This window comes from Salmo trutta, chromosome 14 (assembly GCF_901001165.1).
Source record: "Salmo trutta chromosome 14, fSalTru1.1, whole genome shotgun sequence".
In the NCBI taxonomy this organism is placed as follows: domain Eukaryota; kingdom Metazoa; phylum Chordata; class Actinopteri; order Salmoniformes; family Salmonidae; genus Salmo; species Salmo trutta.
Window position 1 is genome coordinate 36,313,602 of NC_042970.1, and position 51,758 is coordinate 36,365,359.

General features: G+C 42.0%; 1 protein-coding gene across 41 annotated transcripts; it reads right to left on the reverse strand.

Annotated features, from left to right (window-relative positions):
* Positions 1-11,446: 11,446 nt before the first annotated feature.
* On the reverse strand, positions 11,447-44,522 carry LOC115207940 (gastrula zinc finger protein XlCGF57.1). Of its 41 annotated transcripts, none has more exons than XM_029775542.1 (24): positions 44,364-44,520; positions 42,600-42,768; positions 42,108-42,293; positions 41,462-41,608; positions 40,767-40,893; positions 40,431-40,514; positions 39,618-39,701; positions 35,123-35,206; positions 32,943-33,026; positions 32,519-32,602; positions 31,749-31,832; positions 30,185-30,268; positions 26,046-26,129; positions 25,048-25,131; positions 21,471-21,554; positions 20,729-20,812; positions 20,398-20,481; positions 19,484-19,567; positions 18,463-18,546; positions 17,457-17,540; positions 16,945-17,028; positions 15,883-15,966; positions 15,296-15,414; positions 11,447-14,868 (listed from the first exon to the last, which is right to left on the reverse strand). In XM_029775542.1, exons 2-24 carry the CDS (start codon positions 42,642-42,644, stop codon positions 14,695-14,697), a joined length of 2,226 nt encoding a protein of 741 aa, XP_029631402.1. In that variant the 5' UTR covers positions 42,645-42,768; positions 44,364-44,520; the 3' UTR covers positions 11,447-14,694. The 41 variants fall into 41 exon arrangements, with proteins under 41 accessions (XP_029631402.1, XP_029631403.1, XP_029631413.1 ...); XM_029775543.1 differs by lacking the exon at positions 44,364-44,520 and adding an exon at positions 43,993-44,203; XM_029775553.1 differs by lacking the exon at positions 40,431-40,514 and having other exon boundaries at positions 44,364-44,522.
* Positions 44,523-51,758: the final 7,236 nt, after the last annotated feature.

Below are 51,758 nucleotides of genomic sequence, written 5' to 3' on the forward strand. Positions count from 1 at the left end.
CCCTGCATCAAGTATGACTCTTGAGACATGAAACTAGAATATATGGGCCTCAAGAGTTAAAGACTGGAATTTATATTAATCATTATGGCATTGGTGTATAAAACTCAAGGCTACACTGCCATTATTCCATTGCATTTATACTGTTTTTATTGTATAGGGCATTATTTGATTTACTAACTCAATTGGGATTATGGTTGGTTGGAGTTTGTTATGTCTGTTCACTACTAAATGATCAAAAAACAGTAGTTATGTAACTGATTAGGAGATCGTGGCCAACTAATGTTGAACAGAAACTGTTCTTGTTATAGTCATGATCCAGTGAGCTGTATTACATTATCTTTGTGTGTGTGATCAAACAGAAAATAGTGCTAGGTTTATGGTCACATCTTGTATGATTGGGGATATGTTCTTGGATGTTATACAAAGTGAAGGCTGCCGCTCCGATGTGGCTGGTTTACTGGGTCTTCCTATTCGATGGTCACATGCTCAGGATTGTTTCTGTCATAAATGCCTCTCCTCTCTCTGGCTCCATGCCCAGAGATCTGTTTTCGTGGGACTCTAACACAGCCAAGGGAAGAAGAGGAAGACAACAAAAAAACTGCCGTTTTCCTATATGTTTCTCCTCTTAAAGCCACTCTCTTTTCTCCACCCCTCCACCCCCCTCATCCGTCTCCCTGTGGATTCCCCAGCAGCAATGCAGTACCCATTAACAGAGCCCACCCCCCACCTACTCAGACAGATTTACTGCCATTGCCACGCTATTGGCCGCCAAGCTGACAGAAGTGATTTAAAGCTTGCCCCTCATTGGTCCTCGCTTGACAGGCAAATTTATTGCTGCGCTACGATTCGCTGCCGCCCGCCTTTGATGTGAATTACGGCCTTGTCTGTGATAGGACACAGGAGCAGTGTCAAGTTACTGTCGTAAAACCTGCATCCCTGGGGTAGGGGAGCGGGGAGGGTGTCGTGTGGTATGCCTGAGTCAAGACTGAGGACGAGAGGAGAGAAAGAGATGGAGAGACAGAAAGACAGACAGCAAGAAAGAGAGAGAGAAGCAGCATGGGTTGCTGTATTTTCCAGTCAGTTATTATTTTCTTCTCCTGCGGACTTTGTTAAGTCACACCACTCAGAATCCCCTAGGACACGACTCAAACTCATTCCATGGAGAGGGCCAGTTCTGCGTGTTTTCGCTCCACCCTTGTACTTGATGGATGAATTAAGGTCACTAATTAGTAAGGAACTCCCCTCACATGGTTGTCTAGGTCTTAATTGAAAGGAAAAAACAAAAACCCGCAGACACTCGGCTCTCCGTGGAATGAGTTTGACACCCCTGCCCTAGGATGTGGTTTTCATACTACCTTTATACCTCTTCAAGAGTAGAGTTTTCAGTCTCATGTTATATTCTACAGTCAATCCTTGTGCGTTAACAGTTTCTGGCCTTTCCTAACAGGAGTTTCCCTTCTTGTTCCTATTTAAAAAATAATAAGCTAGAAATTCAAACGAGGGAGAAAAGAAGGCGTGAAACTGCACTGCGTGTTTTATAGAGGTAGAGATGTGCGCCAGGTTTTATGACTCGGGGGAGTGGAGGCGGTACAGTGTGTATTAAAGTGTAATCAAACGCATATCCTTTAGTGGGGTGCAGGGCTGAAAAAAGTCGGTATAAAAGAAATAGAGCCCGCACACTCATAAGCTCCTCCACGCACCTTTAACGTTTCGATCCTGCAAGGATCTTCTTCAGGTCATTGTGTATTACCCATGATGCACTCTGAGTTTGAATGCCTCTGTTCTTCTCCTCTCCTTCCCTCTGATTCCATTATCCAGTTATCCTCCCACTCCTTTCCTCCCTCCTGCTGCCTTCCAGCCAAGAGCCATCTTTCTGTGGGCAGCCAGGCAGTGTATGACAGATCATATGGATGTGGTGCGCTGTAAATGACCGTGTCGCATCGCTGATCAACAGGAAAAAACTGCCAAAGTCACTTTTACTCCCTTTCTATCTGTCTGTTGGTCAGATTATCTTTCTGTTGTGTCTCTAACTCTCTTCAGTTTAGCAACGATCCATTTGCCTGTCAGTGTGTATCTTTTCCTCCATTCCTCTGTTTCTGTGGACATTTCCCCCTCTCGCTCGCTCGCTCGCTCTCTCAATTTTTAAATTTCAATTTTAAGGAGCTTTATTGACATGGGAAACATATGTTTACATTGCCAAAGCAAGTGAAATAGATATTAAAGTTAACAGTAAACATTACACTCACAAAAGTTCCCAAAAAATAAAGACATAGATGTCATATTATGTATATATAGTGTTGTAATGATGTGCAAATAGTTAACGTACAAAATGGAAAATAAATAAACATAAATATAGGTTGCATTTACAATAGTGTTTGTTCTTCACTGTTTGCCCTGATGTGATTGCACACTGTGGTATTTCACCCAATAGATATGGGAGTTTATCAAAATTTGATTTGTTGTTTAATTCTTTGTGGGTCTGTGTAACCTGAGGGAAATATGTGTCTCTAATATGGTCCTACATTTGGCAGGAGGTTAGGAAGTGCAGCTCAGTTTCCACCTCATTTTGTGGGCAGTGTGCACATAGTCTGTCTCATGGGCCTTAGTCTATTCATACATTCTGACATGATGTCCAGTAGACAAACATTTAGTTCTGTGAATTGCCAATCTTGCTCGAAGGACAAAGTAGGACTTCAATTGGGAGACAATGGGGGCCCTCATTGACCAGGAGCCCTGACTGACGGTAGGACTGACAGAGGCCAAATCAGCTCCAGATTGATACCGGGGCCACAGTGGTAATGGACCTGTCCAAGCCTGAACCCATCATGTCTATCAGTTAAGTGATTTTTACACTGTACCTCCACTTGACATGTGCGTCAAGTATCTCCAACCTGTCAGCAGTGAGGAGGGAGGAAAGGTCCAATGTCCGTAGTTTACTTCTGTCCAACCTTTAGCAGAGAAGATCAAGGAACGTCACAGTAATCAATGCATGAAAATATACACCCACATATACCCACACATACTGTATGTTCATTGTAAGCTTCAAGTAAACATGGTTTAGGTATGCTAACATTGGATAGACAACTAAAATGGCCCAACATCAGCACCATTTTGTGCCTGACACAGCTGCTGAAATTGAGTGGTCCCACCCGAAATGGCTGTTGTTTTTCACCATCCTATGAGAAGGAAAAGTCTTAACAGAATCCTTGGGATGTCCCAACTCTGACATCACCCGTTTTACATTGGCATTTTAGTCCTTTAGCACAGTGTTTCTCAACCCTGGTTAAAGTAAGGGTTAAGGTTAGGGTAAGGGTAGGAGTTAATGTTAGGGTTCAGGGTCGTCCCAAGGATCCTGGATTGCGCTAACCATGAGAAGACAACCCTCATTCTCATTCAGAGATTCGCGCCGTTTACCATTGATTTATGGTTTAATAAATGATGATGCTGCATACTATTATTTTTTTTACAATATTCATTTTGATTTATAACTTTTTATTAGACTAATCTCAGCTGAAAGAATTGCTAAGAGGTCTATCAGTGAAAGTGCCTGCTCTCTTACGTTGTCCTAGTAAATGGCAAATATAACAACATGATGAACATGCATTGGCTATGATATCATGGTTTCAATACTGCAGGGAAGCAATCAGAAACCACAATACAATATGATATAATATATGCCATTTAGCAGACACCTTTATCCAAAGAGACTTAGAATCATGCTTGCATACATGTTGGTATGTGTGGGTCATTGAACAACATTTTGTTCCATCTCATGATTAGCCATTCATACAGCAACTAGCCTTAATCACAGACACAATGGGACTAGTAGTTGGGGTAGCAGACAGTATTAGAAGTAATAGCATTACTTCTCCAGTAAGTAGGTGGTGTTATGGCAGTCATTTGTCAAGCTCTACAACACATGGAAAAGCAGCAAGGGGTGTCATTTTTCCTTCAGTTAGGAATTTACAGCGCTTTTAAAAGCATGTGAAGTTACAGTTCTCAAGCTGACCTCTCTGCTCCCCCTCCATACACTAGTGTTGACCAATCTAAATCATGGTTGAAGTTGAAGCTAATGCACGCTCACTTTAAGATAACTCAGAGGGTTCTCTCACAATCCACTATGTCACTTCTGAGTAAACAAGCTGACACTCTTAAGTCTTTTCTAGATCAGGCACAGAGTGGTTGGTTGTTGATATACAGTGGGGTCTGAAATTATTGACACCTTTGATAAAGATGAGCAAAAATGACTGTATAAAATAAAGGATTCAAATACTGAGCTATATTGTATGCAAGAAAAAACAAAGGGGAAATTACATTATTTTACACTAATACAATTGATCAGAGAAAGAGATTTTGGTTATCAAGTAATACTTTTTCTCTCTAAAAAAGGTAGGGGTCAAAATTATTGACACGCCTATTTTCAATACCTTTCAACACCTCACCTTGCGAGGATAATGACACTGAGCTTTTTTCTAAACGGTTTTATGAGTTGGAGACCACATTGTGAGGGATCTTTTACCATTCCTCCAAACAGAATCCTTCCAGATTATTGATATCCTTTGTCTGTGCTTATTGACTGCCATCTTCAATTCAAACCACAGGTTTTCAATGTTTCAGTGACTGAGATGGCCATTGCAGAATGTTGATTTGGTGGTCAACACATTTTTTATTTGGGGATTTTGATGTGTGCTTGGGGTTATTGTCTTGATGAAAGATCTACTTGCGTCCAAGTTTCAGCCTTCTGGCAGAGGCAACCAGGTTTTTGGCAAAAATGTCCTGGTGCTGGGTAAAGGTCATGATGCCGTTGACCATAACAAGGGCCCCAGGACCAGTGGAAGCAAAATAGCCCCATAACATCAAAGTTCCACAACCATGCTCATGAATTCTCATTTTGACACCAAACCCACCACTGGTGTCGTTGGCCAAAGAACTCTATTTTCATGTCATCCAACAAATGTAAAAGCCTGTAGTTTGTTTAATGGCATTGGCACCTGGAATGGAAAAAGTGCTTTGGTCAGATGACATGAAAAGAGCTCCACCCACCAGTGGTGGGTTTGGCATCAGTTTGACGTCGAAATGAGAATGCATGAGCAGAAAAGAATCCAATACCTACTGTAAAATATGGTGGTGAAACCTGGCAGCAAGACAATAACCCCAAGCACACATCAAAATCCACAAAGAAATTGTTAATTGTCCACAGAATCAAAATGTAGCTGTGGCCATCTCAGTCTCCGGACTTGAAACCCATTGAAAACCTGCAGTTTGAATTGAAGAGAAGCAGTCCATAAGTGCAGACTTATGGTATTAAGGATATTAAGGTACGTTGACTGACATTCTCATTTAAAGCAACGACCTGGGGAATAGTTACAGAGGAGAGGAGGGGGTATGAATGAGCCAATTGGAAGCTGGGGCCGATTAGGTGGTCATGATGGTATGAGGGCCAGATTGGGAATTTAGTCAGGAGACCGGGGTTAATACCTCTACTGTTACGATAAGTGCCATGGGATCTTTACTGACCACAGAGAGTTAAGACACCCGTTTAACGTCCCAATCCGAAAGACTGCACCCTACACAGGGCAATGTCCCCAATCACTGCCCTGGGGCATTTTTTAGTCCAGAGGAAAGAGTGCTGGCCCTCCAACACCACTTCCATCAGCATCTGGTCTCCCATCCAGGGACCGACCAGGGCCAAACCTGCAGTGGGATGCAGGGTAGTATGCTGCTGGCCTAAGGTCCCTCCCAATGTGTTTTCCAACAACTAAAACATTTTAGAAAAAGGCTCAGTGCCATTATCCTCGCAAGGTAAGGTATTAAAATGTATTGAAAACAGGAGTGTCAATAATTTTGACCCCTACCTTGTTAAACTAATTCTCTTTTTCTAAGCAATTGTATTTATATAAAATAATCAAATGTCCCCTTTTTTTTTAGCAATACAGCTCAGTAATTGAATTATTTATTTTGTAGTCATTTTTGCTCCTCTTTTCAAGGGTGATAATGTAGGATCACACTGCATGTCCATATGGCCGAGCGATGTTTTGTTTCCTTTTTAGTCAACATGATCTTTGGCCTAGATCTTCTGGGCCCTTGTGGCTTGACTTTCTCTCTCATCAAATTCCACAATCTCTTCCTATCTCATTTCACCCATTTGTGAAATAGACCAGATAGCTTTCTACTCTCTCATAATGTCTGGAGAATTTACAACTACATGTTTTTATCTTTGTCTTTGTGTGTGTGTGTGTGTGTGTGTGTGTGTGTGTGTGTGTGTGTGTGTGTGTGTGTGTGTGTGTGTGTGTGTGTGTGTGTGTGTGTGTGTGTGTGTGTGTGTGTGTGTGTGCGTGTGTGTGTGTGTGTGTGTGTAAATGTTGTCATGAAGCCACAGACCCCTCCAGGACATGTATCAGCGAGCTTAAATATCATCTTTAATTACCACAGACGGTAACCATGGTGATACCGTGATAGATGACCTAGGGCCAATCACTGCAGTTACAGAGCTGCTGATTAATTTATTAATTAACCACTAAATGAGAGGCCACCCCTGGACCTCATGGTGGGAAGAGGGGTGGTGTGTCTGGGTCTGGTGTGCTTTTAAAGAATGACTCATGATTTATGACAGTGAGGGATCCGGGCTCAACCACTGAGAAAGGAAAGGAGGGTTTAAACCTTTTTGATTTCAGAAACATCTGAAAGGTCCATGAGAATAGATAAATAAAAGCTTGATCAAAGTTCTAGAATCTTCCCCATGGCAATATGCCAAATGTCCAACCAAACTGTCTGCAACCTTACCAGGTGTCTGTTATTTAGCAAAACACTAAAAACAATAGCCAGACACCTCCCACTGGGCACACACTGGTTGAATCAACGTTGTTTCCACATTCATTCAATTAAATTACATTGAACCAACGTGGAATAGACGTTGAATTGACGTCTGTGCCCAGTGGGCTGCTTTATGAAAAGACGCACACACCCTTCCCCCCTATCAGCAGACATACTCTCCCGTTAATCAGGAAGGCTCTGTGTTAAGTGCTCAGAGCTCCAGGGTGCTGTAAATTACAGTCTATGGCTGAACCCACGAGAAAGGGAGAGACAAAGGGATGGAGAGAGATATAGAGAGAGGGAGTGCCCTCTATGAGTGATGGCTCAGTGAGCTGGTTTCATTAGAACCCCAAAAGTCTGAAAGCATTGCAGTCCGTGTTGAGGTCACCTGAGGTGGTGAGGCTTAAGATATCCTTTAGGAGGAAATAAAGAAAGGTGTGGCCTCAGGGGTATTCCAGAAAGCAGGATTAATGAGTTAGCAAGATAATTTTAGTTAGATCTCGAATGAACTCGAATGAACAAATAAATCTTCCCCAACTAACCTGCGTTGTTGAAAGTTAACTCAACACTATCCTGAATATTATGGAATTTTCTGGAATAACCCTCTGCATACATACTTTATCACAGCACCGTACACTAAGGACCATTAAATTGGATGTTGGGGGCATTCCCAGGACATAATATACACTATATATACAAAAGTATGTGGACACCCCTTCAAATGAGTGGATTCAGCTATTTCAGCCACACCCGTTGCTGACAGGTGTATAAAATCGAGCACACCGCCATGCAATCTCCATAGACAAACATTGACAGTAGAATAACCTTACTGAAGAGCTCAATGACTTTCAACGTGGCACCGTCATAGGATGCCACCTTTCCAACAAGTCAGTTTGTCAAATTTCTGCCCTGCTAGAGCTGCCCCAGTCAACTGTAAGTGCTGTTACTGTGAAGTGGAAATGTCTAGGAGCAACAACGACTCAACTGCGAAGTGATAGGCCACACAAGCTCACAGAGCGGGGTCCGACAAGTGCTGAAGCGCGTAAACATTGTCTGTTGCAACACTCATTATTGAGTTCCAAAATGCCTCCGGAAGCAACGTCAGCACAATAACTGTTTGTCGGTAGTTTCATGAAATGGGTTTCCATGGCCAAGCAGCCGCACACAAGCATAAGATCACCATGCGCAATGCCAAGCGTTGGCTGGAGTGGTGTAAAGCTCGCCACCATTGGACTCTTTAGAGCAGTGGAAACAAGTTTTCTGGAGTGAGGAATCACGCTTCACCATCTGGCAAATCTGGGTTTGGCGAATACCAGGAGAACGGTGGAAAAGGACCAATGGTCTGGGGCTATTTTTCATGGTTTGGGCTAAGCTCCTTAGTTCCAGTGAAGGGAAATCTTAACGCTACAGCATACAATGACATTGTAGACGATTCTGTGCTTCCACCTTTGTGGCAACAGTTTGGGGAAGGCCCTTTCCTGTTTCAGCAGGACAATGCCCCCGTGCACAAAGCGAGGTCCATACAGAAATGGTTTGTCGAGTTCGGTGCAGAAGAACTTGAATGGCCTACAGAACCCTGACCTCAACCCCGTCGAACACCTTTGGGATGAATTGGAACGCAGACTGCGAGCCAGACCTAATCGCCCAACATCAGTGCCGACTTCACTAATGCTCGTGGCTGAATGGAAGCAAGTTCCCGCATCAATGATCCAACATTTAGTGGAAAGCCTTCCCAGAAGAGTGGAGGCTGTTATAGCAGCAAAGGGGGATCAACTCCATATTAATGTGGCAGCGTAGCCTAGTGGTTAGAGTGTTGGACTAGTACCCAAAAGGTTGCAAGATTGAATCCCCGAGCTGACAAGGTACAAAATCTGCCGTTCTGCTCCTGAACAAGGCAGTTAACTGACTGTTCCTTGGCTGTCATTGAAAATAAGAATTTGTTCTTAACTGACTTGCCTAGTTAAATAAAAAAAATGAGATGTGTATGATTGTGCTAGGTCTAAGGCACTTAATCTTGGTGCTACAGGCATCACTTCAACCCTGGTTCGATCCCAGGCTGTATCACAACCAGCTGTGATCGGGAGTCCCATAGGGCAGCGCACAATTGGCCCAGTGTCATCCCGGTTAGGGGAGGGTTTGGCCGGGGTAGGCCGTCATTGTAAATAAGAAGTTGTTCTTAACGGACTTGACTAGTTAAAGGTTAAATGAAGAAAGAAAACGGAAAAAACAGGGCTCATCTGGAAGAGAGACCTTGGTCTCAGCATTGACTCCCTATCAAAATAAAGGTAAATAAGCAGGCCTTCAAGTAGGACACCCCTGACTAATTCCCTGCTTCAGTCCTCCTCCTCCCTGCCATCTCATTATGTTCAGCCCTCCTCCTCCCTGCCATCTCATTGTTCAGCCCTCCTCCTCCCTGCCATCTCATTATGTTCAGCCCTCCTCCTCCGCAGGTTTTGATTGTTTGAGGGGGATGTGGGGTGGAGAAGGACCAAGGTCAGTGTTTCTGGGGAAATGCATTCAAAAATAACTTCATCACTGCAAACACGGTTTAATTTAATCCAAGGCGGGCCATTTAATTTGACTTCAAGAAATTGGTTGCAGTTATATCAACTATGCCCTTCGAATTTATGCCAACACATGAACACCAACTGCTGCTTGGTGTAGTGTCTCTAAAGGACACCACAAGTCATCCCAGTTACATTATAGGATCAGCATCAGATGTTTTTTTTTATATCAGGACCAATGAGGAGTACAGTGAGGGAAAAAAGTATTTGATCCCCTGCTGATTTTGTACGTTTGCCCACTGACAAAGAAATGATCCGTCTATAATTTTAATGGTAGGTTTATTTGAACAGTGAGAGACAGAATAACAACAACAAAAATCCAGAAAAACGCATGTCAAAAATGTTAAATTAATTTGCATTTTAATGAGGGAAATAAGTATTTGACCCCATCTCAATCAGAAAGATTCCTGGCTCCCAGGTGTCTTTGTTACCTGTATAAAAGACACCTGTCCACAGAAGCAATCAATCAATCAGATTCCAAACTCTCCACCATGGCCAAGACCAAAGAGCTCTCCAAGGATGTCAAGGACAAGATTGTAGACCTACACAAGGCTGGAATGGGCTACAAGACCATCACCAAGCAGCTTGGTGAGGTGACAACAGTTGGTGCGATTATTCGCAGTATGGAAGAAACACAAAAGAACTGTCAATCTCCCTCGGCCTGGGGCTCCATGCAAGATCTCACCTCGTGGAGTTGCAATGATCATGAGAACGGTGAGGAATCAGCCCAGAACTACACGGGAGGATCTTGTCAATGATCTCAAGGCAGCTGGGACCATAGTCACCAAGAAAACAATTGGTAACACACTACGCCGCGAAGGACTGAAATCCTGCAGCTCCCGCAAGGTCCCCCTGCTCAAGAAAGCTCACTGTATGCCCATCTGAAGTTTGCCAATGAACATCTGAATGATTCAGAGGACAACTGGGTGAAAGTGTTGGGGTCAGATGAGACCAAAATGGAGCTCTTTGGCATCAACTCAACTCGCCGTGTTTGGAGGAGGAGGAATGCTGCCTATGACCCCAAGAAAACCATCCCCACTGTCAAACATGGAGGTGGAAACATGTTTTGGGGGTGTTTTTCTGCTAAGGGGACAGGACAACGTCACCGCATCAAAGGGCGATGGACGGGGCCATGTACCGTCAAATCTTGGGTGAGAACCTCCTTCCCTCAGCCAGGGCATTGAAAATGGGTCGTGGATGGGTATTCCAGCATGATAATGACCCAAAACACACAGCCAAGGCAACAAAGGAGTGGCTCAAGAAGAAGCACATTAAGGTCCTGGAGTGGCCTAGCCAGTCTCCAGACCTTAATTCCATAGAAAATCTGTGGAGGGAGCTGAAGGTTCAAGTTGCCAAACGTCAGCCTCAGAACCTTAATGACTTGGAGAAGATCTGCAAAGAGGAGTGGGACAAAATCCCTCCTGAGATGTGTGCAAACCCGGTGGCCAACAAGAAACGTCTGACCTCTGATTGCCAACAAGGGTTTTGCCACCAAGTACTAAGTCATGTTTTGCAAAGGGGTCAAATACTTATTTCCCTCATTAAAATGCAAATCAATTTATAACATTTTTTACGTGTTTTTCTGGATTTTGTTGTTGTTATTCTGTCTCTCACTGTTCAAATAAACCTACCATTAAAATTATAGACTGATAATTTCTTTGTCAGTGGGCAAACGTACAAAATCAGCATGGGATCAAATACTTTTTTCCCCTCACTGTATGTAACTAAGCATAGCAATGTTTCAATAAAACACCAAAGAACAAATTCTAGCCAGACAGTGGTGCCATATTACCCCGGTCCCAGATCGGTTTGTGCTCTTGCCAAGTCCATTGCTCATTGTCAAGCCAAACATGCTTGGCATGACAATAGGTGACAAGTTGACATGATAGCACATACTGGCACTCAGGCTAGTCAGTGTCATATCGTAGATTCCTGATAATCATTCTGTGTACATCTCATATTTCCTCTCAACTTTGGCACCCTCCTGAGGACACATATGCATACACTCCCCATCACGCCATCGATCCTACACCAGACTGTCGGGATTAAAAACAGACACAAAACTCGAGTCTTTTACAAAGTATTTTATTTCAGCATAATGGTAAGAAGCCTCTCTCCCCTTACTCCATACAATTAAAACTAATTGGATCACAAGGTTTATTTTATTTATTTTTGATGCACTTATTTTGCCTACACAAAAGAATAATCAATATAAGATCCTATCTTAACTGGAGGACCAGAACTGCATGCAAGACTAAGAAAAATAAAAGGCTAACCTGTGATAGCTACTATAGATGCTGTTTCTTACCTCTAGCAATATCATTTACTACAAATAGAAGGGGATTTGTATGAAAACAGTCATTGTCTTGAGGTACTACCGCCTCTAATCTTTAAATTACTAGATGCCCTGGGCTCTCATTACAGTACTGATCCAAATGGTTCTGTCCATCTTCTTTGTCAAGTTGAGGAGTAATCGGCTCTGTCTAAAGACTAAAATCTAGTACTGATTTGAAAAAGAAAAATATCCATATTCCATGTTTTTTTTTGTCTTTTGTTTTTATCACTCCAGTGTTTACAATAATTTCAGAAATGAAAAAGGTCCTTGAAACATGAACAAAAGTCAAATGCGATGGGGAAGAGAGAAGAGCTCTTCTCTAAAATCGCTCTATCCTTTGCCTGATGCTTAGAAGAAAGAACATCTCACTGTATTAACTGATCAGACAAAGATTCTATTGCATTTTCACCATAAGATTGATAACAATACTTAAAAAAGACAAGAACAGAGGGATTTAAAAGTGAATGGCAACCCGCCTTGCCCTATGGCCTCACTGGTGGGCAGTCGTGGTCACTGGTGGCATCTTTCCCACATTTCTTCGGGAATGGGCTTGCTAAATCATACCGTAAGCTGGAGTCTCTCAACCCTGGTACTAGGAAACACCTGTGTTTGCTGGATGGCATCCTCTAATCACTCAGACGTAACTGAACAGTTCAATCTCTTAACTACTGCCGACAGTACATCGCAACATTTCCGGAATATACATACGGTATTACTAAATAAACAAAAGTACATTGCTTCACTAACAGTAGTAGCATCGTGATATAGAGAAACATTCATTAAATTCAATGATTCGGTTGAAGTGAAGTCCAGCACACACAGGGGATCCTCAGGGCCAAGTTTCAGAGAGCCTCTCCTAGGCTGCTCTACTAGTCCACAGACAGGCTGCTGGGGACCACCACCAATAGGCCCACTGACTAACCCACAAAGAAATAGATACATGTCATTAACTAGAGCATCTCCGTGCTCTGTAACCATTACAATTAGAGGGGGTAAACCACAGACATGTTTAAAAGTTTGTTACATGTTACAGAGTCATTCATTACAATATCATTTAGCACTACAATGAGTATTTAAGAGTCAGATCTTATTTGGGTTAAGGCTAACCCCAGAAAGAACATAACAGCAATCCTTTATACACACACACCTACCCCACATAACTCAGTAAAAGGCATTTTTTAGTGTGTAGTGAAGCAATTGTTGATTTACCTATGACAAAATGATCGATATGGCCTGTAGCTGGCCAAAGCACTGCCTGACTGAAATTAGCACTATTAGCATCTCACTGGAATTGTCAAACTCCCGGGGTTACTGAATGATTACACAAGGGGTTACATTATTAACAATAATAACCAGCACTATATCAATTCTCAAAGAACAGAGGAAGGATTTGCCAATGGCACTATAAGCCTATGCCTTATAGTGCCATTGCAGTAAGCAGTGTTCTATAAGGTTGACAGCTTTGGAAAAATATACCCCGCTTGTAAAAGGCAGTGGCTCGTCCTTATAAATCGTATAATAATAATTAAACCATTAATTCAAAAAAACAAAAAAAGGCAAATGAATAAAATACAAAACATATAAAAAATAAGCACGCGCTAAGGCCACAAGATTTTGTATACCTCCTGCTATCCTCTCAACATGAGGATCTGTACAAACACTAAGTAATGGGACTCGCTGAAGCTGCCATCTTGTGCCGTTGTTTTCCACGTATATCTGTAATGGAACTGACCGTGAAAGAGCCTGCGACCTTCTCACATAGACCTCTGTACATACGTACACCGTTAAAGGTTGTAATGGGAATTGGTAACGCTGTCATCCTGCTTGTGCCACTTCCTGAGTCATCAGCACATCTCTATCCAATAAAACATCCTCTGACCTGACCCTTCACCTTTGACCTGTTAGGACGTCCTCCACTTGCTTATACCGTCCTAAATTAACTATATGGAACCCCTTTTTCTTTAACAGTTCTGACACCTGCACCAGTCTGACAACTTCTTTTTTTCCCCTTTCACAAACTACATGTTCTACATTTTCCACAGACATCCTCTGTTGTATATTGTTATATATTCATGTATATTTATATATACACACACAAACCAGTTCATCATTACCATGGTGTAACGACAAACAGTAACCCCACCCTCCCCAAGAGTACCACCAAGTGCACAAAAAATAAACCTAAATAATACAAAAGTTAACTTTGAGAAAGGATCTGATATATTAAGAACAAAATAGACTAACTATCGAAGGAAACTCGCTCTCAAAAGAAGACAAAACATAACAAATAAAACGGGTAACTGCTAAAATAAAGGAAACACCAACATAAAGTGTCCTAATAGGGCGTTGTGCCACCGCGAGCCAGAGCAGCTTCAAAACACCTTGGCATGGATTCTACATGTGTCTGGAACTCTAGTGGAGGGATGCGACGCCATTCTTTCACGCGAAATTCCATCTTTTGGTGTTTTGTTGACAGCGGTGGAAAAATCTGTCTCGGGCGCCGCTCCAGAATCTCCCGTAAGTGTTCAATTGGGTTGAGATCTGGTGACTGAGACATACACACACACACACACACTTTAAACCCCCATGCATCTTTGAGACCTGTTTCAAAGTCACAGATCTCTCCTTCTAGCCATAGGAGCTAAAATAAGAGGCAACTGAGCATCTTCACACAAGACCCTAAGCATGATGGCATGTTAATTAAGTCAGGAACCAAACCTGTGTGGAAGCACCTGCTTTCAATATACTTTGTATCCCTCATTTACTCAAGTGTTTCCTTTATTTTGGCAGTTACCTGTATTTGTCCCTCTGTCATAGTAACCTCAGGACTGGAGCTGCAGGATCAGTCTTTGCCAGAGTGTGGCCACTGAGCGCAGGGCTGCGTGACAAAGACCCTGTGGCCTGTCCTGTCTCTCTGGGGAGGTGGTAGTCATGTATGTGTGTGTGTGTATGGAGGGACGATGGGGGTGGGGGGAATGTCAGTCAGACAGCCAGCCGACCAGGAGGGGGGTGCAGGGGGCTCCAAGTTGGTGGAGCGGGCGGGGGCTCCTGGGAGTAAGGGCGGGGCTCGCAGCACGGCTGGTTCTCCACCTTGGCCACACCCCGGCCCTGGCACAGCCGTCGATGTCGAAGCAGCCGGTCCGTCCGCGAGAAGTTCTACAACACATACATAGAGGATTTATTCAGCATTCATTTAAAAACAGATGAGTGTGTGGACAAATGCCCAATACAACTAAACCCACTGTGTCCGTTTGGTCAAATGGGACTTTCTGGTGCATGGAGGCTTGTGTGCGCCTGTCAGAGTATGTGCACACATTCTCTTACCTGCTGGAACTGCTCACCCTGCGGCAGATGTTTTGTGATGTAAGAGGGCATTTCCATGTGGGTTCACGTGTGCATGTTCCTCAGTACCAGCACGTAAAACATGTTATTTTATGTGCTGGCACTGCTCACACTGAGAAGGCATCTTTCCAATGCGGGCGGCCGTGTGTGTGTGTGTGTGTGTGTGTGTGTGTGTGTGTGTGTGTGTGTGTGTGTGTGTGTGTGTGTGTGTGTGTGTGTGCGTGCGTGCAAGTTCTCTTACCTGCTGGCAGCGCTCACACTGATAAGGCTTCTCTCCGCTGTGGACACGCTTGTGTCTCTCCAGATGGTAACGCTGGATAAACCTCATGTCACACATGTCACAAGCAAACGGCTTCTCCCCTAAAAGAGCACACAAACAGATTCATCACATCAAATCCACAGTGTCCAACCACAACAAACTGTATATGATTTGCTCTTACTAAAGTCTCCTGGTTACATTAACTGCATCTTCAAATGTTTGTTCAACTGATGGGAAACTAGGTTTCTTTAGTTCTCATGACAACAAAACTAAGTCCATTTCTGGACAGGAATTAAGCACGGTAAGAAACTACACTTCCGGTAACATTTTAAAGATGTTTTGTCATCAACTCATTATGTGTAGATTAGAGTGGAATCTGTTTTTGTATAAAAAAAAAATATTCGGCATACCAACTCGATGCCCCTGAAACGTTTTACTTGATAGTTTGAGGCTGGTTCAACATCCCATCAAATGACTTGACAATCCAAACTCGAGTTTGTTGTGGTCGTATTTCTTTTTATTAAAAAGAGCCTTTCTTGGGGATAAGGGTATGGTAAATGGGCGCATACCCGTATGAGTGAGGCTGTGTCTCTCCAGGTGGTTACGCTGTATAAACCTCATGTCACACATGGAACAAGCATACGGCTTCACCCCTATACACACACAGAGCAGTACATTAGCTCTCATTCGCCAAAGAGCACAAACAAAACTTAAAGAGCTCAAGCTAGCTCTACAAATACTATTGTGAGAGAAAAGTTGGCTACCATAAGCATGTTACAATTACAGTACGAGTGCTTTTTGTCATGTCACAATGTGGACAATCTATTACAAGGATGTGAAGATGCTGCAATCTAACTTGTTTAAATCAGCTCGAATGAAGACTACTTTTGATATTTAAATTGTTGCGTAAAAAAAACACGAGTAGCTAAATAAGAACAATCAACGCATGCAATTGTGAACTAAGCACCGAATAAAAGTACAAAAGAAAATCTGGAATTGTGTGTCAATAAAGCCATTGCAGAATGCATTATCCCACCGCAAAAATAACTAGCTCGAAAGCCAGATATCGTAAACTAAATAACGTACCATGTGTCAACGTTGAAAACTAACCATTTGACAATGTTAGTTGTAGTTACAAGTTTCAACAAAAATGTTCACTAAACAATCAGAGCACTAGCTACTTAGCTAGACAACCTCTCACAACAAGCCTAAAACGTCACCTTGTTTTAAAAATATAGATAGATTATTTAAGCCTACATGAAAGTGCCTGGTCAAGCCATGTTGGGAATCGTTGGAAAGATTTCATTACTCTAATAAATGATGTATTTATTATCTCGACATCAAAATGATAAATTCGCAATTAGCTGAAGAAGATCTTTAGGAGTCTAGCTTTAAAACAGCATTTTTTTCTCACCGATAATATGGAACTCGTACTAGAATGTATTACAAATAGTGTTGCTGCAGTGTTTAAAACTTAAAATCAACAAAATACTAATTTCTCGTTACAAAATGATGTAGATGAGAAACCTTTCTTTTCTAGAACTCTTCCAATACTTTTATCTGTGAAAATCCATTACCAACATCCTTTACTAGCTTCCATATGTGTGATGGGTACGGTGAGCGGACTGTACCCGTGTGAGTGAGGCTGTGTCTTGTCAGGTGGTAGCGCTGAACAAACCTCATGTCACACATGGTACAAGCGTAAGGTTTCACACCTGAATGCACAGAGCATTGAGATATTACTTTTGTTCCTCACACTCCAATTGGAAGTTTAAGTACAGTATATCCATGTATGCTTAAATGATTTAACCACTCATTTCAATCCATGCAATCATTTACAGGGGGATTCAGACGGAAGAATAAAAGAGAGATGTTTTCTCCGACAATTTTGTTTACGATGTATTTTTTCCAAACGCTTTAGTCCACAGCCACGACACATCACATGAGCTGATGATTGTAGTCTAAACGGTAAAACTATCCCTTCTCATCCAGACTTCTGGAAATCAAACCTAACTTGAAAACAATACTTCACCTATATTTCTTTGAGCATGACGACTAGCATATACATCCTGCAAACCCTGTATACTAGGGTTCAGGTGTGGCCTAATCTTGGGTACGGTGGGTAAGGTGGACGGACCCATACCCAAATGAGTGAGGCTGTGTCTTGAGAGGTGGTATCGCTGGTAAAACCTCTTGTCACACATGGTGCAACCGTACGGCTTCACCCCTACACACACACACACACACACACACACACACACACACACACGCATCAATACACAACTTCGTACCTCGTTAGTCTTCCACTATTAGGTTTACCATACATTTCAGACACAAATACAACACAGACAATATGCACCAGGTGCTGTTATCAACATTCTGCCTTCACGCAACAGAACTGGTGTTGCCAACTTTTTGTGGGGAAAGCAAACAGCTATTGGTAGCGCAACACATCACTAGAAATTGTAGACGAAGTAGACAATTGATTTGCATGATAATGTCAACACAAATCTGCTGTTCTGAATAGGCAAATTCACTGCAGGCAAGTCGCTGACTTTCTGAACACTCAAGAGGTAAAACTCAGAATTCCTTAAATGTTGCTGAATTTTCCTTAGTCACTTTTAGGGGGGGAAAGGAGAGGGGGATCGGAAAGATCTAGTGCAAAGTGGCCAAGTTGGCAACACTGAGCAGGATTGGATGTTTTCAGATTGTAGACATCTTTGACCGTTTCTGCAGGTTCCCAATAACAGCAATTCCAAAAACACTCATCATAACTGGTTTGAAAATACACCTAACCTTTTGGAAGACATCTCCACAACCGTGAGTTATTCCAATTTAAAACTTGAGGCATGAGTTACTGTGTGGTCCGTGTAGTTATTTTCGCCAATTAAGTTGAATGCATTTTTTTTTTATGCTTTAGTCCACAACACATGTCGTGTCCTGATGTCATTTGGTTGTAAAACTAGCCCTTCTCATCCTTAAGATAAATCACATGGACTTTTTGGGGTAATGAAACTGAATATCTAAACAACATTTCACCTATATATTTATTTTAGCACAACTAGCATATACATCCTGCAAACCCTGTATACTAGGGTTCAGGTGTGGCCTAATCTTGGGTACGGTGGGTACGGTGAACGGACCCATACCCAAATGAGTGAGGCTGTGTCTTGCCAGGAGGTAACGCTGGTAAAACCTCTTGTCACACATGGTGCAACCGTACGGCTTCACTCCTACACACACACACACACACACACACACACACACAAGAGCATCAATACATTACTGTTGTGCCTCACGCCATATTAAAGTCCAATATTAGGTTTACCATGAACTCCAAGCACAAAAACAGCAGGACTGACTATATACCCGTGGGGATTATAAACATTCTGTCTTCACACAATAGGACCGGTGTTACCAACTTTTTTTTGGGGGGGGGGGAGAGAGAGAGAGAAATAGCTATTGGCTGCACAATTTGTCACTAGAAGTTGTTAGATGACACCAAATTGCAAGGAATGTGAACATCACATAGCCGGTCGCTAATTCCTGAAATCTCTCAGAAGCAAACCCTCTGAGAATGCTGCTGAATTTGTCTTAGTTACTTTCAGGGGGCAAAAATGGGAGGAGGGATCCAATACTTTGGTAAATCTAGTGACTCTAGTGCAAAGTGGCCAAGTTGGCAACACTGAGCAGGATTGGGTGTTTTCAGATTGTATAAATCTTTAACAGTTTCTGCAGGTTTCAATGACCTCCATTACAACAACACTTAACTGTCTGGTTTGAAAAAAAAAAAAATACAAATTCTGGAAGACATCTCCACAATCAGTTTTTTTATATATATATATATATATATATATATATTTTTTAACTTACTGAGGCATGAGTTACTGAGTGGTCAATGTAGTTTTTAGCCAATACATGTAATGCTTTTATCCAGAACACATCATGTGCTGATGTCATCTGGAGGTAATATTAGCCTAACAGAGTCATCCTTAAAGGGTAATGACATTCTGGACTTATTTGGAAATTAAACCTATAATAAAATAAACAATATATTTCATCTGTACATTTATTTGTGCATGACTAGTTTATAAATCCTGCCACCCCTGTATACTGGGGATCAGGTGTAGCCTGGTCTTAATGACAGGAGTACAGTGAATGGACCCATACCCATGTGAGTGACGTTGTGTCTCGCCAGGTGGTGGCGCTGATAAAACCTCTTGTCACACATGGTGCAAGCATACGGCTTCACTCCTACACACACACACAGAACATCATTGTATTATTTTTCTGTTTCACAGTCTATCGATTGGAAATGTTCGAGTCGATTAATATGTGTATGCGTTGATTGTTTATTAACCACTGTAACCACAATCTATGCAATTATAACAACGGATTCACACTGAAGAAATGTAAATTACACCGCCACTTCGATAACTCGGTGGTTTTTGGAGTCCAACAAAGCACAAGTTAATGTTATATTTTTGTATGTACGTGAATTGAGGCTGAGCAACAAAATGTTGGCTTTATAGAACACATTTTTAATTATGGTAGAAAATATAGGGTTCAGAATGTAGAAATATCACACCTGATGACAAGTTCACCATCTCTTACCTAAAACACCACGTCACACAGAATACAGGACAACTAATAACTTGCACCGAGTTCCGTTCTGTTATCAACAAGCTGCTTTCATCTAGCAGAACTGACCCGTTTTCAGATGGTAAACCTACTTCAACTACTTCAAAAAAAAAAAATCTCAAAAATAAGGTTTTAAAGGTTTAAAAAAAAATATATATATACACGTTTTTAAATAACTTGCTCAATTAAAAAATATTTTCAGGTTGAAAATACACTAACAATTAGATAACGCAAGTTATCCGAATCCGCATGCTATTGAGGTGCGAGTTATCGAACAGTCGGTGTAGTTGTTTTTCCCCAAATAACAAAACACATCACATGAGCTGATGACAACATCTGGTAGTAATATTAGCCCTTCTCATCCTGAAGGGAAATGGAATTATGGGCGTTTTGCATATCAAACCTAACATGCAAACATTTCACCAATAGCCTTAATGACATACCCATGTGAGTGACGCTGTGTCTCGCCAGGTGGTGGCGCTGGTAAAACCTCTTGTCACACATGGTGCAAGCGTACGGCTTCACCCCTACACACACAAAACAATATATTACTTAGGTTCTCAAAATTCATCCACTAAAAGTACTCCAATATTGTGTATTCATTTAAGCGCCACTGCTGTCCATCAGAACTTATGGGAGATTGTTATCATCAAATGTCTTATCTGCACATTTCTTTGTGTATGATGACTGGCATATAAATCCTTCCACCCCTGTATACCAGGGTTCAGGTGTAGCCTGATCTTAATGACAGGGGCACGGTGAACGGACCCATACCCATATGAGTGATGCTGTGTCTCCGCAGGTGGTGGCGCTGGTAAAACCGCTTGTCACACATGGTGCAAGCGAACGGCTTCACCCCTACACACACACAGAACATCAGATTATTTTTGTTTCTCACTGTCAATTTTATTAAGTTCAGGTATAATTGTATACTAAAATGACTGCGTATAAACATCTGTGGTTTATGAGCCGGTGGTACACCAACAACTCAAATCTGGCCTTAGTGAGTGTGAACTTAAGAAGTGACGTATTTGTAATTATTTGATCTTAGCAAACCAACTTGAGGCATGGCTCCAAATCAGAGACGTGTGGTGTGTTAGCGAAATATACAAGACCTGCAGGTTATACATCGTCAAAATCTGTGGTCAATGTGTAGCGCTTGTGGGGAAAACCAACTATCCGGGAAAAAAAGAAAGAAAACAAAAAAACGACAGAAAGGACTGAAACAGCTAGCCACATTTTCCAGGGCTTTCTCCCGTTGTTACTACTGGGTTAATGAAGGCCATTTTCCAGGGCTTTCTCCCGTTGTTACTACTGGGTTAATGAAGGCCATTTTCCAGGGCTTTCTCCCGTTGTTACTACTGGGTTAATGAAGGCCATTTTTGACGCTATATCAGATCTTTTGGGGGGGGGGGGGGGGGGGGGGGGGTGTAAAGGGTCTGGTGCGTGAGTATGTATACCGGGGTTCAGGTGTAGCCTGATCTTAATGACAGGGGCACGGTGAACGGACCCATACCCATATGAGTGATGCTGTGTCTCCGCAGGTGGTGGCGCTCAAAAAACCTCTTGTCACACATGGTGCAAGCGAACGGCTTCACCCCTACACACACACAGAACATCAGATTATTTTTATGTCTCACTATTCATCGAGTGAAATCTTCCAATATTTAAGGTCAAGTATATACACATTTATACTACATTGGATTTCCTATTAAAAATCACTGGATGTCAATAACTTTAGGGTATTTACCCAGAGGAATCGAAATACTCCGCCACCTCAATAGCTTGCGGTTGTTGGGGTTTTATCAAAAAAGTGTTGACAAGATGCGTGAATTAAGGGTGGCCAATAAAATCTGCACTTGGATGACGACAAGTTTGTGATGCGTTACCATTAACTTCACCCCACATACAGTATGACCCACAATATGTACCAAGCTGCATTATTGTTATCAACATGCTAATTCCAAGCAGCAGGATTGGGGTGTGTTGAGTTGTTTCCGCGAGACGCAAGAAAACCAATTATGGTAACACTTGATCAATTCAAATATTATGGAGTTGAAAGAAAAGTAAAAAATACAAATTTGAAGAACATCTCTACAACCACGATACAGCCAACATTCATCATATACTAGTTACAGTGCCTTCGGAAAGTATTCAGACCCCTTGACTTTTTCAACATTACAGCCTTATTCTAAAAAGGATTCAATTAATCATTCTCAATCTATACACAATACAGTATAACGACAAAGCAAAAAGCAGGTTTAGACATTTTTATAAATTTGAAGAAAAAACCCCCGGAAATATTACATTTACATACAGTACCAGTCATAAATGGACACAACTACTCATTCCAGGGTGTTTATTTTTACAATTTTCTACACTGTAGAATAATACTGAATACATCAAAACTATGAAATTACACGTGGATGGAATCATGTAGTAAACAAAAAAGTGTTAAATCAAAATATATTTGACATTCTTCAAAGCAGTCTCTTTTTGCCTTGATGACAGCTTTGCACACTCTTGGCATTCTCTCAACCAGCTTCATGAGGCATGCACCTGGAATGCATTTCAATTAACAGGTGTGCCTTGTTAAACATTCATTTGTGGAATTTCTTTCCTTCTTAGTGTGTTTCAGCCAATCAGGTGTGTTGTGACAAGTCCATACCTTAGCAAGAACAGCTCAAATAAGAAAGAGAAATGACAGTCCATCATTTCTCTAAGACATGAAGGTCAGTCAACCAGAAAATGTCAAGAACTTTGAAAGTTTCTTCCAGTGCAGTCGCAAAAACCATCAAGTGCTATGATGAAGCTGGCTCTCATGAGGACCGCCACAGGAAAGGAAGACCCAGAGTTACCTCTGCTGCAGAGGATAAGTTCATTACAGTTACCAGCCTCAGAAATAACAGCCCAAATAAATGCTTCAGAGTTCAAGTAACAGACACATTTCAACATCAACTGTTCAGAGGAGACTGCATGAGTCAGGCCTTTATGGTCAAATTGCTGCAAAGGAACAACTACTAAAAGGACACCAATAAGAAGAGGAGACTTCTTTGGGCCAAGAAACATGAGCAATGGACATTAGACTGGTGGAAATCTGTCCTTTGGTCTAATGAGTCCAAATTTTAGATTTTTGGTTCCAACCGCCGTGTCTTTATGAGACGCAGAGTAGCATGCTGCAGCGATACACCATCTCATCTGGTTTGTGCTTAGTGGGACTGTCATTTGTTTTTCAACAGGACAATGACCCAACACACCTACAGGCTGGGCTACTTTACTAAGGAGATGGTTTGGGATGAGTGGGAGCGCAGTGAAGGAAAAGCAGAAACGTGCTCATCGTATGTGGGAACTCCTTCAAGACATTGGAAAAGCATTCCAGGTGAAGCTGGTTGAGAGAATGCCAAAAGCGTGCAAAGCTGTCATCAAGGCAAATGGTGGCTACTTTGAAGAAGCTAAAATGTGTTTTGATTTGTTTAACACTTTACTACATGATTCCATGTGTTATTTCATAGTTGAGGTCTTCACTATTATTCTACAATGTAGAAAATAGTGAAAATAAAGAAAAACCATTGACTGAGTAGCTGTGTACTGTAAGTATTAGGTACTGTAAGTATTCAGACCCTTTACTCAGTACTTTGTTGAAGCACATTTGGCAGCAATTACAGCCTCGAGTCTCCTTGGGTATGACGCTACAAGTTTGGCACACCTCTTATTTGGGGAATTTCTCCCATTCTTCTCAAGCTCTGTCAGGCTGGATGGGGAGCGTCGCTGCACAGCTATTTTCAGGTCTCTCCAGAGATGTTCGATAGGGTATAAGTATGGGCTCTGGCAGGGCCACAAAGGCATTGAGACTTGTCTCGAAGCCATTCCTGCGTTGTCTTGGCTGTGTGCTTAAGGCTGTTGTCCAGTTAGGTGTTCATTTGCCCCAGTCTGGGGTCCTGAGCAGGTTGTCATCAAGGATCTCTCTGTATTTTGCTCAGTTCATCAATCCTGAATAGTCTCCCAGTCCATGCCACTGAAAAACATCCCTACAGCATGATGCTGCCACCACCATGCTTCACTGTAGGGATGGTGCCAGGTTTCCTCCAGACGTGACGCTTGGCATTCAGACCAAAGAGTTTAATCTTGGTTTCATCAGACCAGACCAATCTTGTTTCTCATGGTCTGAGTCTTTAGGTGCCTTTTTTGCAAACTCCAATAAAAGTTATTGTGCCTTTTATTGAGGAGTGGCTTCCGTCTGGCCACTCTTCCATAAAGTCCTGATTAGTGGAGTGCTGCAGAGATCGTTGTCCTTCTAGAAGGTTCTCCCATCTCCAGAGGAACTCTGGAGCTCTGTCAGAGTGACCATCGGGTTCTCGGTCACCTCCCTGACCAAGGCCCTTCTCCCCCGATTGCTCAGTTTGGCCAGGTCGCCAGCTCTCAGGAAGTCTCGGTGGTTCCAAGCATCTTCCATTTAAGAATGATGGAGGCCACTGTGTTCTTGGGGACCTTCAATGCTGCAGAAATGTTTTGGTACCCTTCCCCAGATCTGTGCCTCAACACAATCCTGTCTCGGAGCTCTACGGATAATTCTTTTGACCTCATGGCTTGGTTTTTGCTCAGACATGCACTGTCAACTGTGGGACCTTATAAAGACTGCTGTGTGCCTTTCCAAATCCTGTACAAATCAATGGAATTTACCACAGGTGGACTGCAAGTTGTAGAAACATCACAAGGATGATCAATGGAAACAGGATGCACCTGAGGTGAATTTCGAGTCACATAGCAATAGGTCTGAATACTTATGTAAATAAGGTATCTGTATTTTATTTGTAATAAATTTGCAAACATCTCTAAAAAACAATTTGTCATCATTATTAGGGTATTATGTGCAGATTGATGAGGGGGAAAAAACAATTTAATCCATTTTAGATCAAGGCTGTAACATAAAATGTGGATAAGTCAAGGGGTCTGAATACTTTCTGAAGGCACTGTATATTTTAATGGCCATCCTTAATTTGCAGTGGTTGGCATTTAAACCCTGCCAACTCTGTATACCAGGGTTCAGGTGTAGCCTGATCTTAATGACAGGGGCACGGTGAACGGACCCATACCCATATGAGTGATGCTGTGTCTCCGCAGGTGGTGGCGCTCAAAAAACCTCTTGTCACACATGGTGCAAGCGAACGGCTTCACCGCTGTACACACAGAAAATATTGTGTTTTTAAGTCTCTCTCCACCGACTGAAGTCTTCCGAAATTAAGCTTAGGTGTGTATACATTTACTCCTGATAAACCCCTGATGTCAATGGTGATGTGCTGGGATGGTTGTCGTATTGCACAGTTGGTGAAGTCGTAAATATGACATGAGTGCATACAATGACAATTCAGCTTGATGGCAAAGAACCAACGTTGCTAGATTGCTAACATTGACAATGTGTCAACCCAGACATTATGGGCCAAACTAGCTACATTATTGTAAATGGCTTTGCTTTACAATATTTGGTCAAAAAGTTAAATTCAGGGACGATATGTCGCAACTGTGGTATTTTTATACTGGCCCAAGTTTCCCACCACTCCAACTTGGAGGGTCGTTCAAGTGGTTATTTCCGAGTTGGGAAGTCATATTCTTTTATTTCTGACAGCAATCGAACACACCATAACTTCCAGGGTATTCACCTTGAAGAATCCGATTACACTACCACCTCAATAGCTTGCGGTTGTTGGGGTATTTTTTTTAAAAAGGTGTTGGCAAGTTGTGCGAATTAAGGATGGCCAATAAAAAATTTTTTTTAGGATAAGGCAATTTTACTAGGTGTCACCCAGAGCTGAGCATGCAAGAAATTCATAATCTAATACCATAAACTTCACACTAAATTTAGTATGATCAACAATATCCACAGAACATTGTTATCAACATCCTGATTTCAAGCAGTAGGATTGGGGGTTTTCAGATTGCAGCACAAAAAAAAAAAAAAAAAAAAAAAAAAAAAAAAAAAGCAAATTGTTTTTCATCATAAACAAATGATGTTTTCTTAGCCATCCTTGATTCGTGCAGGAGCTAGAATATAGACTAAATCATTCCAACCCTGTATACCAGAATGGACCCATACCCATATGAGTGACGCTGTGTCTCCGTAGATGGTCTCGCTGGAAAAACCTCTTGTCACACATGGTGCAAGCATACGGCTTCACCCCTACACACACACAGAACATCAGATTATTTTTATGCCCCGCTGTCCATCAATTAAAGTCTTCCAAAATGAAGATATATACATTTACAGTTCAGTGAGAAAGTAAATCACACCCCTTGCCTTTTTCCACATTTTGTTACATTACAGCCTTATAAAATATATGTTTTTATTGCTCAATCTACACACACAATACCCCATAATGACAAATCAAAATTGGGTTTATAGAAATGTTTACAAATGTATTAAAAGCAAAAAACTTAAATATGACATTTACGTAAGAATTCAGACCCTTTACTCAGTACTTTGTTGAAGCACCTTTGGCAGCGATTACAGCCGAGTCTTCTTGGGAGTGACGCTACAAGCTTGACACACCTGTATTTGGGGAGTTTCTCCCATTCTTCTCTGCAGATCCTCAAGTTCTGCCGGGTTGGATGAGGAGCGTTGTTGCACAGCTATTTTCAGGTCTCTACAGAGATGTTCGATCGGAGAGACCTGCTAGTCTCCCAGTCCATGCCACTAAAAAACATCCCCACCACCATGCTTCACCGTAGGGATGGTGCCAGGTTTCCTCCAGACATGACACTTGCCATTCAGGCCAAAAAGGTTCAATCTTGGTTTCATCAGACCAGCAAATCTTGTTTCTCATGGTCTGAATCCTTTAGGTGCCTTTTGGCAAACTCCAAGCAGGCTGTCATGTGCCTTTTACTGAGTGGCTTCGTCTGGCCACTCTACCATAAAGGCCTGATTGGTGGAGTGCTGCAGAGATGGTTGTCCTTCTGGAAGGTTCTCCCATCCCCACAGAAGAAATCTGGAGCTCTGTCAGAGTGTTCTTGGTAACTTCCCTGACTAAGGCCCTTCTCCCCCGATTGCTCAGTTTGGCTGGGCGTCCAGCTCTAGGAAGAGTCTTGGTGGTTCCAAACTTCTTCCATTTAAGAATGATGGCAGCCACTGTGTTCTTGGGGAGCTTCAATGCTGCAGAAATGTTTTGGTACACTTCCCCAGATCTGTGCCTTGACACAATCCTGTCTGAGCGCCACAGACAATTCCTTTCACCTCATGGCTTGGTTTTTGCTCTGACATGCACTGTCAACTGTGGGCCCTTATATAGACAGGTGTGTGCCTTTCCAAATCATGTCCAATTGAACTTACCACAGGTGGACTCCAATCAAGTTGTAGAAACATCAAGCATGATGAATGGAAACAGGATGCACCCAAGCTCAATGTCAAGTCTCATAGCAAAAGGTCTGAATACTTATGCAAATAAGAATAATAATAACAATAATAGAAAACCTGTTTTTACTTTGTCCGTACAGGGTATTGTGTGTAGATTGATAAGGAAATGGTTTTATTTAATCCATTTTAGAATAAGCCTGTAACGTAACAAAATGTCAAGGGGTCTGAATACTTCCCGAATGCACTGTACACTTAATTTATAACTTATAAAAACACTGATGTCGATCCACACAATAACTTCCCGGGTATTGACCGTTTAGAATCTGATTACACTACCACCTCAATAGCTTGCGGTTGTTGGGGTTTATCAAAAAGGTGTTGACAAGGTGTGCAAAATTTAGGATTGGCCATTCGTTTATGATGAACCACAATTTGACATGGCGTCCATCCAGACTTCAGAATGTAAGAAATTGCACTTCATCATCTCATACAACACAGATTAAGGGATTATACACTGCTCAAAAAAATAAAGGGAACACTTTAACAACAATGTAACTCCAAGTCAATCACACTTCTGTGAAATCAAACTGTCCACTTAGGAAGCAACATTGATTGACAATAAATGTCACATGCTGTTGTGCAAATGGAATAGACAACAGGTGGAAATTATAGGCAATTAGCAAGACACCCCCAATAAAGGAGTGGTTCCGCAGGTGGTGACCACAGACCACTTCAGTTCCTATGCTTCCTGGCTGATGTTTTGGTCACTTCTGAATGCTGGCGGTGCTTTCACTCTAGTGGTAGCATGAGACGGAGTCTACAACCCACACAAGTGGCTCAGGTAGTGCAGCTCATCCAGGATGGCACATCAATGCGAGCTGTGGCAAGAAGGTTTGCTGTGTCTGTCAGCGTAGTGTCCAGAGCATGGAGGCGCTACCAGGAGACAGGCCAGTACATCAGGAGACGTGGAGGAGGCCGTAGGCGGGCAACAACCCAGCAGCAGGACCGCTACCTCCGCCTTTGTGCAAGGAGGAGCAGGAGGAGCACTGCCAGAGCCCTGCAAAATGACCTCCAGCAGGCCACAAATGTGCATGTGTCTGCTGAAACGGTCAGAAACAGACTCCATGAGGGTGGTATGAGGGCCCGACGTCCACAGGTGGGGGTTGTGCTTACAGCCCAACACCGTGCAGGACGTTTGGCATTTGCCAGAGAACACCAAGATTGGCAAATTCGCCACTAGCGCCCAGTGCTCTTCAGATGAAAGCAGGTTCACACTGAGCACACGTGACAGACGTGACAGAGTCTGGAGACGCCGTGGAGAATATTCTGCTGCCTGAAACATCCTCCAGCATGACCGGTTTGGCGGTGGGTCAGTCATGGTGTGGGGTGGCATTTCTTTGGGGGGCCGCACAGCCCTCCATGTGCTCGCCAGAGGTAGCCTGACTGCCATTAGGTACCGAGATGAGATCCTCAGACCCCTTGTGAGACCATAATATGCTGGTGCGGTTCCTCCTAATGTAAGACAATGCTAGACCTCATGTGGCTGGAGTGTGTCAGCAGTTCCTGCAAGAGGAAGGCATTGATGCTATGGACTGGCCCGCCCGTTCCCCAGACCTGAATCCAATTGAGCACATCTGGGACATCATGTCTCGCTCCATCCACCAATGCCACGTTGCACCACAGACTGTCCAGGAGTTGGCGGATGCTTTAGTCCAGGTCTGGGAGGAGATCCCTCAGGAGACCATCCGCCACCTCATCAGGAGCATGCCCAGGTGTTGTAGGGAGGTCATACAGGCACGTGGAGGCCACACACACACACACACACACTACTGAGCCTCATTTTGACTTGTTTTAAGGACATTACATCAAAGTTGGATCAGCCTGTAGTGTGGTTTTCCACTTTAATTTTGAGTGTGACTCCAAATCCAGACCTCCATGGGTTGATAAATTGGATTTCCATTGATTATTTTTGTGTGATTTTGTTGTCAGCACATTCAACTATGTAAAGAAAAAAGTATTTAATAACATTATTTCATTCATTCAGATCTAGGATGTGTTATTTTAGTGTTCCCTTTATTTTTTTGAGCAGTGTATTATCTGGTGGTAGTTCTAGGTTTCTTAAAGTGCTTACATTTAGAAAGTTGAGAAAATAAAGTGGTTTTCTAGTGGGGGCTTATGACCTCGTTCTACTGGGAACTTTGCAAGTACAACATAGCAATGATGCAATACAACACTTTTCATCAAAGGAGTTAACTCGCAAAGGACTGCAAATAACGATAATTATTGATCAAAGTCCTAAATCGTTATTGAATGTGTCCCTGTGAATTTGTTTTACTAACACAGAGCGTTACTAACTAGCTTCTATATGCGAGAAGGGTACGGTGAGTGGACCCATACCCGTATGTTTGAGGCTGTGTCTCGCCAGGTGGGAGCGCTGAACAAACCTCATGTTACACAGGGTGCAAGCATAAATTGATCCCTAAACCCACAGAGCGTCAATATATTATTTCAGTGCCTCTAATTTTTTAGGTTTAGTTATATGTATATACTTGGATGGCAAATCAATTGGTAGTCAACTACTAATTTCAATACTTGCCACAACGTAATAGGTATTCACAAAAATCTTTCAAAATCTTTCCCCCAATGAAGTGAGAGATTTTTTTTACGTTTCTCCCCCCCCAATGCTTTAGTCCACAACCATAACACATCACATGAGCTGATGTCGTCACCCGGTGGCAAAACTAACCCTTCACATCTTTAACAGAAATTAAATTAACAACTTTTTGGGGATATTAAAACATTTTTTTGTGCATGACTAATGAATAAATCCTGCCAACGCTGTATATTAGGGTTTAATTACAGGGAAAAGGTGAGCGGGTGCATACCCATATGAGTGAGGCTGTGTCTTGCCAGGTGGTAGCGCTGGAAGAACCTCTTGTCACACATGGTGCAACCAAATGGCTTCACCCCTACACACACACACACACACACACACACACACACACACACACACACACACACACACACACACACACACACACACACACACAGAGCACCAACTTCAGTATAAAAAAGTTCAACTGCCAAAAATGATCTTAAAGGAATAATCCACTCAAATCTTTAGGTATTTTTTTCATTAGTGCACTGTTGATGGTCCCAAAATGTTTTGCATTTCAGCAATCAAGTTACGATATAGGACTTTCAAGAACCAAATTATCACTTTCCACATCATGAGGATGCATTTCGCGTCACCATGATGATGTGGCACGTGACAAATCGCTTTTTGAAAGACCTATATCTTGAAAACTTGATCTTCTAACAAGCAAAACATTTTGGGACTGTATCAGTAGAGAAGAAAAAAAAAATAGCAAAAGAATTGAGTGGATTATTCCTTTACCTTTAGTGCAGCTAAATAAGCTTAGCACAGTTCGTCTTGTTCACCAGATCATTTTCTTTAACAGAAAATCTTGTTACAGCAGTTGGTCAAAAAGGTGCAGTCTACTAATCCAATTGGGACTCAATTTTAGCACCCAATGAGTATTAGGCAGTTTATGATCAAAAGGGCAACGCTAAGAAAGGTAATGCTCTAATACACCACCATAATACACAGCAGAATCACTGTTGTAGCCTAAGCGTGGCTACTAGCTACCAATGATTCCAATGGTTTAGCTAATAACAATTGCAATTTTGCTGAGTAAGGTTAAAATTTGGGGCGAAAATGCCGGTGGACACATGGCTTCACATCATGCTGTTCATACGAACATTAGATGTGAAACTTTTAAGCAGTTGGTACATATTTAAACATAACACGTTGACACAACCATGTGATTTTTGGCATGCTATTGTGACGTCTCAAACTCCTGAAGCGTTCTGATTCTCCTGCTATCCAAAACTCCATCAAAGATGGCTTCCATAGGACATTTTTGGAAATACAGTCAGCCTGAAGTTGTGGCTCTTAGCCAGACCTCAAGCTCAATTCCAACATGGGGGTTCAAAGATTTTATTGGACCTGGGACTTGATTAAATTAGTTCATTTCACTGTAACACTGTTGCAAGCCTTATTTCTAAACATGATCTAACGCTGATTTACAAATGTTGAGCAATGATTTGGGGGTTTGATTAAAATCTATCATTGTCCTCTAAACTGGTTCGCTTAGAAATCTTTTGCCTACATAAAACAATATTCAAATCTTTCTCTTATTAAGATCTGATAGGAAACAAGGCCAAGTATTGGTAGTGCTGTGCTGGGACAATAAATAGTCTTTGATTTTGAAATAAAATGCCTTTAACAATACAAACTCGAGTTTGATGCAGTCATATGTATGAATTCAATTCCATTATACCCCAACATGACATAGACGACTCATGTAACCACACATTGCAGTGGGGCTCATGCATGGCATTTGCAATGTCAGATTGAAGCGAGAGATTTAAAGTGAGGACACATACCCGTATGAGTGAGGCTGTGTCTCTCCAGTTGGTAACGCTGAATAAACCTCATGTCACACATGGAACAAGCATATGGCTTCACTCCTACACACACACAGAGCAGACAAATATTAGCCATCTTTGTCAGTTTTAAAATATGCATTCCCTGATTTTTTTAAATATTCTAGACATTAACATGCTGGATTTCCTGCTTTACAACTTAAACAATTATATAAACAAATCACTTCGAGGGGAACTACAATGAAAAAAACTTAGTGTAACTACCCTTAAGAGTACTTGCAATTACATTTCTCATATCATACAATCACTTTCTCTAAAGCTAAAAAAAAACATCCCTTATATTGATCTCATCTGGTGATAGTCGCTCCTCTTATAAATACGAGTCAATTATATGAGAAACTTGGTTAGAGATCACTGACTACAAAAAACACAGGATGTATAAAACACACCACTCTAATATTTGATAACATGGAGATTGAGATTGCTTTTTCCAGTGGACAGTAGTTTCCAACAAAGCCTCTTCATTCCATTCACTTTGAGATTAAGAAGGGGTTACCAACACAAGGACATCCAGCACTGAATAGCCTGTATAACTGAGTGCTAAAAAAAAAATTAAAAAAAAAAAAAAAAAAAAAGTAGCCTAACCCTACAAATACGTTTTGTCAGAACATTTGACAATGCATGGAGCTGTTGGGGACTTAACATGTACATTCAACTGAATAATGTTGCGTCACTAGCTCCAGTAAGGTAGCAGTGAGCAGACGCCATACCCGTATGAGTGAGGCTGTGTCTCGACAGGTGGTAACGCTGGTAGAACCTCATGTCACACATGGAGCAAGCGTACGGCTTCACCCCTATACACACACACACACACACACACAGATTACCAGTCATGTCAGTATATAAGGCTTGTTAAGAGCATCATGCATATATTAACTGGGTTTGTATTGTGCCAGACACCAAAATATGGACAAACATTTTTGAAAACTCAGTGGCCTATTAGAAAAAGTAGTGGCAGCGGTGAGACACGTCCATAACAATTGCAAAAGAAAAGAAAGCTGTTCCTATAAAGAGCTTCTTGGAGTCCATCTGCAATATTTCATTGTTTGTAAGAATCCAAACTCGATGGTCTTATGTAAAATTATTTCACTGGAGTACCTAAATCTGAGATGGGTACGGTGAGCGGACCCATACCCGTATGTTTGAGGCTGTGTCTCGCCAGGTGGTAACGCTGGAAAAATCTTTGATCACACATGGAGCAAGCGTATGGCTTCACCCCTATACACACAGAGCACCAACTTTAGAGAAGTCTGCATCTTGCCCTATGGTTAAGTAGAGTCCTTAACACTCAAAGAAAGCCTGACACGCCAGAACAAAGCAATTCAAATGATCTGAGACGTCACAATAGCCATGCAAAGCTCGCACTGAGACATTCCATTATTCAACAGTCGATTCGGGAAAGTATTCAGACCGCTTGACTTCCATATTTTGTTAAGTTAGCTTTATTCTAAAATGGATTAAATCGTTTTTTCACCTCATTAAAGTACACACAATATCCCACAATTACATAAAAACAGGTTTAGAAAGTTTTGCTAATTTATTACAAATAAAACACTGAAATATGACATTTACATAAGTATTCAGACCCTTTACTCGGTACTTTGTGGAAGCACCTTCGGCAGCGATTACAGCCTCGAGTCTTCTTGCGTGTGACGCTACAAGCTTGGCACACGGTATTTGGGGAGTTTCTCCCATTCTTCAGATCCTCTCAAGCTCTGTCAGGTTAGATGGGGAGCGTTCCTGCACAGCTATTTTCAGGTCTCTCCAGAGATGTTCGATCAGGTTCAAGTCCGGGCTCTGGCTGGTGCCACACAAGACCATTCAAAGACTTGTCCCGAAGCCACTCCTGCATTGTCTTGGCTGTGTGCTTAGGGTCGCTGTCCTGTTGGAAGGTGAACCTTCACCCCATTCTGAGGTCCTCTGGAGCAGGTTTTCATCAAATATATGAGAAACTTGGTTAGAGATCACTGACTAGAAAAAAAACAAGATGTATAAAACACATTAACACACCACTTTGATAATTTTTGTACTTCGCTCCGTTCATCTTTCCCTTGATCCTGACTAGTCTCCCAGTCCCTGCCACTGAAAAACATCCCCAGAGCAGGATGCTGCCACCATGCTTCACCGTAGGGATGGTGCCAGGTTTGCTTCAGACGTGACTCTTGGCATTCAGGCCAAAAAGTTATATCTTGGTTTCATCAGACCAGAGAATCTTGTTTCTTGGGGTCTGAGTCCTTTACGCGCCTTTTGGCAAACTCGAAGCGGGCTGTCACGTGCCTTTTACTGAGGAGTGGCTTCCATCTTGCCACTCTACCATAGAGGCCTGATTGGTGAAGTGTTGCAGAGACGGTTGTCCTTCTGGAAGGTTCTCCCATCTCCACAGAGGAACTCTGGAGCTCTGTCAGAGTGACCATCGGGTTCTTGGTCACCTCCCTGACCAAGGCCCTTCTCCGCCGATTCCGCAGTTTGGCCAGGCAGCCAGCTCTAGGAAAAGTCTTGGCATTCAATGCTCCAGAAATGTTTTGGTACCCTTCCCCAGATCTGTGCCTTGACACAATCCTGTCTCGGAGCTCGACGGACAATTCCTTTCACCTCATGGCCTGGTTTTTCCTCTGACATGCAATGTCAACTGTGGGCCCTTATATAGACAGGTGTGTGCCTTTCCAAATCATGTCCAATTGAACTTACCACAGGTGGACTCCAATCAAGTTGTAGAAACATCAAGGATGATCAATGGAAACAGGATACACCGCAGCTCAAATTCGAGTGTCATAGCAAAGGGTATGAATACCTATGTAAATAAGGTATGCCTGTTCTTTATTTTTAATACATTTGCAAAAGTGTCTAAAAACCTGTTTTCACTTTGTAATTATGGGGTAGTGTGTGTAGATTGACAACGGAAAAAAATATTTTATCAATTTTAGAATAAGGCTGTAGCGTAACAAAATGTGGAAAAGTGAAGGGGTTTGAATACTTTCCGAATGCACTCAAAATATTTAAAACGGCTATAAAGTAATTCAAAACAATTACCAGCATACCTCAGTCATTTGAGTATAGAAATATAGCTTATTAATGCACTATCCTACTAAAGGGTTGGTTTGGCAATTTACCAAGACAATGAAATTGCCAAGATAGTGAATCCAGAGATATTAATTGAAAGCCACAAATTGTTAAGCGGTTACAAAACCCTAGTTTGTTGTGGCTTTGCGCCAGCCTACGCAAGTACAACATAATGAACCTGTGTATTGGCGCTTAAGTGTAGCATCAGTGTTTATAGCCCATTGTCAAGAGGGGTACGGTGTGTGGACCAGTACCCGTATGAGTGAGGCTGTGTCTCGCCAGGTGGTAACGCTGGAAGAATCTCATGTCACACATGTTGCAAGCAAACGGCTTCACCCCTATACACACAGAGTATTAATATATTAGCTAGTGTTCCTATTGCATGAAGTGGAACACAAAAAAATACCCAACTCGCAAACTATAACCATATACATTTCACACAAATGTAAAAGGACTGATTAGTTCTAGTACTAGAGGTAACATGTTTGTTGCCATGTCTTAACACCTGAAGACAAACACTTTAGTGTGCATTTAAGGTTAAAACAAGAAAATGTTTTATGCCCAATCAAATTCAATTAACAAAAGCAATTTGGGTTCAATAGCAACAAATCGGGAATTAACCACAGAAATGTTAGCTGGAAAAGTGTAAGAGGAAACCCTTCACTGACATTAAAATAAGTTTTTACCTAAAAAAAAATTGTCTCCAGTAACAATCTGTACCAACTTCAAGCCATTATCAATTACATTTACAATACCTAGCCATGAACAACTACCAGTAAGTAATGTGCAAGGCTTGGACATCAAGAGACCATTCCCTCTGTTGGCAAGAGACTGACCTTTGCCCCATGAGTCTGATTGTTTAAAACAATTTAAATACATAAACAGTGCCTTCAGAAAGTATTCACAGCCCTTGACTTTTTCCACATTTTGTTGTGTTACAGCCTGAATTTAAGATTGATTAAATAGAGATTGTGTGTTACTGGCCTACACACGATACCCCCATAATGCCAAAGTAGAATGATGTTTTAGGATTTTTTATATATAAATTAATTAAAAATGAAAATCTGAAATGTCTTGAGTCAATAAGTATTCAACCCGTTTTATGGCAAGCCTAAAGTTCAGGAGTAAAAATTTGCTTAAGAAGTCACATAAGTTGCATGGACTCACTGTGTGCAATAATACTGTTTAACATCATTTTTTGAATAAACTACCCCCTCTCTGTACCCCACACATACAGATAATTGTAAGGTCCCTCAGTCAAGCAGTGAATTTCAAAACACAGATCAACCACAAAGACCAAAGAGGTTTTCCAATGCCTCGCAAAGGGCACTTATTGGCAAATAGGTTTTAAAAAAAAAAAAAAAAAAAAAAAAAACATTACATTTCCTGAGTGGCCCAGCAGTCTAAGGCACTGCATCTTAGTGCTTGAGGCGGCACTAGACACCCCGGTTCGAATCCAGACTGTATCACAACCGGCCATGATTGGGAGTCTTATAAGGTGGTGCACAATTGGCCCAGCATCATCTGGGGTTGCCCAGTGTAGGCAGTCATTGTAAATAAGAATTTGTTCTTAACTGACTTGCCTAGTTAAATTAAAACAGTTACACTTAGGTTGGTGTAGCAATACACCCAGTCACTATAAAAGATAGGCATCCTTCCTAACTCAATTGCTGGAGAGGCAAGAAACCGCTCAGGGATTTCACCATGATGCCAATGGTGACTTTAAAACAGCTAGGAGAAAACGGAGGATGGATCAACATTGTAGTAGTTACTCCACAATGCTAACCTAAATAACAGAGTGAAAAGGAGGAAGCATGTACAGAAAAAAATATTCCAAAATATGCATCCTGTTTGCAATAAGGCACCAAAGTCAAACTGCAAAAAAATGTGGCAAAGAAATGTACTTTATGTCCTGAACACAGTGTTTTGTTTAGGCAAATCCAACACATCACTGATTACCACACTCCATATTTTCAAGCATCGTGGTGGGTTGGACAGCCCTGGTTTAGAGCTTGAGGTAGTCACCCCATACAAGTACTTGGACAGTGTACAATCTAGCCATACTCCCTTCTCAGCACACATCAAAGCGGCAGGCTAAAGTTAAATCTAGACTTGGTTTCTTCGCTGCTCTTTCACCCCAGCTGTCAAACTAACCCTGATTCAGATGACCATCCGACCCATGCTAGATTATGGAGACGTAATTTATAGATCAGCAGGTAAGGGTGCTCTCGAGCGGCTAGATGTTCTTTGCCATTCGGCCATCAGATTTGCCACCAATGCTCCTTATAAGACAAATCACTGCACTCTATACTCTTCTGTAAACTGGCCATCTCTGTATACCTGTCGCAAGACCCACTGGTTGTTGCTTATTTATAAAACCCTCTTAGGCCTTACTCCCCCATTTCTGAAATATCTACTGCAGCCCTCTTCCTCCACATACAACACCCGTTCTGCCAGTCACATTCTGTTAAAGGTCCCTAAAGCGCACAGTTCAGTGCAGCTAGCAAATGGAACGAGATGCAACAAACACTCAAACTGGACAGTTTAATTTCAATCTCTTCATTCAAAGACTCAATCATGGACACTTACTGACAGTTGTGGCTGCTTCACATGATGTATTGTTGTCTATCTTCTTGCCCTTTGTGCTGTTGTCTGTGCCCAATAATGTTTGTACCATGTTGTGTTGCTGCCACCATGCTGTGTTGTCCTGTGTTGCTGCCGCCATGCTGTGTTGTCATGTGTTGCTGCCGCCATGCTGTGTTGTCATGTGTTGCTGCCGCCATGCTGTGTTGTCATGTGTTGCTGCCGCCATGCTGTGTTGTCATGTGTTGCTGCCGCCATGCTGTGTTGTCATGTGTTGCTGCCGCCATGCTGTGTTGTCATGTGTTGCTGCCGCCATGCTGTGTTGTCATGTGTTGCTGCCGCCATGCTGTGTTGTCATGTGTTGCTGCCGCCATGCTGTGTTGTCATGTGTTGCTGCCGCCATGCTGTGTTGTCATGTGTTGCTGCCGCCATGCTGTGTTGTCATGTGTTGCTGCCATGCTGTGTTGTTGTCTTAGGTCTCTCTTCATGTAGTGTTGTCTCTTGTCGTGATGTGTGTTCTGTCCTATATTTTTAATGCCAGCCCCCGTCCCCGCAGGCGGCCATTTGCCTTTTGGTAGGCCATCATTGTAAATACGAATTTGTTCTTAACTGACTCGCCTAGTTAAAAAATGGTTAAATAAAAATAATTTGCTTTACATTTTTATTTCGCTTGGCTGATGGAACCTGCATTTTATGGTCAGACTCAGCGGAGGGAGAGGGCAGCAGACTAACGGTCTGCCTCTCAACATCCCTCTGCTCTCTTTCCTCCACTGACACTGACCAAAAAAAGGTCTTCCAGCTGATGGCCAAACTCAAGTTACACCACATTCTTTCTGCCTCATGCAAAAATTCATGTTGTTACTCCTGTGACCAGACAAATTCATGTTGTTACTCCTGTGACCAGACAAATTCATGTTGTTACTCCTGTGACCAGACAAATGAAATATTCCGATATTAAAAAAAGATGCAAGCCGCTAATAAACGCAAGCCTATCGATACGCTTTCCTACTCATTCCTTCACTGCAACGCTAGTTGTAGAGCGAGGGGAAGTAGGGAGAACGGCTTATAATTTTTTATTTTTTTTTAAGTGTTGAATAGAAAGTGTAAAAGTCAAAACAAACTCACTGATAGCAAAGCGCTGCTGTTTTTATATTGGTTGACAGTCTCTAGTTGTGGTTTTAAACGTTTAAAAATCTCACAGTATCAACTTCACTGTAGCCTTCTTTTACACTCGCTACATTACTGCAGACACGGTCATCTGAGCAATCTGATTGGCCAGTGGTAGGCTATAGTGCACTTTATTTGCTACCCCCGGCAAGGCAGAGTTTGTACATTCAGACATTAAAATGGTTCAAAATGGGACATGTCTCTTACTCGGCGTGTCGGGTGCATCCACTGCCAACAGTGCGAGATTAAGTAAAAATAATAAAAATTGGAACGCAAGGCTTATCATACAGAAATGTTTGGCAATCGAACAGCGATCAAACAGTTCCTAGAGGGTGAATGTTCCGGAGTGGCCTAGTTACAGTTTTATATAAAATTGTCTTAAAATCTATGGCAAGACATAAATGGATGCCTAGCAATGACCAACACCCAATTTGACAAAGCTTGAAGAATCTTTAAAAGAAAAAAATGTGCTAATATTGTACAATCCAGGTGTACAAAGCTCAGAGACTTACCCAGAAAGGCTCACAGCTGTAATCACTGCAAAAGGGGATTCTAACATATATTGACTCAGGGGTGTGAATACTTATGTAAATGAGATATTTCTGTATTTCAGATTCAATAAATTTGCTAACATTTCTAAAACCATGTTAGAACTGTCATTATGGGGTATTTTGTGTAGATGGGTGAGATTTTTTATTTATTTAAACCATTTTGAATTTAGGCCGCAACAATGTGGAATAAGTCAAGGGGTATGAATACTTTCTGAAGGCACAGTAACTGTATATTAAGTTTGCATTTCTACCTATATGAAGGCCACATGGTTTTTGTCCTATCATAAAGATCTTTGTCACATCCTGAGCTCCCGAAGCTGGCCAACTGCCATGCTGTCTTTTTGATTTTACACTCAATACATTTCTACTGAGAGGCTGCTCTATGACAAACAGGAGTAAAATGGGTCGCTTGTTTTATGTGAGATGGGTACGGAAAGAGGACTCATACCCGTATGAGTGAGGCTGTGTCTCTCCAGGTGGTAACGCTGGAAAAACCTCATGTCACACATGGAACAAGCGTACGGCTTCACCCCTATACACACAGAGCATACAAATATTAGCTATTCAATCTGCACATAAAGGAAAAAAAAAGTTTTATTCCAAATTGCAAACTGTCCACTCAAATGAATTTGAGTAGGATTATTGGTTATATTTACAAGGATAAACACCCATAATACTTGACTATGATCTGAATGCATCTTGCTTTTGGTCAAATGAGAATCTCACAAATATCAGATAATTTTTTTTTTTAAATCACTGTAAATTAAAAATGCAAACGTGTAAAGCATTGTTTTATTTTCCAATATAGGAGAGGCTATCGACCACTCTTCAAATGGTCTACTTACCAATATTACAAAATGTCTCAGAAAATCATAGTCTCTTGATGTCCATGCAGTAAATTCTACTCAAAATCTCATACTGCATACAAAAAGCTACTGCTAAACTAGCAACACTGTCACCTACTAAAAGCAACATTGTCCTAAAAAACTGTGACCTTTGTGCAGCCTCCTATGGCCAATCTATAAACATTTGTACCAAATAGATCTTTCATTTGTACTCTCATTGGTGTTGGGGGACCCATTTGCACATTTGTGATAACCCTCTCCTTCACATAGTTGAGGTGAAAGGAATGTTGAGCTTTGTTGGAAATTACTGTCCAAATGACAAAAGAACACTGAAAACCCTGTACACTTGGGTTCCGGTGCAGCACTACAGGTGTAGCCTGTTTAGTGAGAGATGGGTACGGTAAGAGGACGCATACCCGTGTGAATGAGGCTGTGTCTCTCCAGGTGGTAACGCTGAATAAACCTCATGTCACATATGCCACAAGCATACGGCTTCTCCCCTAAACCGAAGAGTACCAGTTTTAGTGAAAGGTCCCCACAGAGAACACCAAAAACTGAATGAAAATCTGACACTAGACAATCTCTTTTTGGAGGCCATCTCATAAGATTAAAATAACTGGTCACTTAATTCAAACGGGTGTTTTCTGCTGGCCTTATGTATTTTCGTACTGTATTAGCTAAGCATGTTAAACATGTCCCTAACTGGTAATGGAAAACTTCCAGAAGTAGGCCATTGTGGTTGGGACACATACCTGTATGAATGAGGATGTGTCTCTTCAGGTGATATCCACTCCTAAATGCTCCGTAACAGTGATCACAGATGAAGTTTTTCTGCACTTTGGATATTGGACAGTTACCATTCTCATCCACAACAACCACCTAGGCAGGATATGACAGAATAGTGGCTCAGCATAAAATTGTAGGCCTAAATACACTATACAGAAGAAGAAAAAAAACTTGAACACACATCTACTAAATCATCACAACAAGCATGCCCTCACACTCTTGTATAGAAGGAAACATATGATACTAAAACGATTGTATGAGAAAAGCGAGTGCTGACGTAAAGGCTGAATTAAATTAAAGTAGTACAGGATTAAAACAATGTTTTGACCATTTAAAGCAAAAGCTAGAGAAGGGTTAACCCCCTCCCACATGTTACTGCTCCCCCCTCAAACACAATAACAGTTATTGTGTTCCCCTCCCCCCTCTTTCCTCTCCAGAGAACCCTACCCCCTCCACATCTCATCTGCACTCCTCCCCCCACACAAAATGTGCAAACTCAAAGGCACCAACTCAGCGAGAGACAAAAAAGTCAGTCGCACACACACACAAAAGCACAAAGCAAGCCAAACACCCACAAACACACCTTCAGTCCGTTTTTATAACACAATCTCTCCTAAACACACCAAGAGGCTGTTTTGCTTTAAAATTCAGAGACACTGACCTTCCCTCCCCTCCCGTCTTGCTCTCTCACTTTACAGGGCGTTCCTGACTTCCTGTTCTTCTTTTTCAGCTGCATGTCCTCGTTGGCCCTCATCTCCTTCTCGTCCAGCAGGCGGGGGGCGTGGAAGTCAGCCTCCTTCCGGATAAGCTGGGGAGCACATACAAGAGGGAGACAGGAGCCTGTGAATCAGCCTTCCTGGTGGAGATAGCATGAAACGTAAAATGAGAAATTACCTTACAGATAAGGCCTACATTTCAAGACAGAAACAAAACAAGAACGGAAAGCAAGGAATGTTTTCTAAATGTGGGAAATTTAAACATGAACCACAGGATATTTTAGAATCATTTACATGATTATGCTGGGGGGGGGGGGGGAGTAAATGAACAGTAAAAAGAAAACATTGGCAAAAGACAGAAATACAGAAGGTAACCTATGACTACTTTGAAATGGTGTACATAATCTGGCAGCCTCTTTAAATCATTAATGAAGACTTATTTAGGCATATTAGCAGGCCACAGTAAGTTACTACTGAGACCTAGCCAATGGGAAATATATCCATTTCTAATTTGTTGTTCTTTCAGTGGGTGACAATGATAAACAACAAAGTTCCCTCCTCCCCCTCTGCATTGCCCCAGCTCCTCCTAACCAGGGGTGGACAGCTCATTCCAGATGGCAGGATCATGTGGCTCTGAGGACCGCGGTCTAAACCATCCCTCTGGGGCGGTGGACCATGGCCGAGTGGAGCCATCATCTTCTTGGGCGGACCGGCCATGGAGCTGGCCTGCATCAGGGCCATACTGGAGAGAACAGCCTCACAGCCAAGCAACCCCGCCTAGGAACAGAACCAAGCCCGAGTCAGGGAAATCCAGTACCAATCAGACATTTAGAAAATATATAAACAGAACCAGTCTGGGTGTAGAGGAGCTAAACAAATGAGAAGACAAACACTCTGACTGTCAGAGGCCAAGTTACAGTTACACCAGAAACAGTATGAAACCCAATGATAAAAATTAAAAATCAAGCACTTTACATTTTATGACGACCACATCCTGAGTGACAAAATATACTGTATAATGTTGCCTAATAGTAGGCATGTTGTTTGTAGCCATTTTATAATTTTTTTGGTTGGAAAACAAACCCATTTCATATGGTCGCGGACTGAGCTGCTGGGCAGGTGTGACATTGCAGTGGGAACGGTGTATGTGAGGGCGGGGATGGGGGCGGGGACAAGGTCATCCAGGGATCCGTCAATCAGGATGGTCAGTCTGACGGGGGGCCACACCCACCTCACTCATCTAGCACTAAAACTGAGGAAGAGGAGGATGTGGACAATACATGAAAATACATTCAATAATAATGAAATGATTTTTAAAAACAATAAAACCAGCAATGAGTCACAGATTGTAACTGCTCCAATCACACAAAACCCAATTATAACTCAAAAACTAGCATCTCCATAATAACTGTAGGTCATTTGGTTTACTCCTTGTTTGTCACTGTCATCTGGTCACTTTGCTAGCTATGAAATATGATTCTGAAAGAGCTGCTCCTACAAACTCTGAACAAGCGTCACATCAATACAACACATCTAGCTAATATCCAAAATGGGATGGTCAAGTAATTCAGTCAGGCACCCAATTCCAATTGTGTACATAATCATATAGCTAATGTTAGCTAGCAAACAGGTGTGAGAACTATAAACAGTATAGCTAGCTACCATGAATTTGAGACAAAACGCTGATACTGTAGATAGTTAACCTAACTGACTACCATGATTGAGAATAGCCATACAGCTGAAAAACATTTTACAAATTAAACCAATGGCACCAACATTGGCAAGTTAATGGCTATGGCCAGAGCCATGTATTTAAATATTACAAATTTAAAAAGTTGACCTAACTCTAGCTAGCGAAATATATGCAATGTAATAACAATAGTCAAATAATATTACTCTGGCTAAATAATGATCCAGGGAAAGCCTAAAGCTATCTTTTAGCAACCCCATAGCTAGCTAACATTATTACATGCAGCCAGCAGCAACATTTTGATACACTAATGTCTAGTTATCGTTGCAAATATGAGCAATTTTCCCTGGATGCAGCTAGCTACAGACTAACTTCGTAATTGGCGAAGTTAACGAAATAACTAGCTAGTGTGGGAAGGCAATGGACCATCAAGTAGTAATATACAGTGAAACACATTTAATAAACGTAGCTGGTTAGCTAACTAGCTAACATTTGCTAGTTAGCCTGCAATGGTAGAAATACTAACGTTAGCTACTTGAAGTTACATTTAAATGACTTAATCCAACAATTAAAAGGATTATCTCGTAATCTTATAATCATTTAAAGATTATTGCACTAATTGTAAATCGCTCAGGTTAGGAGAGTCTGCTAGTGACAAAATTGTTAATGTAATCATAACTCAGATACAAATCATCGAGAAGCTAACTAACCGCTAGCCCAAAACAGAAACAGATAGCTAGCTAATAACGACGTAGCTAACGTTAGCTAGTAGTGGCTTCCACGTACATCATCACATCTTACTAACTTCAGTTGCCACCCATCAACAAATCGAAATAATGATATCGTTAGGCAATTTCGATATGATTAGATCCGGATAAAATCAGCCAGCTAGATAAAACAATAGTTTGAGGATTGCGATCAGATGAGCCACAAAACGACTAAGCAGCTAGTACAGCAAGATTTCCCGATAAAGACATTCATTCGTGATGGTCGATGCGTACTCCCCCTCCCCTGTTGTCAAGCTAACAAGTCGTGTCAGTCACTGCTTTTTTGCTTAGAGACGGAGGCCGAATCTGTCAAATATCGCCTGATACACGACTAAACATACAATAAGTCAAACCATTTGTGATATTCAAACGTCGTTTTTTGGTGTTTACCTTTAAAATGTCCTCGTTTGTCGCGGTTCGACGCCCGTGGCCTGAGTTCCAATTTCTTTCAATTTACAAACACAGGAAACGCCACCGGATGTGCTCCCCGAGGAGAACCCTGCCATGTGATTGGAGAAAATGGGTATATACGTCTGCCATGTTGGAAGGTGAAAACGTTACTCCATTTTAGTTTGGATCAATTAGCAGCCTGAACCACGTATAATTTCAGTTTAGAAAGACGTATTTTTGTCCCGACAGTGCCTGTATTCATACACGTAGATTTTCAGCCTTCTCCCTCCAAAAACAACAGCAACTAGGATTTGGTCTGAATAATCTCTGAATTTGTAGGTCAGATGCACACAGTCCATTCGAGTGTCAGTCGAATTACACGCAACAAAAACATAAACGCAACATGTTAAGTGTTAGTCCCATGTTTCATGAGCTGAAATAAAACATCCCAGACATTTACCATACATACAAAAAGCTTATTTTTCAAAAATGTTGTGCACAAATGGGTTTATATCCCTGTTAGTGAGCATTTCTCCTTTGCCAAGATAATCCATCCACTTGACAGGTGTGGCATACCAAGAGGCTGATTAAAGAGCATGATCATTACACAGGTGCACCTTGTGCTGGGGACAATAAAAAGCCACTTTAAAATGTGTAATTTTGTTTCACAACACAATGCCACAGATGTCTCAAGTTTTGAGGGACTGTACAATTGGCATGCTGACCGCAGGAATGTCCACCAGAGCTGTTGCCAGAGAATTTAATGTTAATTTCTCCACCTCTAATGTCGTTTTAGAGAATTTGGCAGTACATCCAACGAGCCTCACAACCGCAGATCACGCGTAACCACGCCAGACCAGGAGCTCCACACACTTCTTCACCTGTGGGATCGTCTGGGGGGGAACTCACTCTGATTGGCTGGGCTGGCTCCCCAATGGGTGTCCAAGTCCACCCATGGCTGCATCCCTGCCCAGTCCTGTGAAGAAAAAAAACATCAAGTGGTATGATGAAACTGGCTCTCCTGATGACTGCCACAGGAATGGAAGACCAAGAGTTACCTCTGCTGCAGAGCATAAGTTCATTAGAGTTACCAGCCTCAGAAATTGCAGCCCAAGTAAATGCTTCACAGAGTTCAAGTAACAGACACATCTCAACATCAACTGTTCAGAGGAGACTGTGTGAATCAGGCCTTCATGGTCCAATTGCTGCAAAGAAACCACTACTAAAGGACACCAATAATAAGAAGAGACTTGCTTGAGCCAAGAAACACGAGCAATGGACATTAGACCAGTGGAAATTTGTCCTCTGGTCTGGAGTCCAAATTGGTTACAACCGCTGTGTCTTTGTGAGATGCGGTGTGGGTGAATGGATGATCTCCGCATGTGTATTTCCCACCATAAAGCATGGAGGAGGAGGTGTGATGGTGTGGCGGTGCTTTGCTGGTGACACTGTCTGTAATTTATTTAGAATTCAAGGCACACTTAACTACCACAGCATTCTGCAGCAATACGCCATCCCATCTGGTTTGGGCTTAGTGGGACTATCATTTGTTTTTCAACAGGATAATGACCCAACACACCTCCAGGCTGTTTAAGGGCTATTTTACCAAGAAGGAAAGTGATGGAGTGCTGCATCAGATGACCTGGCCTCCACAATCACCCAACCTCAACCCAATTCAGATGGTTTTGGATTAGTCGGACCGCAGTGAAGGAAACGCAGCCAACAAGTGCTCAACATATGTAGGAACTCCTTCAAGACTGTTGGAAAAGCATTCCAGGTGAAGCTGGTTGAGAGAATGCCAAGAGTGTGCAAAGATGTCAAAGGCAAAGGGTGGCTATTTGAAGAATCTCAAATATAAAATATATTTTGTTTTGTTTAACACTTTTTTGATTACTACATGATTCCATATGTATTATTTCATAGTTTTGATGTCTTCACTATTATTCTAAAATGAAGAAAATAGTCAAAATAAAGAAAACCCTTGAATGAGTAGGTGTTCTAAAACTTTTGACCGGTAATGTGTGGGGCGGCAGATACCTTAGCGGTTAAGAGCGTTGGGCCAGTAACCGAAAAGTCGCTGGTTCGAATCTTGATAAGTGCTTGAACAAGGCACCCTAATCGCTCCTGTAAGTCGCTCTGGATAAGAGCGTCTGCCAAACGACCAGAATATGATAAGGGTAGGCTATTCCAAATCAAGGATTGCCAGGTTTTGCATAATTCTCTATCAATAGGCATAGGCCTATGCAAACACTTTTACAAATAGTTATCCAATAACCTTTGTGTTTTTATCAGCGGAATATTTGTAAACAGCAAATTCTCCAGTGTTAAATTTAACACCGGTCCAGTGTCTATACTGGTCCACACTTTTCAGTGTTAAATTAACACACTGCTAGTAAAGCCTTATCTGCATATTACCCAGACTGCCTTGCCTTCCTGGTGAATTGTAGAGTTTACAACCCATGGCTGTATTTGTTAGTGAAAGAGACATGCCTGCTGCAGTCATTAAGGTTTTCGTTTTCTGGGCTTTAACCAAGTGAGATCTTTAGTGACTATGTTATCATTAAAATTACATGATTCAACACAATATAACTATTTAATAAGGCATTATTTTGAGGGCTTAGTTTGACCCTAATACAGTAGCCTGAAATTCATGTTTTTCAGGCTTGTAAGTCACATTATGATAGCTTGCAAAGTGATGTGTAATTCCTATTGGAATCAAATCAAATGTTGTTTGTCGGGGGGCTAGGGTCAGTCTGTTACATCTGGAGTATTCTCTTGTCTTATCCAGTGTCCTGTGTGAATGTAAATATGCTCTCTCTAATTCTCTCTTTCTTTCTTTCTTTCTTTCTCTCGGAGGACCTGAGCCCTAGGACTACCTGGCATGATGACTCCTTGCTGTCCCCAGTCCACCTGGCCATGCTGCTGCTCCAGTTTCAACTGTTCTGCCTGCGGCTACGGAACCCTGACCTGTTCACCGGACGTGCTTGTTGCACCCTCGACAATTACTATGATTATTATTATTTGACCATGCTGGTCATTTACGAACATTTTAACATCTTGACCATGTTCTGTTATAATATCCACCCGGCACAGCCAGAAGAGGACTGGCCACCCCTCATAGCCTGGTTCCTCTCTAGGTTTCTTCCTAGGTTTTTGGCCTTTCTCAGGAGTTTTTCCTAGGGAGTTTTTCCCAGCCACCGTGCTTCTTTCACATGCATTGCTTGCTGTTTGGGGTTTTAGGCTGGGTTTCTGTACAGCACTTTGAGATTTCAGCTGATGTACGAAGGGCTATATAAATACATTTGATTTGATTTGATTTGATTTTGTCACATGCGCCGCATACAACAGGTGTAGACCTTACAGTGAAATGCTGACCTACAAGCCCTTAACCAACAATGCAGTTTTAAGAAAAATATGTGTTAAGTAAAAAATAGATAAGTAAAAAATAAAAGTAACAAGTAATTAAAGAGCAGCAGTAAAATAACGGTAGTGAGGCTATATACAGGGGGTACCGGTACAGAGTAAATGTGCAGGGGCACCGGTTAGTCGAGGTAATTGAGGTAATATATACATGTAGGTAAAGTTAAAGTGACTATGCATACATAATGGAATGGTCTGCCTACCCATGTGAGAGACGCTGACTCGGTCTCGACCTTTAAGTCTTTAATGAAGACTCATCTCTTCAGTAGGTCCTATGATTGAGTGTAGTCTGGCCCAGGGGTGTGAAGGTGAACGGAAAGGTACTGGAGTGACGAACCGCCCTTGCTGTCTCTGCCTGGCCTGTTCCCCTCTCTCCACTGGGATTCTCTGCCTCTAACCCTATTACGGGGGCTGAGTCACTGGCTTACTTGTGCTCTTCCATGCCGTCCCTAGGAGGGGTGTGTCACTTGAGTGGGTTGAGTCACTGACGTGATCTTCTTGTCCGGGTTGGCGCCTCCCTCGGGTTCGTGCCGTGGGGGAGGTCTTCGTGGGCTATACTCGGCCTTGTCTCAGGGTAGTAGGTTGGTGGTTGAAGATATCCCTGTAGTGGTGTGGGGGCTGTGCCTTGGCAAAGTGGGTGGGGTTATATCCTGCCTGTTTGGCCCTGTCCGGTAGTATCGTCGGACGGGGCCACAGTGTCTCCCGACCCCTCCTGTCTCAGCCTCCGGTATTTATGCTGCAATAGTTTACATGTCGGGGGGCTAGGATCAGTCTGTTATATCTGGAGTATTTCTCCTGTCTTATCTGGTGTCCTGTGTGAATTTAAGTATGCTCCCTCTAATTCTCTCTCTCTCTCTTTCTCGCTCTCTTCTCTCGGAGGACCTGAGCCCTAGGACCATGCCTCAGGACTACTTGGCCTGACGACTCCTTGCTGTCCCCAGTCCACCTGGTCATGCTGCTGCTGCAGTTTCAACTGTTCTGCCTGGAACTCTGATCTGTTCACTGGACGCGCTACCTTGTCCCGGACTTGCTGTTTTGGGCTCTCTCTCACTCTTTTTTATTAGATTTTTTGTTTTACCTTTATTTAACAAGGTGAGTCAGTGAAAAACAAATGCATATTTTCAATGACAGTCTGGGTATCATTACATTATATCATTACATTATCATACACCTCCTGTATTTTCAGTATGTTACATCAAATCAATATTCTTACATCCAATAAATATTTAGGACCATAACTGTGTTTTACCACCAGATGGCACTAAATACCCCATTTAAACTAAACTAACTATATTATACATGGTTATAGAGCTCGCCAATTTGTAGTCCTTAAACCTGGAAATGAGTTACCTCTTGCTCGTTCAGCCATTGTTCGTTCAGCCCATGGCGAAAATGAATGGGGAAAAAAATAAGAGTTTTGAGAACCAATATAAGGTCTGAGGTTAACACAAGCATAGGAGATCTTATACGTTTTGTTCTATGAGATAATATCAGTCAGTTAACATGACCGTTATGAAGTCTTTATGTGCTTTCACATGCTTTTTAAAATTGCATTTATGCTTCAAAATTCACAAAAAGCAATGTTAGCTGATGAAGATTATCTTATAGAACTCCTGAGCCTGTGTTTACCACATACCTTATTTTTGGCAAGTATCCAAAAGCCCTCCAAAAACGGCAATAATTTCAACATAGCTTTTGTCCAATAAACCATTCATACAAAATACACCATTACTATTTCTCTCTATGTGAACCATAGCAACATTGACAACTCAAGTGTTATTTTTGTAACCTTTATTTAACTAGGCAAGTCAGTTAAGAACAAATTCTTATTTACAATGACGGCCAACTGTGGAACAATGGGTTAACTGCCTTGTATAGGGGCAGAACGACAGATTTGTTTACCTTGCCAACTCGGGGATTCAATCCTTTTGGTTGCTGGCCCAACGCACTAACCACTAAGCTGCCTGCCTCCCTGGGAACAGAAACTGTTTTTCGATAAAGATCACTTTATGTGTCAAACTGAAATGTGTGTGTGTAAGTGCCTAGCTCAAGGGCAGGCAATAGCATTTAGGATTTGACACACAGACCCACCTGATCTTTCTTGCCAGACCTTGGATTCGAACTGGAAATTCTCCAGTTGCTGACTCACCTCTCTAACCGCCAAGCTACCTGCCGCCTTCTTTCTTCAGCTCTCCTTTTCTATTTTATTGCTTAATAGGCATGAATGAACTTGTGTACCAAAACCAGTGAGTCATATAGCCGCACTCCCTTTTAACCAGGTCTAGTAGTTATTTTTAAATAAATAAAAAAACAGGAGAAAGCTGGGACAGTATAATCTATAATCTTTCAGGCCATGCCTATCTATTTATCAGACATCAAAGGCAAGAGACCTTGTGGTGGCTAATTTCTGTATTACCAAACTTCACACACCAGTCAGAGTTATACTTAAACTACATTTTTAATAATTAAGAGCTTTGCAATAGCACTTGACTTTCAATGATGCGCCATCTCTAATGAACCATTGAAAGTGACAACACAAAAGTACAAAGATCTTTTATAGCCAAGATATACCCCTTTCAACATACATGATGAACAACAGATACATAGAATGGTCACAAGGTTAAGATTAGTATGAAAGATATCTATAAAACATAGCAGACAGCAACTGCTGTGTCAACAGTGTTCATTGTATAGACCAGTGTCTGGTCCTCCTACGTCAAACTGGAACCGTCTCACCCTGGTACGTTATAGAACAGAACCATTAGCTCATGTTCTCTGGAATGCACTTTAGGCTTTATTACCCAAAGACATCGTAAATCTCCTCTCTCAGTGCTATCTCATAGAATCCTATCCTCAGTAAAACACACACACAATAGTTAACAGAATACTCTATTCTGTCGAATAAAACAACCATTATAATGCAATACAAGCATTATAACATAATCTTGCAATTTTCCACGACAACCTTTATGGCTGTGTTTACACAGGCAGCCCAATTCTGATATTTTGCAAAATTATTGCCAAAAGAGCTAATCGGATTGGTCAAAAAAACTATTAGTGAAAAAATATAATAATTAGCCTGCCTGTTTCGTTTAGACTGGGAGCCCAATTCTGATCTTTTTTCACTAATTAGTATTTTGACCAATCAGATCATTTCACATCAGCTCTTTTTCAGAGCTGATCTGATTGGTAGCGCCTTACAGTCAGATGCTGAGCAGTTGCCATACCAGGCGGTGATGCAACCGGTCAGGATTCTCTCGATGGTGCAGCTGTGAAACTTTTTGAGGATCTGGGGACCCATGCCAAATCTTTTCAGTCTCCTGAGGGGGAAAAGGTGTTGTCGTGCCTTCTTCACAACTGTCTTGGTGTGTTTGGACATAGCACCCCCCACTGCCTGTGATTACACAGTCTGGTTGCCCATGGCGGGCAAACTGGACATTGCAGCGTGTGACGACCGTGTCAGATGACACGTCTGGCAGTGACTCCACCTCTCAGTAATCTGAGTAATGATTAATCATGATCAGGAAGTCCTTCCCTGCGTAGGCAAAAAGGTCCATGCTCACTTTTTGGCATGGGCACTCTGGGATGTCATGTGACATCATTGAATCCTTTTGCTGTGCTTGTGCATATTCATTACAGGCTGAGAAGTTGGTTACATAGTCCTTGATTTCCCCTCTCATGTTCGGCCAGAAAATGTGTCCCTTGCCTGTCTATAGCTTGCTTCCGTGCCAATGTGGCCAGCAGGTATGAGGCTCAGCATTTCTGCCCTCAGTGCCCTTGGAATATTAACACATTGTCTTCTTGTAACGCCCTGGCCATAGAGAGGGGTTTTTGTTCTTTAATTTGGTTAGGCCAGGGTGTTACATTGGGTGGGCGTTCTATGTGCATTTTTCTATGTTGGTTTGTTTCATTGATTTTGGCCGTGTGGCTTCCAATCAGGCACAGCTATAGAGTGTTGTTGCTGATTGGGAGTCA

Bases quoted from the DNA above. Each gene is read 5' to 3' on its own strand.
- LOC115207940 (XM_029775542.1), bottom strand. From the start codon at position 42,644: ATGTCACACCTGCCCAGCAGCTCAGTCCGCGACCATATGAAATGG. The intron at 25,132-26,045 runs GTATGGGTCCAT...CTGTGTGTACAG, and splicing joins ACACAGCGTCACTCATATGG to CGGTGAAGCCGTTCGCTTGC. The intron at 21,555-25,047 runs GTATGGGTCCGT...GTGTGTGTGTAG, and splicing joins ACACAGCATCACTCATATGG to GGGTGAAGCCGTTCGCTTGC.